This window comes from Heloderma suspectum, chromosome 17 (assembly GCF_057233095.1).
Source record: "Heloderma suspectum isolate Gila_16-S chromosome 17, 16-S_ref, whole genome shotgun sequence".
NCBI classification, from domain to species: domain Eukaryota; kingdom Metazoa; phylum Chordata; class Lepidosauria; order Squamata; family Helodermatidae; genus Heloderma; species Heloderma suspectum.
In genome coordinates, this window is record NC_139474.1 from 18,600,386 (window position 1) to 18,651,629 (window position 51,244).

General features: G+C 50.7%; 2 protein-coding genes across 6 annotated transcripts; one reads left to right on the plus strand and one right to left on the minus strand.

The window, feature by feature from the left end:
• Nucleotides 1–355: 355 nt before the first annotated feature.
• Nucleotides 356–4,373, plus strand: C17H1orf56 (chromosome 17 C1orf56 homolog). 2 transcript variants are annotated; one of them, XM_084823845.1, is made up of 2 exons: nt 356–1,366; nt 4,000–4,372. In XM_084823845.1, the coding sequence occupies exons 1-2, from the start codon at nt 722–724 to the stop codon at nt 4,024–4,026; spliced, it is 672 nt and encodes a 223-aa protein (XP_084679971.1). In that variant the 5' UTR covers nt 356–721; the 3' UTR covers nt 4,027–4,372. The 2 variants fall into 2 exon arrangements, 1 of the variants encoding a protein (XP_084679971.1); XR_014786262.1 differs by having other exon boundaries at nt 407–1,959; nt 4,000–4,373.
• Nucleotides 4,374–6,958: 2,585 nt separating this feature from the next.
• Nucleotides 6,959–46,373, minus strand: CDC42SE1 (CDC42 small effector 1). Of its 4 annotated transcripts, none has more exons than XM_084823848.1 (5): nt 45,506–45,584; nt 16,750–17,067; nt 11,418–11,525; nt 9,275–9,386; nt 6,959–8,907 (listed from the first exon to the last, which is right to left on the minus strand). In XM_084823848.1, the coding sequence occupies exons 2-4, from the start codon at nt 16,801–16,803 to the stop codon at nt 9,315–9,317; spliced, it is 234 nt and encodes a 77-aa protein (XP_084679974.1). In that variant the 5' UTR covers nt 16,804–17,067; nt 45,506–45,584; the 3' UTR covers nt 6,959–8,907; nt 9,275–9,314. The 4 variants fall into 4 exon arrangements, 3 of the variants coding, with proteins under 3 accessions (XP_084679974.1, XP_084679973.1, XP_084679972.1); XM_084823847.1 differs by having other exon boundaries at nt 16,750–17,073; XM_084823846.1 differs by having other exon boundaries at nt 16,421–17,073.
• Between the last annotated feature and the right edge of the window lie 4,871 nt (nt 46,374–51,244).

Consider the following 51,244-nt stretch of genomic DNA (forward strand, 5'->3'; position numbering starts at 1 on the left):
TCAATGGGATTTACTCCCCGGTAAGTATGCGCAGAATCGCAGCCCAAGCATCGGACACTAAGCTGGATCGAACCCGTCTTCGTTTTCTTTTTCTTGTACAACTCTCCGCCTCTCGCTCCTGGCCACCACAGTTCAGAAGAGAGAGAGAGACAGATTATTATTATTATTATTAATAATAATAATAATAGAGCGACCAGGCGGCCGAAGGGGAAGCAGGAGCGGCGCGATCCTACACGCGCCTGACTAAGGCGTAAGCCCGTCGGGGTTCAACGGGGCTCCGGGGCCGGTAAGCGCGCGTGTCCATCGACGGCAGCCTTTGCGCCCCGGGGTGGCAAAGAGAGACGCGCCGAGGCTCGCCCTGGAACAGACGCCACACACGATGCGCCTCTTACCGCGGGCGCGCAAAAGGAAAAGGCGCGCGAGCGCGTGGGGGGGGGCAGAAATCTCCTCCCCACGCTCAAAGACACGGCACCGCCGTCCCTTATGAGCCACGGCGCCGATCCTGACGGGCAGCGCCGCGCAGCTCCCCGCTGCGCGCCCGCGGGGTGCAGCGCCTCCGCCCGCGTTCCAGCCGCCTTTGTTCGCGGCGCGTTGCCTAGCGAAACCCCGCCCCCAACCGCTGCGCGGCCACGCCCCCCGGCCCTGCGCGCCATCCTGAGCCGCGGAGAGAGGTTGGGCCGCCTGGCCTGGCTTCCGTGGGGGAGGCCGCCGTTCCCGCCCCATGGCCGTCGGGGGCGCCTTGCTGGGGCTCTGGTTCTGCCTGTGCGGCTGGTGGCCCCCGGAGCCAGGCCTGGCCCAGGAGAAGGACGGCGGCGAGGTCCACATCTCGGCCCCGCCCGAGCTGGTGAAGCTGGTGCCGGGGGCCGTCAAGGCCACGGTGGCAGCGGGCTACACCGGCATCGTCCCCGAGGAGGAGCTGCTGCCCCTGACCACGGAGCCCACCCTGCTGTCCCTCTCGGTGGTGGCCACCACGTCGCCGGGCCACGGGAGCGTCCTGATCGTGGGCGACACCCGCTACGCCTGGCAGGAGTGGAGCGCCTGGCACTGCAACTGCGAGGAGGGCAGCATGTCCCGGGTGCGCGACATCACCTACTCCGTGCCCGGTGTGCGCCTGGACCCCGTCCAGTACGACGTGCTGCGCTTCCAGCGGGAGGTGTGCAGCTACGCCGCCTGCGAGTGCAGCCGCCGGGAACACCAGTGCGACCGGCTGGAGGTGGCGTGCGACCAGGGGCCCGTGCATATGTGTGCCCTGCGAGACATTGAGCAGGACCAGGAGCGCAAGAGGCGGCACTTCTGGGCCCGGGTGCACGAGGCTCTGAAGAAGCTCTGGGGGGCCGTCAAAGAGACCTTCCCCACGGAGCCCGAGGTGCGGCCTGTCGTCCCGGGGGGCTCAGGGGGCCCGCGCGCGCCCGCGGGACGTGCGGCCTAGCGCGCCCGGCACCGAGCATCAACGGGTGCTGCGCACAAGCCTCTTGGGTGCCGTGCGCTTCCTCTCCTGGAAACCTTCCTTTACTGAGCGACAGCGTTTTTCTTGCCCCGCTCTTCAGCCCCCAAAAGCTTCTAGAGGTTAATGAGGAGGAAGCCCCTGCCATCTGGACGACACGGCACAAAAGAAAAAGCGGGTTGGGAGGGAGGAGGAAAAAAGAGAAAGAGAGCAAAGCAGAGAGACCAGTTTCGAAGTTCTTCCAGGCGGTCGCTGTGGCAGAGAGGGACCAAACAGCTTCCCTGCGGCTGTTCCTTCTCTGGCTGTTGTATGGGCTAGGCTGGTTTTCCCCTTGCGTTGATGTTTATACTGGTGGGTCAGCCTTCCGGCGGCCCTTGGCTAATAGCAGCAGCAGCAGGGCTCGGCCCAGCCAGGAGGGTGCAATGGGACCTCCTTCAATGCAATGGAAAGCAGTCCTGCGGAACGGAGAACGTGTCACCGGCTGGTGGCTTTCCCCTGTAGTCAGTAAATAAAATGTGCGTGTGCAGATCGGTGTGTTCTCAAAGAGAGCCTGGCTGCGTGCTGGACTTGGGACCAAGCTGACGGTGATGGTGGTGTAGTTGTAACGCCCCTCTGCTGTGTCCCGCAGCGCCGTCTCCCCGCATATAAAGGGCTTCAAGTGGGGGCTACGCTAATGTGCACATCCTGGTCAGAAATCAGATTAAGACCCAAGGATCCGCTCATCCGGTGTCCTCTTCCAGCGGCCAGTCCGGATGCCTCCAAGAAGCCTGAAAACAGAGCCCAAAGGAAGTCATAGAATAGTAGTAGGGTTGGAAGGGGCCTACAAGGTAACAAAGTAGACCCCCCCCCTTCACGGTAGCCTCTGAGTGGCTAACACACAGAGGTAGACTGCCTTGAACAATGGAGGTTCCTTCTGGCCATGGTTGGCGACAAGGGTAGGCATGGTTGGGCAGTTGTCACGGGCCCACGCCCCAGCAGGGGCCCACTGACTAGAGCCCCCTGGATTTGCTCCTCTGCCTCCCCACTGCAACCTCCTGGTTCACCTGCCTGTCGCCCAAGCAATGCGCTAGTGAGAAGGAGAAGCAGGAGATGCCGTGGCCTCCTTGCACCCTGGCTCCCTGCCTGCCAAGCAAGCACATGGGAGCCATGAGGAGGAAGAGGAGGAGAAGGGCAGCTGGGGACAGTGGCGGTGAGAAGGCGGATCCCCGAGGGAGGGGGCCCATGGAGGGGGTCTTGCCCAAGGGCCCCCGAAGCCTGGGGCCAGCACTGCATTTTGCCATCACGGCTAACAGCCGTCAATCGGCCTGGCACCTTATCGCCTCTTCTGAGTCATCTCAGCAAGTCTCCCCATCTTGCAGTAGAAAAGCCCCCCAATTTCATTCTTCTGCCTTCCGGAAAACATTTTTTGGAGATATTATTGAAGGGGGCCAGGTGTGCGGGCTGAGGGTGGTGTTTTAGCACTGAACCCCCATCTGCATTTTATCTATTTAAGGTGTGATCCTATGCATGTTTAGACAGAAACAAAGTCCTACAACTCCCAGCATTCCCCAGCCAGCACACACAGCATGGCTGGCTGGGGAATGCTGTGAGTTTAGGACTCCGTCTAAACACACATAGGATCACACCCTTAATTAACACCCCCCACTCCTGTTCTCAATGGTTTTGTCCCCCAAGACATAACTAGAGAGAGCCAGTGTAGTGTAGTGGTGAGAGTGACGGACTGGGAGCCGGGAGATCCGGGTTCTAGTCCCCACTTGGCCATGGAAGCTCACTGGGTGACTTTGGGCCAGTCACAGACTCTCAGCCCAGCCCACCTCACAGGGTTGTTGTTGTGAGGATACAACGGTGAGGAGGAGGATAATGTAAGCCGCCTTGAGTTCCTTGCGAGAGGGAGAAAGGCGGGGTATAAATGCAATAAATAAATAAATAAATAAGCAAGCTGCTTTATGCTGGCCTCCCCCGATTTATCTTTTGCTGCCAGATTTTAGTACTGTCTAGGCCAAAAGTTTTCATTACTGGTGTTTTTTTTACTTTTTATGAAATTTGTGCTGTTTTATTACTGTATTGGTCTGTTTTATTGCTCTGAAAGGTGGCCTATAAATATAATGAATAAATAAAGGAAGGAAGGAATAAGCAAGCAAACAAACAGCAGGATGGCAGCATTAACGCTCCTTAACTTGTCACACTGGTCTTTGGGACAGAAAGAATGGAGCTCAAGGCCAGAGAAAAACGTGTTAGACAGTGGAAGATGGTCTGAAAGAGAGGTTGCGCCTCACAGCACTTGTGCTAATTCTACTCCTGATGCCGGTCAAACAGGTTGCTCATGTTTTCTGTCGTTTCAGAAACCTGCCACACCTGTTTGACCCAATGCCTGCCTGCGATGGAAATCGATGTGAAGCAATATTTCTCTCTCCAAACATGTTCCACTCCTCCAGCCCACATAAATCAAGAGATAATTGAGCTCCCTTAGAAAACTCTGGATTTCTTTGTCCCCCGCAAGCCGGTGGAGTGGGCCCGCTCTCACATTTTTCTTCTTGTTCTGCTCTAACCCTTAGGCAGCGAAAGCAAAAAGCAAACAGTGAACACCCGGTGTCGAAAGACGGAGCGACAAATCTTCCAGTGCCTCGCATGGGCCAGCCACGTGGTGAATGTTTCCTAGTAAATATTGTTCCGAAGAATTTCTCCCTCCCCGCCTCCGAGAAAAACATTGCTTGTCTTTATTCGAGAAGCAGATGCCTTTATTTGCGAGAAACCGGAAGGGCCCTTCGATTAGGTGAGGAAGCTGACGGTTAGGCTGGGGTATGTGTGTTGGACTGGCAGTGGCTGGTGCACCACCCCCAGAACACGGCCCCAGCTTCCGTATGCACCTTCCTATGGAGCTCCGTTATCATGCAGCAAAAAGCTTAATAAAAACAGCAGATTCCTGCATATGTTTGAGGTTTCTTCTTCGATTTAAGAGACTATGGGCAACAGACATAATTACCAGATGGGGGTGGGGGGCAGTGGGTCAGGCACTTTCTGAGGGCCCACCCCCCAGCAGGGGCCCTCTGACAAGAGCCCCCTGGAGTTGTTCCTCCAATTCTCATCAGCCCCAGGCAGCATAGCCAAGTGGTTAGCGATAGGAACATCAGAAGCTGCCTTAGACAGAGTCAGATCCTTGTTCCATCTAGGCCAATATTGTTGACACTGACTGGCAGCAGCAGCTCTCCGGGGTTTCAGGCAGGAGTTTTTCCATCCCCACCTGGAGATGCCAGAGATGGAACCTGCAACCTTCTGCCTGCAAAGCAAGTGCTCTGTCACTGGGCTATGCCCCTGCCCTAGGGATGATGGGAGTTGTAGTATCAATGACATCTGGAAGAGTTCCCCACCCTTGCTCTCAGTTCTACAGTTTGGTGATTTCAGACCCTGGGTTGAATGGCCTCGCATTGCCTTTTAGATGACCCGTGGATGTCACAACTAATATTTCTCTTCTGCCCCACTACCTCCATTTGTACATTTCTGGAGCTTGCACGCAACTCTGCATGATACTTATTTTATGGTGGTGGCTCAAGCGAAAGAAACATAATGGGAGACTGTTGGGAAGAGACACAACAGACATCCATACTCTTGGCGTTGGTTTTTTTGTGCGTGATCACGACAATTTTTTTTATTTTTTTTGCCATTTCATTTTTCAAGCATACATTACACTTCTTGAAGAGGATGGAGTGAGGTGTGTGTGTCTGTAGGGTGTACAGAAGCTTTGAAACAGGTATGGAAACAAAGAAATTCTGCTGGCCACCCCATTCTTAGGACCTTCTTGGAGACAAAGACAAAAGCAGACCACAGATTCTTGCTAACAGTTATACAGATCACGATACAGCAGATCTCAAATAAATGTCTGTATGGGAATGAAGCCCTTTTAGTCAGCCTCCCTGTTATATTCAGACTTTCCCCCTACACACAGTAATTTCCTTGTTTACAGAGAGAGAGAGAACCTTTCTAGCTAATAAAGGTATTAGAATAGCTCAGCTATTCTTTCTTTTCATTTTAGCACCAGGCCAGCTGGGGAAATACGCATAGCAAAGCTAGAATTTTACATCAAACTACCAATTAAAATTATTAGGGGAAGTGAGGGTGGGGTAGGGGATGGGGAGAAAAACCTCACACAGCAGTTTTCAGGTGCTTGAGGATGAGGGAGGAGGATCAAAGGACCAGGTGACCCCAAAAGCCGGCACATGAATATAGACGATTCTAAGCCAGTTTTAGCCATCTTCAGGAAAACAGACTTGAGAGATAAAAATCATTCCAGGCTCAACCGGAGTGCAACGATATGGACAAGTTTACAAACTGGAGGTGTCTCAAAAGGAATTTTCCGCAGGGACGTCTGGAGCTCTTGACCTTCCCTTCCCTTAGGATACAGCTTGGCTCGCTGGTTTGAGTCATCTGCCTCAATTGGGCAGGGGGGCTCTTCCTTGAAATGGGCATATCATAGATCAGGGGTGTTGAAACTCATTCATCCAGAGGGCTGAAATCCATTTGGGAGAATACGGGGCAGCCGGGTGGGGACACGAAAAAGCTGGGAAACAAGAAAATGATTGGCAGTTCGGGGAAAGGGGTGACAGGCTGGAGAACCCAAGAAGTTTGGATTGGGACGTCATTCCCAATTGTAAATCACCCCAATTATAACTCAAACACTACAGTGGGGTCCCAGCCATTCCTTTTCTTGATACGTGTCAGATAAAATGTCCATACCAGGCTTTGACAGCTGCGCAACGCAGAATTGTAGCAGGTGTGGCTTTTTCTCCACCCCGTCACTGTGTCTCCACACCAGGAAAAGGCTTCACCTGTTGAAGTCCTGCCTGCCATGTGAGTGCTAAAAGGAAAGAAACCCAGGAGGGGAATGAAGAAAATGCAGGTGAGCCCCCTATTTAAGTGGGTTAAAGCAGTGTTCGTTCCTCAAGTCAGCAGGGCAGGGGAACAGCCAAGCAAGGTCCAAAGACGTGAATAACATCCCATTTAATTTGACCCATGTCTCCTTCCCTCCATGATAAAAATGAGGAACAACACGGCAGGAAAGAAGGCAATGGCTAATCTAATCTCTCCTTTGCTCTTTAACTGCCTGGCTTGAGAAAAGATAGTTTCATGTAAATTTCTAGCTTTCCAATATGCGGTCGGTCGTTGCTTTCAGATAAAGAATCCTGTGGCAAAAACGGCAGTCCCCCCCCCCCCCCCCGAAATGTTAACTTTTTTTTGCCCAGCACCAATAGGGCAGAAAAGACAAAGAGTGGGGGTGAAATGATGACAGCATCAAACTTATCTCAAATGTGTCATGCTAGGAACAGTTCTGAGCTATATCCTGCTCTTCCTGATCTGGAAAAGCTCGTTTTTGTTGTGTTTTTCTTTTGTTTCGTTTTCCCCTCCAAAAGCAACACATGTATAAATCTGCCGTTTCCCAGGGAAGCTAAACATTCAAGGCGCTTCTAAAAAAATATTACACTAATGCTAATAGAAAAATTGGCTGCTGCTGCTTCTTTCTTTCTTTTTTTTTTTTGCAGTGGAAACTTAACGGATTCCAGCGTTCAGCCTTGCTGGCATCATGTTCTCTGCAAATTATTCCACAGTGACCGACAGAGAAAAAGACTCAGAGAGTAGCCCGCACACCACTGCCAGTGCTGAAAAACCGTCCAGATGCTTCTGTGCCAGGTGCCTGAAAAATTTGAGACTGGGAATTGAAACTCCTTATATATTTATACTATTTTCCTGCAGGCCCAAACATAAAATCCTTGCTTAACCCCACAGTTTTCTCCTCTTTGGAAAGTACGTGTGCATAAAAACGATGATCCAAAAGAGAAGATGGAGCGAGAAGATGGGGGCATCTTATTAGGCCTTAACAGCACCAAAGTAATATGCAATGGGAGTTACTGGGAACAGCAATTCTGCGAGGGGAATTCCGGAGGAAATAATGATATATCCAGAGATCAAATACCTTTGGATATATTTCACCTTTTAACTGGAGCCAGGGAATGAAGGTCTGCAGACAAAGCACAATTTACCCCTACTAAGAAATAAAAGCTTCACCCAACTCTGCATCTGTTAGCAGGAAATTGTGTTTCCTTCCAGGCAGTACTCAATTCCCTTGATTTGATCCATCATGACTCCCCCTGGTTTAAAGTCTGCACGGTAAAAGGTGACACTGCTGTCTGTGAGTTGGGGGGGATGGATGTCCCCTCTTTGCCTTAGCTCTCCCCATTGAAGAGATCAAGTCTCTTCATCTGGGCTGCTCCGATGTTCCTCCTGTCCTGCCTTTCATGGACCAAGTCTGATGTACAGAAGCTGCAACTCTCATACTGGGAACGTGCAGCTCTCATATCGTCAACATTTCACAAAGGGCTGTCGACTTCGGAACGAAGAGCGGGCAAAGACAGCCCAAGACATTTTGGGAGCAGAAAATTCAAAATGACACCACCCTTCCTCCTGATTTAATGTGGGGAACAACCCACAGGGACGTTTTCCTGCACTGAAGCCGCACCAAAATAGCGAGGGTGGCAGTTGGCCAATGACATCGCCAACCATGCTCTTGTGCATCTCCTGCTCGCAATGTGGTTTGCAGAGAGCAGCGTGCCATAGGATTGCACCCTGTGGGTCAGATCTGTCTGTCTCCTGCTCTCCTGCCCTTAAGGGCACCCTGTATGCCCTAGCCATGGGCTGCTAAGGTTTGGAGGTGCCGAGATAATGATAAGCCAGACCCAGGTTTGCTTACAAGGAGCCTTTATTGAGTACTTACAGCACGCCGGCGTACCCAATCTCGGGACCACCAAACCCTAGCAGCCCATGGCTGGGGCATACACACCCCAAAATCTTGCCTGATGATATAGGTGTGTTCTGAGTCTTGGATACACTCCTGAAAATGAAAAAAAAAAAAAATCCAGTAGATAAGCTTCCATTGGGGGGGGGACCCCAACAACCCAATCTTTCTGATGGTTCTTCCAGACGAGAAAAAAAATACAGTGCCATTGAGATCGTTTCTGTTAGTTGCTGGAGCATGGGGCATAAATCTCTGTTGATTCTACAATCCTTTGCAAACTCGCAAATAAAAATGGAGAAGGGTGTGAAACTCGCTGAGATGGGTTGGGAGAAAAGCGCTGTTAAGAGAACTTCCGATTCAATCAACCCAGTTCTACATAGTCAGTGAGGGTAGTTAGAGTTAGATGCCAAGGATAAACTGCTTATTTTCTTGTTTCTGCTCTTAACAAAAAGCATAAATCAAAACAAATCCCCCCAAATCAAAATGGGAACATTTGGAATCAGTGTGCATAGACTGACGAATGTGCTTGACGTCGCTGAGTTTGCCAACCCGTTTCAATGAGATGAAACAGGTAATAATTCAAGTGATGGCTGTTTTTATATATATATATATATATATATATATATATATATATTTCTTTCTTTTTGTTGGTTTTTTTTAAAATCAATTAGCCTGGAATCTGCAAGAAAGAAAGACAAAAACAAAAAACCAGATTAGAACAAGCATTGACATATTTTCCTCTGTGAGCTGGAAACAGTGTGCGTGTGGGAAAGCTGTTAAGTGAATGTCCAAAGAACTCTTGGTCATAAGAAATTATAGTGTCTGCTGGATCTGAGGACAGTCCTCAGTTGTGTCCCCCCCTCCCCGCCTCCTTCCCCAGGTCTTGCTTCTCTAGTGTCTAAAAGTGGGAAGATGAATGTGTTCCTTGGGAAGATGAATGTGGCTTCCCAGCTCCATTGGATCTTTCAGGCAGCTAGTCCTCAGCAATCTGTCACAGATGGGGAACACTCTTTGGAGGGGATTTTCAAACCTAGCCACGCACTTACACTGAAGAAATGGGGGGCAGGGGGAATACGCCCCACAGAGCTACAAAACACGGGAACTGCTCCACTGTCGCTCTCGCCCACATTTGGATCTCATTTCCTGGACTGCTCCTGTCTGCAGGAAGAGAGAGAGTGCATGATATGGTGTAAGAAGTGTTTTTTCCATAGCACCTTTACTTCCTTGCACCATAGCTAGACATTACAGAGCTCTCATAGGGAACATGTCTTCCAACTCTTCCAGTCTGCATATTCAAAAGAATCAGATTATAAAAGGCATTTCTACATTAGGCTTTTATCCCCCACCTTTATTGAGGCTCCTGCTTCTGGATTCTTTGTGGGATTAAGATCGGCACCTTCACACGTGCTTTTTTCCAGGGTGTATTCTTTCTCTGCCTTTCTACATGTTTCATTATGAAACCACTAGATGGTGCTGTGGTATAGTGGAATTGCACAATTACACAACACTCTCATTCTGCCATTTCTAAATAATACCAGACATTCCTCATTAGGAAAAAAAAAACAAATGCTGCCATAATAGTTTCAAAACATGGGAGAGGCCCTGGAGGATGATGATGTCATGTAAAGGACCCGCTACTATGAGTGAGCAATCACGAGCACACAATAAAAGCCTGGTGTAGAAAGGCTCGAAGATGAGATCCCGCTCACATACTGAGATTCTCACGCATACTTGACTACTTTGTGAGCAGGCCTTTTCTACGGTGGCCCCCAAACCGTGGATTGCCTTCCCATTGTTCTATGCCCCTTCCCCAAGCGTAGGAAGAGACAAACGTTTATGTGTGGAAAAGAAAAGGAAAAGAGAAGGGAGGGGAGGGGAGGAAGAGAAGAAATGTGCAAACCGTGACAAATCTCTGGCTGAAGTGAGGTCTGTAACCACTTGTTCAAACGACCATTTCTAGCAGATGGCGAAGGGAGGGGAAGAAATAAAATAAACCTAACCAGCATGGAAGATGCTATCTGATGCTCTGCTATGAGATGCTAGTTTGATAGCAAACTAGCAATCTATGCTCTGCTAAACTATCAAACTATCAACCTATGCTCTGCTATCTGATGCTAGTTCACTTAGGATAAAATCCTGCTGACTGTGATAAAACATATTCCCGTAGTAAGCGTGGATTAGATCAGACTCATGTTTAAGGTGTTGGCCACTAGAGGGAAAACATGAGCAGATACTTCCTTCCTGCCAAAATCTAAATATAACCTTCCCCCACCCGGCTGGCTGCTCAGCTTTTGAGGGCCGTGTTCAGCGTGTCTTTGCATTTCACATGCAGGTCTTCTTTTAAAATGCGAATTAGCTTGCGGGAGGACTAATTATTGGGACTGCTGCAGGCATGGGGAGAACGGGGGGAGGTTAATTCGTTCCCCGGCTGTGGTCCTGAGTGAATCCCCTCTTCCGGTGCTGGCTGCTTGCGTTTCGCTGCAGCCACAATAATGTTCAGCATCAAAACAACAACAACCTTGCAGGTTAAAGGCAACGATGCGTTTGGACGTCACATCGACTTTCGCTCTAGTTAATCAGGTCTTCTTTGCTGGGGGAAAAGAACTGTCCGTCCCCGCCACCCTCTGCTCCTTGTTGATCTTTAAAACCCTAAACGGCTCTGGACCAGAGTATCTAACGGAATGTCTCCTCCTTTATGTACCTGTCTGGACCCTTAGGCCATCTTTGGAGGCTCCACATGGAGGCTGTGTGTGTGTGTGTGTGTGGAGCTACAACAGACAGGGCCTTTTCAGTGGTGGCACCCCACTTCCGCAGTTCCCTCCCCAAAGAGGTTTGCTTGGCGCCTACATTGTTATCTTTTCAGCACCAAAGACGTTTCTTTTCTCCTACACATTTTAGAGACCCAGTTCTAGATTTTTATGTCTCTTCTTACATATCTTTATTCCTGTGCTGCTGGTTATTTTGTTTCTTTTAAGCAAGTGCATTATAGTTTCTATTTTTAACTGTGTGCATGGCCTTTCAGTCTTTTGACTGTTTATAATCTGCCCAGAAAATGTTGGGTTATTGGGCAGAAGAAGAAGAAGAGTAGATCCAAAGCGAAACAGATCCATTTCCCCTCTCTGTTTGCTGGCCTGCATGCATCCATGAGGATGAAATAGGCAAGGATGAAACAGGCAAGGGGGGCCGTACCATGGGGAGGCCCTCTTTGGCCATGTCTCCAGATCCGATGTGCGTCAGGTGGACGAAATTCATCGGCTCGCCGATCATGCTGCGGTCAATTCTCCGCCTCTTCCTCTTCTGCAATGTGAACAAAACAGAACAGGGAGATGAGGGAGAAGGGCAAAACTGAAGAAGGAGAAAAAAGGGACTTGACTGGAGCCGGTGCTCAGGCTGGGATGCCAGCAGGGCGTTGCTGGGCACTTTAAAAAGATGTGTGGGTATATATGCACATTTCGAACGAACAGCAACGATTGATTTACATTTCTTTAAATTTCACAGGGGGCACAGGCAGCCAATTAATTTCTCCGCCAAATCATCGCAAATAAAATACATTCTTCAACTGATTTGCACCCTGAACTAGTGTGTGGAGATTATATATATATAAAAAATGACATTTATATCCTGCCTTTCCCCCCCCTCTTCCAGGAAACCAAGCTGGCTTACATGGTCCTCCTTCGCTCCATTTTATCCTCACAACAACCCTGTGGGGTAGGTTAGGCTGAGAGTCAGTGACTGGCCCAAAGTCACCCCGTGAGCTTCAGGGCCGAGTGGGGACTCGAACTCGGATCTCCCGAGTCCTGTCCAACACTCTAATCATGACACTACACTGGCTCTAACTGCCACACACAGCTTTTTATTGAGGGTCTGTGTGTCGCAGCATGTAGGAAAGGGAGAGTGAACCTTTCCCTCCCCAGCTGCAATCCCACTTGAAATTTGCCTCCTGCAGGGCAAAAGCTGAGGGCAAAAACCCCCATCAATGAAATAGGCTCAGGGCCCTGGGAAATAGATCTGGGGCGGCATCGCAATACCCCAGGACCATGAGCATATATGTCAAGCTTCGTAAGCAAAACCTTGCTTGAACAAGGGGTGATAGAATTATCATTCCAAGAAAACAGGGATGCGTACGAAGTGGATTTGCAAAGAAGCGTGGGGGTTATTTTTAGGGTCTGAAGAAAATACTCTGTATGTGTGTGGGGGGACAGGTCTAATGCAAATGGTGGTCTGTCCTTCCTAAGTAGGAGCGGCTGGAAAAATGGAGGCGTTGACAAGCAAGCTGGCCGGGGCCTGCCCGGCCTGCGTGCCCGGCTCAATGCACAAAGCGGGCAAGAGCCGCTGAGCAGGAAGCCGGCAGGGCCCACCAAGAGGTTAATTGCATTCCTGTCATTTCTGCCCAAGCGAGCTCAGCTCAGCGCCCCAGAGGGATGGTGTCTTGGCAGCTGATGCCCCCAGATTCCAGTCCCACGATGCTCGGGGGCGGAGGAGGAAGGAGAGCAGGGAGAAAGGAGCTTTGTCAGAAAGGCCGACGCAGCTGAACAGCCTGGTGTGCGGGGCCCCGCCGAATCTCTCTCCGGGTGCCCTCGCTGGCTTACATGTGTGAAACGGTGGCTTGATGAACTGCTCTCTCTCTCTCTCTCTCTCTCTCTCTCTCTCACACACACACACACACACACACAGATTGAGGGTCATAGTTGGAAGGGACCCTTGGAGAGAGTCTAGTCCAGGTCCCTCCTCACTGCAGGAGCTGCACTGTCGGATGCAACCGAGGGCCAGGCAGCTTCTGTTTAAATGCCGCCGCTGCAGACATCCTTGGGGTGTAACACAGGAGCACAGCTTCCCACCTCTCAAGCCGTGGAGGCTGGTGGCTCTGATGTCAGTGGGACAGTTGATGCACTCTGGGTTTCAAGAAGAACCAGTCAGAACACTAAAGGAGGTCTCCAAGGTGCTTTGCACTTTGGGTAGCTTGCTTGCTTATTAATTAATTAATGAATTACATTTATATCCCAGCTTTTTTCCTCCTAAGGAACCCAAGGCAGCATACATACTCATCTGAACTGGAACCTAATAGAAGTTCGATTCTAAATGTTTGGGCATGAATCGAGACAATGGTTTCCTGTCCTACTAACTGAACAGACTTAGCAATGCTACGATTGTGTTATCACCACTGTTCTGAATAGCCACTGTGCTTATTTTGCATATATTTTACTTTGCTATACTTGCTATACATGCTATACTTTTTCCATTTCATGGCCACTGATTTATTTTCTTAAATTGCATTTATATCCCGCTGTTTTTCCTCCAAGGAACCCAAGGCAACGTACATAATCCCCCTCCTCTCCATTTTATCCTCAGAACAACAACCCTGTGAGGTAGGTTGGGCTGAGAGTCTGTGACTGGCCCAAGGTCACCCAGTGAGCTTCCATGGCCAAGTGGGGACTAGAACCCGGATCTCCTGGCTCCCAGTCCAACACTCTCGCCACTATACCACACTGGCTCTTTAGAGTTCTGATTGGTTCTGAATGGTAGCTGGAGCAGATTCACTGCCCCACTGACTTTGGAGCCACCAGCCTCTACTGATCCTGTTCTACTCTCAAACAGCTCCTGCCATTAGGACGTTTCTCCTAATGTTTAGCCAAAATCCGCATCCCTGAAATTCCTACCCACTGATTCAGGGCCACTGGGGCGACAGAGAAGAACTCTGTGTCGCCTTCTGCGTGACGGTCCTTCAGACAGCCAAAGACAGCTCTCGCATCTCCCCTGAATCTTCTCTTGTCCAGGCTAAAGACACCCAGCTCTTTCCGCCCTTCCTAGTAGGGCTTGGTTTTGACTGCTCCTACGTTTGTGTAGAGGCGAGGCTGCCGTGTTCAGATCAGAAGTGTTGAACTTCTTTCAGCCTGAATACCAAATTCAATTTCGGAGTGGTGGGTGGGGCGAAGGCAAAGGGGCAGAGCCAAATTACCAAAAATATCCGCCTATTTTAGCTTAAAGCTCTTACTGTCAGTCACAAAGCCTCCAGAGAGGCATTTCCACCTTTTAGACTGGGGGAAAAGCTGCACAAAAGCCAGAAAGCACAAAACCATTGCTGATCAGGGGAAAGGGGCTTTTTCACTTAGGGCGCAATCCTATGCATGTTTAGACAGAAAAAAATCCCTGCAACTCCCAGCTGGCTGGCTGGGGAATGCTGGGAGTTGTAGGACTTTTTTCTGCCTAAACATGCATAGGATCTCACCCTTAAACAGTTAGAATGATCAAACCATTTTAATCGGCTAAAAAAAAAGTGCGTCCCCAATTAATCCGTCAGGAGATTTCTGGAAAATCACTGTGAACACAAAGGCTGATTAAATCTGAATGGTGACAAGTGTCACTGGAGGAGAGTTTTCCCTCTTCCCTTCTAATAAGGTGCTATAAAAGGTAAAGGTGTCCCCAGCCAGTCGTGTCCGACTCTAGGGTGCGGTGCTCATCCCCATTTCTAAGCCGAAGAGCCAGCGCTGTCCGAAGACGCTTCCGTGGTCATGTGGCCGGCATGACTGAACACCGAGGTGCACGGAACGAGGCCGAGGCAGTACCTATTTATCTACTTGCAATTTCTTGCTTTCGAACTGCTAGGTTGGCAGGAGCTGGGACTGAAGACGGGAGCTCACTCCGTCACGCAGCACTCGGGTCTCGAACTGCTGACCTGCCGACCTTCCAGTCTGCAGTTCAGCGTTTTAACCACTAAGCCACCGCGGTCACCTAAAATCAAAGCGTCCCCCCACCCCCACCTTTTAGAACTATTTTTCCCCACTCAATTGAAAACGGATGCGGATTTTGGCTGCCAGGTAGGGTGCTGTGACGCCTGGTAGGGCTTACTTCTAAGTAAACACACTTAGGATGCTGCTGGTAATTGATTCGTTGATTTCAACTCATGCAATTAAATCTGTTGATAGTCCTAATTAGAAAAGTTTTAACCCACCTGTGTAATATGGCAACCTGTTTTTTTAAATTATTTGTTACATTTATATCCTTCCTTTTTTCCTCCTTAAGGAGCCCACGGCGGCGTACATAACCCTCCTCCTCTCCATTTTAGCCTCACAACAACAACCCTGTGATGTAGGTTGGGCTGAGAGCCTGTGACTGGCCCAAAGTCACCCAGTGAGCTTCCATGGCTGAGTGGGGACTAGAACCCGGATCTCCCAACTCCTAGTCCAACACTCTTGCCACTACGCCACACTGGCTCTTTTTAAAATGTCCCCCAACCCCTCTCTTTTCCACAGCACACCTTGACTGCAAACATACTGGGGGTGTAACACAGGGGTAGAGAAAAGGTAGATCTGCGTCTGCTAGAAGATCCCTGGGTGATCTGCAGCGGATCAGCAAAGGTTTCTGAATCTCAATTGCTCAACGACAGCAGCAACAAAAAACTTCCCCTCGCCTTAAATAATACTGCTGAAATGAAGAATGCTTGTGGGGGTGTAAGCAGGAGTGGATTCATGGGTAGAAGGACATGAAACAAACTGCCGTTCCCAGATATGTACACCCTGCATGGTGCCGTGGTTTAGAATTCTAGACTTACATCAAGGAGACCCGGATTCGAATCTCTACCTCGCCCCCCAACTTTACCAGGTGACCTTAAGCCTGTCGCTATTTGGGAATGGCTGTTTCTTTCCCCACATTTTATCTTCTCTTCCCTGTCTGGAACAGGCTCTTTGGTCACTACTAACAAGTGCAGCATGGGTTCCTTATCCATTTCCCTTTTCCTTTACCATGAATGTGGACATTTGCAGCATGGACATTTTCTGCCCTGTTTCTCCCCCCCCCCCCCGACCCCATCGTTCCTAGCACTCCCATTAAACTGACATAGTTGATGGTTGCATACATAGTCACACTTCAATTTTAAAATGAATAAATATGGGGGCATGGTGAAATTGACCAGCCCCAAACCTCAGTCAAGTTTTCGCCTGACCATGTCAGTTTCACCACCGAAACTGGGAAGGCTTTCCTCTGGCCTTGCCAGTTTCTCTGGAGGAGGGTATTGGGTGAAACTGGCAAGGTTTCCTTCCGACCATGTCAGTTTCACTAGAGAAGGGATAGGTGGGCATAGGCTTTCCTCTGGCCTTGCCACTCTGGAGGAGGGTATTGGGTGAAACTGGCAAGGTTTCCCCCTGACCATGTGGCAAAGGTGAGCATAGATTTTGCCCTGGTCTTGTCAACGTCACCTGAGGCCAGAGAGGTGGTGCAGTGAAGGAACTGGTAGTGCAATGGGCAGGCAGGTAATGTAGAAAAGGAGGTGACATATTCTCAGGCCATCAGCAGCCACGTCCTGGTGGGACTGCATCCTTGCCTTGTTGCAGGCCAGCACGGGCCATCATCCGGAATGGGTAAGCCGTGCGTGTGCTCCTCCCCCCGCACCATCTGAAGGGGTCCACCGCGATGTTTAAAGCGGAAAATGCACGAGGTGGTGATGCGTGCTAACCCAAATCGAGCCCCTGTTTCCTGAGCGGTCGTTGAGCAGCGCAGGCGGTTAAGGATCAAGAAAGCCACTCACCGGCTGCGGTTTCTCTACCACGCAGCAGCCCAGCTTGTGCCAGAAATCGCTCATGTTTGCAGAGGCTTCCAGCTTTCTGTCAGATGGGTAGACCTCGTCTCAGATACAGACAAACTGCCCCTCTGCCTCTCCAACCTGAGAGGTCTCCCCGCAACTCAACGCCGATTTTACTGTGAGGCGAAAAGCTTAAAAGACGGCCGTCGTCTCTGGGATCATTCTGTGGGTTCCGAGGACTCCGTTGCTGTGGAGAGAAGGCTGTACAAAGAGTGTGGAGCGTCTTTCAGTGATGGAAATATCCCTCCTCGGATGTCGGATGAACTGCACCTTCCAAAGTGAAGAAGAAGAAGAAGAAAATGCAGATTAGACTTCCTATTACCCCAAGGAGAATCTTCTGCCCGTCAGTGCAAGAACAGGTGAGGTTAAAATAGAAGGGCACAAATCGCACCCCTCTGTCTTGCTCTGAAGTTTCTTCCAAACCATAGGAAGCAAAGAAGAGCCCTGCTTAGTCCAGCATTTTGTTCCCACAGTGACCAACCACAATAGAAGCCCACAAGCAGGACCTGAACACAATAGCATACTCCTGCTCATGTCCCAAAAAGACAGGTATTCCGAGGCAAGCCATGCAACCTGGTCCCCACCACCAACTTGCTCAAACTGCCTTGAACCGAGTGACTGTCACCACAACTTGCAGCAGCGAGTCCCACAAGTTAACGGCACCCTTATGCGGAGGAGGGATTGCCATGGCCTGTCCGGAATCTGTTGCCAATAAGTCTCATGGGGCGACGCTGACTTCTAATACTATGATCGAGGGAGAAAAACTTCTCTCCCCCCATTTTCTCTGCATCTTGCATACTTTTATAAACCTCCTGCCCGCACTGGCTTTGTAGCCTGTACCTAAGCCATTCAAATTCTTTCAAGGTTCTAGTCCTCAACTTTTTTTCGAGCCATGGACCAAGCCCACAGAAGCATGTTAACCACTCAAGGCCACAACATTTTAAACAATCACATATGACATCAGATGGGCAAAAAATGCAACGTTTGAGCTCGTTGAGCCTCTCTGAATTTCTCCTCAAAGTGCCGTTCACCTCGCTCGCATTCCCATTTTTTTTCTGATGAGGAAAAATGTGCATTTTCAGTCAGGAAAGATGTATATTTTTTTAAAGTGCACACCCAAAATGCATACTTTCCCCCCATTGGCTAAAGTGTAAAAATGTGGGGTTTTGTAGTGGTGCTGATGGGGTTATGCATTTTCAGAAATGCACACTTCCGAACGCTATGGCAAGCTTGGGAAATTGCAAGGATTTCCCAAGGATTGCACTGTTGCTTCCATTACGGGTTGCAAACGGGACATGTTAGCATGATTTGTGAGCAGAAACAAAATTCTTGAAATTTTGGGACATTCCTAACCTGAAAATTCTTGAAAATTGGGACATTCCTAACCTGAAAATTCTTGAAAATTGGGACATTCTTAACCCGACACAGACATGATGTCTGAGTGTGAACATCACCTCGGTCATTTTCATTTTGGGCTGAGAGAGAGAAAGAGAGAGTGATTTGTCCAACCAGGGTCACCCAGTCAGTCTCAGAGGTGAACAGGGCTTTTAACCTGGGTTTTCCCCATCCAAACCCAATGCTCTAACCACTACACCTCTCTGTGCAAAGTGACTCAGAGTTTAACTTCCTCTGTTTGTACAGTTCTTGGAAATCCCGGTTCAAGGTATGTTTCTGTTGTAAGGAGATAATGACACCCAGGCCTAGTCCTGGTAGTGAATGCAACACCGCTGCAATAAACAGTTGCAGTGTAGAGCACTCCTGTTCAGGATTTCAGCCAGCCAGTCAGGTATACCCCCTCCAGTGAACCCCATTCCATTTCTCCAGCTGCTTTGGGATTGCCATTGTTGGGGTTTTGCCCCCGTAGGGTATTTTCTAAAGGTTTTTTTGGGGGGTACTTCTGCAAACTTGGGGTTCCCCGAGCACGGCGATGTCTCCCCATTTGTTTCTCAGTGGCCCTGTTCGGTTACATAGCTGTCGGCGCTCGGCACTTGAGTCCGCTATTAGAGGGAGCGTTCTGTACTTCTAATAATCAGTCATGGTGATGAATTTGTCGCCAACTGCTGACTCACGGGTGTCGTAAAGGAAGCCACAGCTCCCTCTGAGGAAGATCAGACAGCTAAAGACTTTGGGGGCAGGGGGGAAGGAGGCGATTGTGAAAAAAAATCATTTCAGATAACAGGAAAGGGTGAGTTTCCAAAGAACCAGACTGGAGGCATTTAAAAACACACACACACACACACACACACACACACACACAGTCAACTTCCTTTTTTTGAACAAGGCTGGCTGAAAAGGCACCGGGGGTGGTGGGGGTCACCGGTTCTCTCAGCTTGGGTTTCTTGAGCTTTCACGAGCGCTTTCGTCACACGCTGAGCTGGGAAGTTGCAGCACGTGTGCAGTGCACCCTGATGTGTGTTTACTCAGAATTAAGTCTGGCTTGCATCTCCAAGTAAGAACATAAGAAGAGCCCTGCTGGATCAGACCAGGGTCCATCTAGTCCCGCATTCTGTTCACACAGTGACCAGCCAGCTGTCGACCAGCAACCCACAAGCAGGACATCAGCACAGCAGCATCCTCCCACCCATGTTCCCCAGCAACTGATGTACACAGGCTCACTGCCTCTGGTCCTGGAGGTAGCACATAGCCATCAGGACTAGTAGCCATGGATAGCCTCTTCCTCCATGACTTTGGCTAATCCCCTTTCAAAGCCATCCAACTTGGTGGCCATCACTACATCTTGTGGAAGTGAGTTCCATAGTTTCACTCTGCGCTGTGAGAATCATAGAATCATAGAATAGTAGGGTTGGAAGGGGCCTACAAGGCTATCGAGTCCAACCCCCTGCTCAGTGCAGGAATCCAAGTCAGAGCATCCCTGACAAATGGCTGTCCAGCCTCGTCTTGAAGGCCTCCAGTGTGGGAGAGCCCCCCACCTCCCTAGGAAACGGGTTCCATTGTCGTATTGCTCTGACACTCAGGAAGTTTTTCCTGATGTTCAGCTGGAATCTGGCTTCCTGTAACTTGAGCCCATTATTCCGTGTCCTGCACTCTGGGATGATCAAGAAGAGATCTTGGCCTTCCTCCCTGTGACAACCTTTCAAGTACTTGAAGAGTGCTATCATATCTCCCCTCAGTCTCCTCTTCTCAAGGGTCAACATGCCCAGTTCTTTCAGTCTCTCCTCACGGGGCTTTGTTTCCAGTCCCCTGATCATCTTTGTTGCCCTCCTTTGAACCCTCTCCAGTTTGTCTGCATCCTTCTTAAAGTGTGGTGCCCAGAACTGGACACAGTACTCCAGATGAGGCCTAACCAGTGCTGAGTAGAGGGGAACTAGTACTTCCCGGGATTTGGAAGCGATGCTTCTATGAATGCAGCCCAAAAGAGCATTTGTCTTTTTTGCAGCCACATCACATTGTTGGCTCATATTCAGCTTGTGATCGACGACAATTCCAAGATCCTTCTCGCTCGTAGTGTGGTTGAGCCACGTATCCCCCATCTTGTAACTGTGCATTTGGTTTCTTTTTCCTAGGTGCAGAACTTGGCATTTATCCCTGTTAAATGCCATTCTGTTGTTTTCTGCCCAGCGCTCCAGTCTATCCAGATCACTTTGAATTTTGTTTCTGTCTTCCAAAGTATTAGCTATCCCTCCCAATTTTGTGTCATCTGCAAATTTGATCAGCATTCCTTGCACCTCCTCCTCCAAGTCATTAATAAAAATGTTGAAGAGCACTGGGCCCAGGACTGAGCCCTGCGGTACCCCACTCGTTACCTCTCCCCAGCTTGAGAAGGTCCCATTGATCAGCACTCTTTGAGTCCGATTCTGTAGCCAACTGTGGATCCACCGGATCGTTGTTTCATCTAGCCCACTTTGAGCTAGTTTGCTCATCAGGAGATCATGGGGCACTTTGTCGAAAGCTTTGCTGAAGTCGAGGTATATGACGTCTACAGCATTCCCACGGTCCACAAGGGAGGTGACTTGATCAAAAAATGAGATCAGATTTGTCTGGCAGGACTTGTTTCTGACAAATCCATGTTGGCTTCGAGTAATCACGGCATTGTTGTCAAGGTGCTTCCAGACGGATTGCTTTATGATCTGCTCCAGAATTTTCCCAGGGATTGATGTCAGAAGAAGTCCTTCCTTTGATCTGTCCTGAACTCCCACCCATCAGCTTCATGGGATGACCCCATTGGGTTCTAGTATTTTGAGAGAGGGAGAGAAACATCTCCCTATCCACGCTCTCCACTCCATGCATAATTTGGTAGACCTCTATCATGTCTCCCTGACCCTCCTTTTCTCCAGGCTAAACAATCCCGGCTGTTGTAACCTTCCCTCCTAGGGGAGTTGCTCCAGCTCCTTGATCATTTCAATTTCCCTTTCCGGCGCTTATAAGTTATACCGCTGAAATGAATTTAAGGGTTAAGTGCAGCACAAATATAGACAAAGTATTTTAGCTGTTCAGATATTTTGATAAATTAGCATGGGCTTTCGTGGGTTATCTCCAAGTAGTGCTAGGAAAGAAACCTGCCAGAAACTCTGGAGAGAAACTGCTGCCAGTCAGTGTCGGTAATACAGGGCTGGATGGACCCAGGGTCTGACTCGGTATAAGGCAGCTTCCTGTGTTCCTATTTAAATCAATCCTCTATTCAGAACCATGAGACTAGAATCGTTATTTTTAGGGAAAGGGCCATTGCTGCCAGTCGGTGTCAACAGTACTGGGCTAGATGGACCAAGTTTCTGACTCAGTGGAAAGCAGCTTCTGATGTTCCTATTTAAAATCAGCCCTGTATTTAGACCCATGAGGACTAGAATCTTTATTTTTAGGGAAAGGGTCACTGCTGCCAGTCAGTGTTGACTAGAATCAGATTAGAGCTCCATTCCACAAGTGTAAGGAAGAGGGGGTTTGCCCAGCTGAGGCACCCCAATTATGGAATGCCCACCCTTAAGAAGCCTGCTGGCGCCCATGTTGCAATCTTTTTCAGTGCCAGGAGATATATATTCCCAAGCTTTTAACTCTGCTGTTGCTGTTAGCTGTGTTAATGTTTAATTCTGGATGTATTCTCGTTTTATTGTGAAATCATTTTAAATTGGACCCTGCCCTGAAAGCTAAATAGGGTGGAGAGCAATAGGCATAGAAATGTTTTATATAAACAAAGAAATAGTTGGGTGGCTTTTTCTAAAGTAGGTGCAAAAGAGGGGTTCAGGGGGCAAACATACACAAAGAGTTACAGAACAAGGGTGCCTCTGAGCATATATGCAGCCCAGGAATTTGTTATCAGAACTGGAACTAAGCTCACATGTCCTTTCACACAATGATTCACTCCTGGTGTCCCACACCCCCGCCCCAGCACCTCTCAATAATTCTTTTCAGCAACCAAATTTAGGGGTGGGGAGAACGATTTTTACATGTCTACTCAGAAGTAAGTCCCATTGAGTTCAATGGAGTTTACTCCCAGGTAAGTGGGTATAAGTTTGCGGCCTCAACCATTGCTAATGTTAGACAGTTGGGAGTCAGAACCCATTGCCAATTGAGTTAGTTCAGCTTAGTTTAGTTTAGCTTAGTTATATCTGGGGTGTTCAGTTCAGTTTCAAAGAAGCCCTCGGGGGCCGCAATGCAAAAAGGGCAGAGGGAAAGTACCCAAACTAAAGGCATATTTTAGCTTAACACTTTCACTGCCAGCAACTAAGGGCTTTTCTACACAAGGCCTTTAACCCATCACTCTACCAAGGCATCTGCTTCCAGATTCCTTGTGGGATTAAGCTTGGCTCCTTTACACGTGCTTTTTTCCAGGGTTTTGCTTTCTCTGCTTTTCTATACATCCCATTACACCACCATTAGGAGGTGCAGTGGTATGGCGGAATTGTGCAACTACACCAGGGTTTCATGCCTCCATTCACAAAAATACCAGACTTTCCTCGTTAGAAAAAACACACACACCACATACTATAATGGTTGGAAAGCACGGGAGAGGTCCTGGAGGATGATGACGTCGTGTAAAGCACCTGCAAGCTACCATGAGAGTGGAATCACGAACCCACAACAAATGCCTCGTGTAGAAAGGCTCTAAGCCATTTCAACGGTTTAGAATAGGGAAAAACCATGCAAAAGCCAGGAAGCCGTTGGAGATCGGGGGTGGGGGAAGGGGGGGCCCTTCTGGGCAGCCCCGGAGGGCCGGCTTTGGCCTGCAGGCCTGAGTTTTGCATGCCTGGACTAGATGGAGTTGCTTTCTTATGTGCTCATTGTCAAAAGTGCTGAGCTAGACAGACCGACTCCCTGAGTCACAATAGATTCGCAACTGGCGGAGAAGAGGGATTTGTGGCAAAACCCCAGGGGTTTTGTTTTTGCAAAAGCATCAACGGCACAAGAAGCCATTTTGGAAGCCACCAGGAAGCAGGGCAAAGTGGAACCAGGCCCGTGACTGTTTGCCACGCAGTCGGCCAGATGGGAACAAGCCCGTCCTTCAGCCCCCAGACTGGGCCAGCCTCAGAGGGCAGTTATTAGGGTCTTCTGCAAAAGAGGAGGGGCAGGCAGGTGTCACTAAATTGGTGCTTGTTGGAGGGCAGCAGGAAAAAAAGAAAGCAACGTGACTCAGTCAACAGGATTTGTTTCTCTTTTTCCTTGCCTGGGTGAGCAAGAAGGAATTTATACTCCCCAAAGGACACTTCAGGCTACGGGAAAATTGATTTGCCGAAGAACCTAAGTCCAAGGCAGATTTGGGGGGTCTCAGCTCCAGAGCAGAAAACTGCTCTTTTGAACCCAGTTTTCTGCTCTGACACCCATTTCACAGAAGGCAAACGGAGGAGGCAAGGAAATGGGCTAAGGAACGGAGTACATAAGGTGGAGGTGGGAGGCTGAGCCCCAAACGCCAAATGCCCTCTTTGCCCCCGCAACAAAACACCCATTTCTCAGAGGGCACACTGGGGGTGCTCAGAGAAACACGAGCACACGACAGCACGCCCACCTGCGCACGGCCGGCTGCGTGAGTGCGAGGCGGCTGCCAGAGACTCCCTTCCAGGGCTGGAGGAGTTTCCCTGGGACCCGGGCCAAGGCAGGGAAGGGGGTTGCCGAGACCTGCACCGTTGTGCCAGCGGAAAGGGGAATGCCAGGAGGAAACACGGCGTACGTTGAAGTGGTTTTTGGCGGGGTGGCAGGAGCAGAGAGATGAGGGTTTTATCTACACACACACACACACACACACACACACACACGACGAAGCCGGAGATCCGTCTGGTCCAGCACCTCTTTCCCACAGTGGGACGACCAAATGCTTTCGGGAAGCTCCTCAAGTGGGTGGGGGCGTTGCTGTTGCCGCCCCCCCAAAACTGTTATTCAGAGGTAGGCTGCCTTTGGAACACGGCGCTCCTGTCTATTTCTCAGAGCTGCTGGCAGAGACCCGTCTAAGGATAGAAGATTTGTCTTGCTGGATCAGAGCAAGCTGGGCCCATCTCGCCTAGCTCGCTGTTTCCAACAGGGGACAGCAAGACACTTCCAGAAAGCCCACAAGCAGGGCGTGAAGGCAAACACCCCTCCGCTACTTTTTCACTGTCTGCTTTTGGCATTCGGAGGTAGACGTCCCTCTCCTGCTGCTGCTTGCCCCCCCTCGCCCCCCAACGTATGTTATTCAGAGGCACGTGGCTTCTGTATCTGGAGTTTCAGCTTTGCTATTAATAGTCCTCTGTCTTCCTCCTCTGTCCATTTGCCTAACTCTCTTTGTAGGCCCCCGGAGCCCCCGGCCCGGACCGCAGTTTCATAGTCATTGCATGTGCAAGAAATGACACACAGCAGTTAATTCCATCCCAAATGCAGGAGGCTGATACTACAAAGGCAACGCCCCTTCGATGAGAAATCCACGCTACAAAGGAATCGTCAGTTTTATATACGGCTCATAACTCCTCCTCTCTGTGGAAGCACACACACATTCCAAAAGCAATTAATTTGGCAGAGGTTTCTCGAACTCGAGACGGCCAATAGTCTGCTGCTGTCCTGGGCCTTTTCCCTCCCTCTGCCTTCCGCATCCCATTTTCCTTTCCTGCCCTGTCATTTCAGATTGAAAGCCTTTGGGCGCGGACTGTCTTGTGTTCTCTGTTAATTGTATATGAGCCGTTCCGGGAGCCTTTGGGGGCTGAGAAGCAGGCCGAAAATGCTCTGACTATATAAATAATAAATACTGAGACGTGACGGTTAAGTGGAAACGTTGTGTGCAACAGCCTATAGGCATTGCCAGCCTGCCTGCTGGAACAGCGGTCCACAGGAATTCCTTGGGGGAAGAGAGGAAGGACTCTCAAACCAGTTCTAAAATGTGAATGGAACTTCTTATCCGATGGATCTGCTGGTGTTTCCTGGCACCTGACGTTTACGAGAGGCTCTGTACAGAGAAACCCGACAGGATGGGTTTATTTATTTATTTATTTGACTTCTAGCCCACCTTTCTGCCAAAAACAGCACTCCAGCTGGCTTACAGCCACTAATAAAATTTGATAGAAGGAATAATAAAACAAACCCCTTAAACACAATTAAAAACCATCACAAACACAACAGTAACAGAGCAAAAACAGCAGCCAACCCAACAGACAAGGCCAAAGCCTTTCTGGAATAAAGCTGCCTTTGCCTGTTGGAAGGACAGCAGAGAGGGAGCCAACGTAGCTTCTACTGGGAGGGAGTTCCACAGCCTGGGGGCAGCCACCGAAAAGGCCCTTCTTGCGTTGCCACCAAACAAGTAGCAAACCTACTCCCGGGACTGGAGATAGCCCAGGCACTAGCCAATTGGTGCTGCCCACAGCCAGCTTATCCTGCCACCTTGCTGTGAGCTTACCGTGAGGGGGCTTCCAAACCATCTCGCCGGCTAAGCTGCCCTGAAAGCGTGACATCTGTTTTCATCGATGCATCGCAACCCTATGCATGTTTACTCGGAAGTAAGCCCCACTGTGCTCATTAGGCCTTACTGCCAGGTGAGCTTGGCACAGGTTGCAGTCTGGGTTGCAAGAATTACTTTTTAGGCTGGTTTTGTTGTTCTGGAAAATCTACCTGGTTTATTTCAGTGGTGTGGGGTAGGCCAGGAATATACGCAGGGGCAGAAAACAAACTAAATGACATGATAGAGTCCGGATCGTGGGTTACACAGAGGCGGTTCATTTCTAAAGAACAAATTGGGGGGGGGGGATGTTGCTTCCGTCTATGATCTCTGACATGCAGGTCCCAGTTCCAGAGCCCAGCTGGCTGGGGGCTGGTTCTGGGAAGCCAGTGGGCACAAGAATGTGCCATTTGCCCACGCTCAGAGGCACACCTGCCATTCTTATTTCGCACATGCTCCAGGACTGTGCCTTGCCTCAGAAAACAGGTTCCGGGGTTTGCTCTGACCAATAATTTAGGTGAGTCTGTGGGGCTTTTCTACGTACGACTGCACAACCTGGGGGTTGCATGATAGCATAAGTATGTGTGTGTAAATGCAAGCCGCATAAACGCCCTGGAAGGCACCCTATCCATCATTTTAAATAAAACATATTCCCCTTGACTTGTCCTTCCAACAACTCCTTCCCAGAGAAATAACCGTTCTGGGATCTGGAGGGAGAGGAACGGTGGCTGGATCTGACTTGCCCTAGCACAGCGCCCCGCCACTCCAGGGGCCTGCCAGCCACTTCCAGCCTCCTGCAATGCAGCAGCGGCGGCACTCCGCCAGCCTCGTTGGACCAGCCCAGTTCGCCTTCCTGCCCCAACCTGTTCGCCTCTGACTCACCCCTCCACCTGGACCAGGGTGGAACAGCAGAAAGAAGAAGGAAAAAACCAAATCCTGAACCACCTCCCTATGATCAGATGGTGGAGGGGGAAAAAAAGAGAGGAAAGTTCACGAGATACCAACCTTCTGGTGACTGAGGAGCGAAAAGGCGAGGCATGCCCGATTTCAAGTTGGCCATGCGGCTTGGGGCTTTATGGAGGCCCATGAACTGTGCAGACAAAGCAATTATTCATACACACACACACACACACACACACACACACACCAGAAAATCTGCTAAAGAATCCACCCCCCCACACACACACCAGAGAATACACATACACACCAGAGAATCTGCTAAAGCAGCCTTCCTCAATGGGGCGGCCCTCCAGATGTTTTGGACCACATCTCCCATCAGCCCCAGCCAGCACAGGACCAAGAATGATGGGAGGTGTAGCCCAACACATCTGGAAGGTGCTGTGCTGGGGAAGGCTGCGCTAAAAGAATCCCAGATGCCCTCCGTTCTGTGCTTAGCTTTAGATTAGATGCTCAGCAGCGGCATCCCGTGGGAACAACGCTGTGGGTGGCTCCCAAGGACATCGAGGGCTCGTTCACCCTGCGCGCCGCTTCATGGGAATATATTTTATTTGATCGTTCTTCTAAGGGGCTTATTAGCTGCTCTTCAGCCGAACCTCCCAGGGCATCAAAACAGGACAACGGCAGAATAAAGCCGATCCTGACAGAGCAGCGTAAAATAAAAGGGATGCCTTCGTGCCAGGAATATTTGTCTTCTGTTGCGTGGCCCTAACTGGACTCTCTCTATGCAGAGGGATTCTTGCCCTTTGTCCCAGTATCTGGACTTCAAAAAGGTATACTGCTCTGGAATATGGGGGTTCCATTTACCTAGCATAGCCATTAGCTCCTGGTGGAGCCATCTAAAGATGAAAGAACAGCCTACGGTGGAACTGGACTGCGGGTCTGTTTTGCCCAGCATCCCAGGACCAACCTGATGCTAGAAGGTTTTAAGGAGCTCCGTAGCAGGTCATGTAACACTCAGGTACTAGCAAAGGTGCAATTCAGTCTCCCCAGACACTTAGGAGCACCCTTGTATGTTGAGGCTCTTCAACAAAATAGTTTTCAACAGGAGGGTCCGAGTGGGTGGGAAATTCATGCGCAGATTTGACACAGCCAGACTTGGGCTCAATAGAGAGCAGGAACAGCCCGCTCACTTCAGAAAGCAAATGCCCCTCCCCCTGAGGTGTTTATGTACCATTGTTCCCGTGGCTTTGCCAATACGTTAGAAAGTACATTATGATCAGTTAGGTGACCTGAGTCTCTGGTCTTAATGGCATTTATGCCCCTCCCTGCTCTTTAGATGGCAATGCGGCGTTTGAGCAAATTAGGCAGAACATACATGTTAAGAAATAAATGCATACTATTTAGGTGGGGGTGGCTTTAGATGGCCATGTATATTGCTTCAGTCACAAAGCACAAAGCTAGCATTTCTCTCCTCCACTGCCCTTCCATGCTTCAGAATTGCCTCTATGCCTCTGACACGTCAGAGCAAAAAATGACACCAACTGCTTGCTAACCCTGATAAAAAAGAAAGGCTGCCCGTGGATTTTAAACTCACCGTAATCCAAACGCCAGCATGGCTATGGGAATCAAACAGAGTTTGCGTCTGCTGCCCTGATGAAAAACACATTAACTTGGAAATAAGTACCATGTTGCTGTAGAAAGGGATAATTCAGATGTTGAAGAATGAATAATAACATGAGCATTGACGACGATTTACATGCCCAGCCGGCCACCTCCCGACTGTAAGATTTTTAGATTGTAAGCCTGCGGACAGGGACTGTCTTCTTTGTTAATTGATTGTAAGCTGCTCCGGGAGCCTTTTTTGGCTGAGGAGCGGGATAAAAATACAATAAATAAATTAAAAATATAAAAAAGTTTTTTTTTAAACGCTCACGCCTGCTCAGGATACAAGCATTGTGCCCATGCGCATTCACACACACAGGTTGAAACATCCCCTCCGAGCGCTGCCCCTGAACTTGGCATGAAGGCAGACAGAGGGGTGAGAAAGTCCACCGGCTGATATTTCCCCTCCTTAACCCTGGCTGTCCCTGTTCTTTTTCTTGTGTGTGTGTGTATGTGTGTGTGTGTGCCGGCAGTGTGCGCTCTTCAAAGAGACCGTGTGTCAGATGAAAACAGGATGCCCACAAGCATGTGTTTCAAGTTTGCAGGCCTGGCCAGCAAGCATGACCAGCCAACCTCACAGAGACCCATGCTGCCATGGGTGGGAACCAATGCATCACTGCCCCCGTTGCTACTCCATCCTCCAATAGCTGGGCTCAGATCTTAAAACATGCTTTGGTCCCCGGATGTCACGAGGACCAGAAACTTAACTCTTCTGGGCCGAGGGGGGAAAGCAACACCTGGTGCCTGTGTTGTGGTCTTTTCAGTGCCAGGTAAAGACCTTTCTTTCTCCCAGGCATTTTAAGTTCCTCAGTTTCTATTGTTCAAATGTGCACTCTGATGCATACTTAGACAGAAAGAAGGCCTACAACTCCCAGCATTCCCCAGCCAGCCAGCTGGGAGTTGCAGGGCTTTTTTTCTGTCTAAACATGCATAGGATTGCACCCTAAATCTTGTACTTTTACATCTTTACATGCTGCTGGTTTTTACTCTGGTTTTAAGACTCTGTAGTTTTAAACCTTCAAAAGTTTTCTGTTATATTTTATCATGTTGCTCTTGGGCGGTATAGAAATGTAATAAATGAATACATAACACCTACTCACTTCCTTTGGAAATGGTCAGGTATTTATTTATTTATTTATTTATTGGATGGATGGATGGATGGATGGGTGGATTTCTATACTGCCCCATAGCTGAAGCTCTCTGGGCGGTTCACAAAAATTAAAACCAAAGAGCACATAATAAAACAGTATAAAGTATATAAACCATTAAAACCACAGAGTAACAACACAACCAGAATAAAACCAGAATAAAACCCAGCAGCACTGCAGGGATTCAAAATGCAGAGTTAAAACAGCAAAGCTACAAGTCTAGAAAGCTAAAATGCTAAAATGCCTAAGAAAATAAAAAGCTCTTCACCTGGCGCCGGAAAGAAGGACTCCCATGCATGTAGTCGTGTGGCTGGCAACAGTGTTTTAAACAGGGGCCGCTGCGCTGCGGTGAAACGCGAGTGATAATCACCTCTATCAACCGATCCACTCCCGCACAAGAGGAGATGCAAGCCAAGCAGGGAGAATGATGTGACGCAGGACCGGTGCCAAAAAAAGGGGAAATCCGTTGCTAGCTATTGTGGCTAATGCGAATGTAACGGTAATGCTCCTGGAGCAGCCTCCGTCAACCTGACACCTGCCAGAGCTGGCTGGGGATGACAGGAGTTGTAGTCTGAAAGATCTGGAGAGGGACAGGTTGGAGAGAGGTGGAACAAGGGATTATCTGGTTCCATGCAGCTAGCTGTTGTGGCTCACGGCCACAGACAGCCTTCTCATTCCGGACATTTGTCCCCTCTGCTGCGAAAGTTGTCTAAGGCGCCAGTAGCTGCCAAACATGGTTGCTGGGGAACATGGGTGAGAGGGAGCTGTTGCACTCCTGTCCTGCTTGTGGGTTCCTGGTCGACCGCTGGTTGGCCGCTGTGAGAACAGAATGCTGGACAAGATGGACCCTGGCTCTGATCCAGCTGGGCTCTTCTGATGTTCTTATTCTTAGACATCCCGGGTCAGCAGGGTTTGGAGACGAGAGAACAGCATGGGAGAAATACATTTTCCGCCCTCTCCCATAATACTAGGACCCAAAGGGGTCCTCCCCTGAAGCTGATCGGTGGGAGTTCCAGGACGGATAAACGGAAATCCTTCTTCCCACAGCGCAGAGTCAAATGATGGCATTCGCTACCATTTGCCGCCAATTTGGATGGCTTCCGAAGGAGAAGGAGATCCATGGCTACTAGTCCTGATGGCTCTGTGCTACCTCCAGGACCAGAGGCAGTGAGCCTATGTGCACCAGTTGCTGGGGAACATGGGCGGGAGGGTGCTGTTGCACTCGTGTCCTGCTTGTGGGTTTCCTGTGGGCAGCTGGTTGGCCACTGTGGGAACAGGATGCTGGACTAGATGGACTCTTGGCCCGATCTAGCAGGGCTCTCCTCATGTTCTTATGTTCTAAACCGCAGATCGCCACACAAATACAAGAAACGTTGTATTCTCTCCCTCCCGAATCTCTCTTGCCGGTCAATGTCACCGAGGCATCCTGAATTCTTAGACTGCGAAAGTGTGTGTGTGGGGACGACAACAACACCCCGCAACCTTCGAGCCGCTTTCTCCACACTGCGCATCACTTTCTCCACACTGCGCATCACTTTCTCCACACTCCGCATCATTTGACAAACCTCTTGTCGCTGGCCCCGCTGGTCCCAGGGGCTGGCAGCCTCCTCCTCGATAGGCCACCTCAGTCTGGCTCTGCCATGAGGCAACACCTTATCTTGGCCTTGCCCTGGTGATATCAGAGCTCCCCATGCGGCAATGGGCCCTGGAGCACCCAGCAGAATAACCACACCCTCCCTTCCCCCCCTCGGTTTTCCCTCGCTACTGTTTGTTTTCAACCTGTTGCTACACACCGGCTCTGTGTGTGTGTAACCTCGGCGGTTGCTCAACGCAAAAGCAACGGAGGTCTGTTGCAACCTTCGCCTTTCATCTGCAGGTGAAGGAGATTTCGAGGGGTGAGAGTGTGATGGGTCGTACGGACACTGGCGCCATTTGCTCAGGGGCACGAAGCCGGGGCCCTCAGCCATCTGGGCTTAGCCTGGGAATGAGTCCGGAGGGCGTTTCCCCCCTCGCTGTGGGAGATGGAGATCCTAGTGTCATGGGGCACATCCTCTGGGAACTTCGAAAACTGAAAAAAAGGAAGTGAGCTCACTGGCACTGCTGACATCACGGCACACGGCCCGGCCTTTCTTCTTTTCCCCGGACTTCCTCATCATCGCTGGGGGGTCCGGAGCCGGCCTTCTCGGCCTGGAGTGGTGCGTCCGGTGGCTGTGTTTGGCAGGGGGGTGTCCTTCCTTCCCCTCCCCTCTCGCCACCTTTTCCCTTCAATCTCTACCTCCCCCAAGCCACTTTCCCCCCCAGTTGTGGTCCAGGAACCACGCTTTTGTTGGAAACACAGGTCTGGAATTGAGTGGTGTTGGGAGGGAGAGGGTGAAATCGCAGGAGGGAAAAGCGACTGATTGTGGAAGGGTTAAGTGCCTCTCCTCCCAGCTGCAGGATCTCTCTTGCATATTGCACTCCTCTCCACAGCTGCTTTGCATCGGCAAAACAGTGGCTGTGCTTCTGGAGCAAACAGGGGTCAGCAAACACGTCACCTGTGAGGATCTCTGTGAGGAGCCCTTCCGACAGGACCTACACCTGTTGCCCTCCTCATAGGCTGCTGGCCACCTTGTGGACAATCAAAGGGCTGGAGCACAGTAGTAAGGCCGCTGCTTTGCATGCAGAAAGGGTCCCAGGATCAGCATCCCCCGACATCTCCACACGGGGCTGGGAAAGATGCCTACCTGAAACCCCAGAGAACTGCAGCCAGTCGGTGTACCCCAAGGATAGATTTCCAGATGTTTGGGACTTCATTTTCCAGCTTCCCTGATAAGTAGCCACGTTGGCAGGACCTTCTGGGAGTTGAGGTCCAAAACATCTGGAGATCTACCTTCTGCCCACCCCTGGTGTAAACAACAGCAAGCTGCCACATTCCAGGGGCCGGGGGGGCCTTGCTCATTCTGCTGAGCGGGGCCCTGGGGATCCGCCCCAAATGCCAACCCTGTTGGCACCGCTGTACATAAAAAGGCCTAGGGAACAGGCTAGGCGAGGGAAGTCCATTTCAGCAATGGAGGACCATGTAAGCTGCGCTGGATTCCTTGCAAGAGGAAGAAAGGTGGGATATAAATGTAATAACAAATAACAAATAAAAGTGCATGCTGAGAGTCTCAAAAGGCTGAATTCTCTGCCCGTTGGTGGCTTTTCTGCAAGTCTGGTATTTCACGAACGAAGATGAACAAATATGATCAGGGGACTGGAAACAAAGCCCTATGAAGAGAGACTGAAAGAACTGGGCATGTTCAGCCTTGAGAAGAGAAGACTGAGGGGAGATAGGATAGCGCTCTTCAAAGACTTGAAAGTTTGACACAGAGAGGAAGGCCAGGATCTCTTCTCCATCATTCCAGAATGCAGGACACGGAATAATGGACTCAAGTTGCAGGAAGCTGGATCCCGGCTGAACATCAGGAGAAACTTCCTGACTGTTAGAGCAAGACGACAACAGAACCGGTTCCCTAGGGAGGCGGTGGGCTCTCCCACACTGGAGGCATTCAAGACGAGGCTGGACAGCCATCTGTCAGGGATGCTCTGACTGGGATTCCTGCACTGAGCAGGGGGTTGGACTCGATGGTCTAGTAGGCGCCTTCCAACCCTACTATTCTGTGACCTCTGGGAAATACCCACGATGTAGAGGACAGGTCTGTGGTTTTCTCTCCCCCTTTGTGGATGGGCTCCTGGCCACTACCTGCCGTTGGAGCTTGGTGCTATTCCCACGCTGCTGGACTTATTGTTCCCACTCAACAGTTACAGGCTTTGCATCCCCCTGCCCTGCCTCCAACCCCTTTGTCAACGTTGGTCTCGCTTCTCCACGCTGTCATCGTTCCCAGGGTTTTCCCACGGGCCAGCTGCCGATGGCACTAGGGACACTGGAGAAGTTTGAGACGGACTGAAAGGATCTCGGATTTTTAAGAAGCTGCCTGCAGAATCCGCTGCAGAGCGACCCCCTCCAGCCACATGGACTCCGTGGACTTCCAGATCGTTTTTTCTACTTTCCCGAAATTTACACAGATTTATTTATAGGGGAAAATGCACCTTTCTGCTGAGACTGATAAATATAGGGGAAAAGTGGAATGGAATGGGGGACAATACGCTAAACGTTACGTATTACGGTCAATTATGTAAATTGTTGCAAACTCTCTTAATGGAATTATTTCCGCATTTTTCCGCATAATGAAAAACAAAATTCGAATCCGTCCGTGAACAGACGACGGAACGAAAGGGGCCTGACTATCCGTGAAACACAGATTTTACATAATTTTTACACATCCTTAAACGGCGCACGCAGGAGGGGCTGCCACGGCTTGCACTGTGGCTAAGATGCTTTGACTTGGATCGATACATTGACGTGGATTCCTGTGTTGAGCAGGGGGCTGGACTTGATGGTCTTATAGGCCCCTTCCAACCCTACTATTCTAGGATTCTGAGAGACTGATCTGCAGGGAGAACCTTCCCAGGTAAGCCTTTGCTGTGAGCTCAGGAGGTAGGCTGAGCTCAGCTACTTTCTCTCCCTCTCGCAGAACCGTTTTAGTGCTTTGCACTAATCTTTGCACTAATCTTTGCACTCTTTTATTTTCCTGCCACTTTTACACGTGGTTGTGTGTGCTGCACTGTTTTGTTGTTCGTCCCTTTTCTTCACCCCTTGCTGCTGGTTTGATCTCTCAGATTTACGGTGACCCTTGCTGCTTTTTTCATCACTATTTATCATTATTTATCAGCCTGTATGTTGTGGTTTTTGATTTACCTGTAACGTTGCCCCAGAGAACATCCCCTAGAAGTGTAGTCGTCATCAGTCAGTCCTGGCCTACCTCACAGGGCTCTTGTAAGGACTACTGAAATTATGGATAGCATGCAAAAACAAAGCAAAGCAAAACAAAACTGTTTAATGAACCCTACGCCTTCACCATGTTGTTGGCCTGTCAGCTGCGAGAAATTTTAACACATTTATAGAATGGGGGAGGAGTGAGCTTTGGTGGGCTGTGGGCAGGGAGGTACAGATTTTGTTAAATCCCTTCCGTCTGTGTTTTGCGGATTGTCAGTTTTCTTTTGTTCCGTTGCCTGCTCAATGACGGAATTGGACTTTGTGCACGGAAACTTTGTCAGTTTGCGAATGCACATCGGCGTTATTGCACACTTGCGCTAATGCTCATTAGCACTAATGTGGACTTGCGCAAGTGTGCCTTTGCGCAAATCCCTCCCCAAAGCTAAAAAACAAACAAACGGTACACAGGTTCGTGGAATCCGCACGACTTGGGAAGAGCCAGTCGGCGGCAGATTGCACAGGCCAGATTCATAGAAATCCAAACTCATTTGAATCGGTTGTGGGTTTCTCCAACGTCCCTAGTTGGGGGGCTCAACTGGCCCCTCAGAACATACCGCAGGTCACAACCTACCCCTGCCATTGAAGTGCGCACGCCACCACCGGGAGTGGCAACCAGGCCAGATTCCCAGCAACTCTGCTGGGAATCGAGGTGTACAGAGCGGCTGGGGGGAATACAGTTCTTCCAGGGAACAAGGTCTCATGCCTTTCCATGCACCCCATTTTCCAGCAGAATCCCTAGGAACCTGATAGCGGGGTGGCAACAGCTGTGCTGGCATGTTCAGGTACAGTCTACCTCCGAATACCGGGCTTCTTGGAGGGGCCTGGGGGGCCACAACACTAGACCCAGTGGGCCTTCTCCTTGACCCAGAGGGCTCTTTCTTCAGCTCCGGCTTCCGCACTGAGCTAGCACCTCTGGGAGGCCGGGCAGTGGCCAACGCCACACGGACCTTCCAGACCAGGGCAGCGCCCGGGGGGCAAGCAGGCCATGGCGTCTCCTGCTTCTCCTCCTCACCACCACCTTCATCTGGGCTGGAGCGAGAAGCCTGCGAACAAGCAGATCGCAATGGCGGAGGAGAGGAGCAAGGAGGCAGTGTGCCTCTGTACACCAGTCCCTGGGGAACATGGGCGGGAGGGCGCTGTTGCATTTGCGTCCTGCTTGTGGGTCCCTGGTCGACAGCTGGTTGGCCACTGTGGGAACAGAAGGCTGGACGAGGTGGGCCCTGGGTCTGATCTAGCAGGGCTCTCCGGCCGTTCTTATGTCCAAGTCCAGGGGGCTCTTGTCAGCGGGCCCCTGCTGGGCGTGGGCCCTCAGCAGAGGCCCAACCATGGTGGCCCTGCCTCCCGCGCCAGCCCTGTCTAGCGAATTGTGTCCGCTGTCAGTCATCTCTGAAATCGAAGGGGAGAGGAAACCTCGAACGTGGGCAGGAATTTGTGCTGCAGCAGACCCAACCTAACGACAGCCCAGCGCCAAGGGCCTTGGGAGGTGCCCGGGCACGCTGACCCTGGCGCAGGGTGCCGATTGCTGCCGTGCCAGAGAGCACGGCCTGGCGCAGGCGTGCGGCCGCCCACGACGTGCCCCCCCCATCCCCCACTCTTCCACTGGAACACTGCCTGGGTTTCTCCTGGAGAAGAGTCCCGGGCTGTTCGGGGACTCCCACGCCGAGTCCAGGTTCCAAAGTCCCCCGGGGGTCAGAGGACCGGAGCACACAGCTGCCTGGGGCACTCTTCTGGGGCTCTCCTCTGGCCGGATGCTGTCAGATCCAAAGCGGCCAGGGCGCCTTCTGCTTGCCCCTGAATTGCTTCCCTCCTCTGCCTCTCACCTAAGAGTGGGAAACTGACTCGCCGCAATAAACAGAGACCCTCAGACTGCTGATTGAACCTAAGAACCTGAATTATTATTATTACTGTTACTATTATTGTTGTTGTTATTACATTTTCTGTTGTTGTTATTACATTTTTTTCCTCTTGCAAGGATCCCAAGATGGCATAGTTGATCCTCCTCCTCTCCACTTTATCCTCACAACAGCCCTGTGACGTAGAGGTTGCACCCTGAACTAGATCATCACAAACCAATGGAAAAAGGTTTTTCCAAGGTAGGTGAGGCTGAGTGTCAGTGACTGGCCCAAAGATGCCCAGTGAGCTTCATGGCCGAGTGGGGACTTGAACCCGGATCTCCCACGTCCAACTCTCTAAACCACTACACCACACCGGCTCTCTCGTATTAGGGATGCCGCCAGACGTTTTGGACTCATTCATTCATTCATTCATTAAATTCTATGCTGCCCAATAGCCAAAGCTCTTCTATATCACCCACAGCATGATAAAACATAATATAAAACCTTTAACATTCAAGAATTTAAAACAGTTCAAAAACAAGTTCAGAACGATTCACAATAAAACCACCAGGACCGGATAAAAACACACACCCTGACATGTAACATCATATGTCGTCAAATGCTTGGGAGAAGGCTTGACAGTGTTGGCCCCAGAGCATTCAGCTCCCATCATCCCCAGGAATGCTGGGCATTGCCGTCCAAAACAGTTAGAGGGCACCAAATTCGGGACGGCAGATTTATGTCATTTGTACACCGCCCCATAACATCAAGTCCTCTGGGCAGCTTACGCTAGAGAAACATAAAGCAACTGGAATACAGAATAAGGCCTTTTAAAAAAAACATGGGATCAAAAGCAACATAAAACACAACAAGAAATCCAGGCTCATGGCAGCCCCTAGGTAAACACACCCATTTGAAAAGGGAGAAGCTAGGAATGCACAAGCTCATTCAAAGAACAGGAAGGTCTTCAGCTGGCACTGAAAAGACTGCAGGGACGGAACCGGGCGAACCTCTCTGGGAAGGCTGTTCCAGAACTGCGTGCTGCTACCAAAAAGGCCCTGCACTTAATTGGTGGGGGGCATTCAGAGGAATGTCATAAGCTTTGGGTATGCCAGACTATTTGCCTCCGTCAGGGATGGGGAATGTTTGGGCCCTCCAGACCTTGCTGGACTGCAGCTCCTGTAATCCTGCGCTATTGGCTATGGTGGCTATGGCTGATGGGAGTTGTAGCCCATTGAGAACTGGAGGGCCACACCTTCCCAGCCCTTGGTTTCTGTTGCTCTGCATTGTCCACTCTGACTTTTTAGTAAGTGAGGCGGCGTCTGCATGTTAATAATACATATACATGTTAATAATAAATCAATGTTGGCAGTCCCTCCCTCTCGCCCCCTTTTTCTGTTTAGGAGGGGGCTGCAAGGGGAAAGACATCCCGTACAGGCAGACCCCCCCCACCCCCACGCCAGCACCCAAGAGACGCTGCAAAATCCATTTCCGCTTGGAGAAGCGACAGGGCACAAGCCGCTAATTCTGGATGCTTCCCAGTTTACTGGCTAAGGTTCCTACCAAAGTAACAACGTGACGCTGGTTTCCCTCCTGCCTCCGCCTGACCTCCAGCACTTCTGCATGGTGGTTATTTTGGGTGCTGTGGGTCACACGGCAGCTCCGGTCACACGGGGCCTCTGTGTAGCCCACGTATGTTTGCCGCCCCTCGATGCTCGGCTGCCCAGTGACGGCACGGCGCAGCCCACCCTGAGAGCGGGGAAGCTAGCGACACGGGGAGACACCCCCCCCCCCGCCCAGCACAACACAGATCTGGTTGAGAACGAACCAGGGAAGACTCTGTTCGCACATCCTCCGGGCTGGAGGCAAACCCGGCCCATAAACTCGGAGTTGCACGGCACAGGAGCAGAGGCGGCACGCTGACAGGAGTGCCCCAGCTTTCCCACGAACGGGGCTGGCGTCACGGGTCGACATGGTCGGGCACCTGCCGAGGGCCCGGTGACAAGAGTTGCTCCCCTCTCCCGCTGCGGCCTCCTTGCCCCCCTGCCTCTCGCTCCGGCCAGACAACGGAGGGGGCGAGAAGCGGGAGACGCTGCGGCCGCCTTGCTCCCTGGCTGTCTGCCTGCCGAGCGAGCCGGAGGGAGCAGAAATGAGGAAGAGGAGGAGGAGCGAGGGCAGCTGGTGAGCGTGGCGGTGAGAAGGCGGACTCATGGAGGGAGGGGCCCGTTCAGCTTGTCTTGCCCCCGAAACCTGGACCTGGCGCTAGATCAGACCCCAAACCCCATCCACTCCAGCCTCCTGCATCCCACAGTAGCCACCCAGAGGCCTCTGAGAAGCCCACAGGAAGGCAACGGCTTCTCTGCCACTGCTGCTTCTGAGGAAAGGGGACACAGTGGTAGGCTGCCCCTGAAGCTGGAGGCCCCATGCGGCCCTGGGAACGCATAGCCACCAGCTGGCCGGCTTCCTCTGCGGGGTCTGGCCTTGCTTCTCCGGTCCGATGGTGAGACGCTCCCTTGCAATGCTGCCATCCCGTCCCGGGGGCACACCTCTTGGAGCAGGCCGGGGGGGGGGCAGTACCAAACGCATCACCTCAAAGGGATCCCTGTTGTCTACAGTCATCATGAACAGCCTGGGCCCAGGTGACCAGTGCCTTTCGCCTGCCCAGTCTCCTGCCCAAGCGGGGCTGACTGTGCCTGGGGAAGGCCAAGGCCTCCGCTCTGCGCCTCCCTGGGCTCTTGAATTATGAACTGGACTCGCACTGGACCATCCTTCCGAGAGGACCGTCTCCGACAACCCTTCCAGTTCGAGGACTTTCCTCGGTAAAGCAGGACCTTGTGAGCCTCCGCTTCGCACGCAGGAGGTTCAATCCCCGGTGTCTCCGGTTTGGGGCTGCAAGCTCCACCACTGGCCACGCTGGCTGAGGACGATGGGAGCCTGAGCCCAAAACATCTGGAGGGCACCCACATCGGAGAAGGCTGGCGTGGACCATGCTGGGGCCAGACAGACCCACGGTCCCACTCGACGGGAGGCGGGTCAATTCGAGGATGTGAGGCGGATCGCTTTGCCCAGAGAGAACCTAAGAAGAGCCCTGCTGGATCAGAGCCAGGGTCCATCTCGTCCAGCATTCTGTTCACACAGCGGCCAACCAGCTGTCGACCAGGGACCCACAAGCCGGACATGAGTGCAACAGCACCCTCCCGCCCGTGTTCCCCAGCCGCTGGAGTACATAGGCTCATTGCCTCCCGTACTGGAGGTTGCACAGAGCCATGAGGACTAGCAGCCACGGATCGCCTTCTCCTCCAGGAATTTGTCCAGCCCCCTTTGAAAGCCATCCAAGCTGGCGGCCATCACTACATCTTGTGGAAGTGAATCCCCTAGTTTGCGCTGTGCGAAGAAGCCCTTCCCTTGATCTGTCCTGACTCTCCCACCCATCAGCTTCATGGGGTGACCCCATGGGGTTCTAGTATTATGAGAGAGGGGGCAAAACATCTCCCCCCAAACAGCCCCCCCAGCCCCCCAAATTTGCTTTGGGCAAAGCCCCACTGACGCCTGTGGGAATGGCGGAAGGGCACAAGCCCTCGGCTTTGTTCCGACGAACGGAACGGACGGCGCTCCCTGCTGGCTGCTGTGCGTGTGTGGCGGGGGGGGGGCATGCGGATTCTCTGCCCCTTCCCCCCAGATCTCTTGGGCTCGGCCTCTCACGCCGCAGCCTGGCTGCCGGCCTGCACAATCGCGGCATTTCCTCGCTCCTGCGTCCTGGTGCGCGACGGCCGTGCGGCCTGCCGTTCATTCGCGCGCTTTCGATGAAGAGTTGGCGACTGAGTGGAGCATCTCTGTCGGAGTCCTTGCAGAGAGGCAGCCATGCCGTTAGCCTGCTCCCGTCGGGCTGGAGTCACTGCGGGAGGCTCTCGGGCATTTCTCTCGCCCGGGTCACATGCCTTGAACAAAGGGACCCTTCATCGTTCAAATGATACATGTTGAGGAGGAAAGGGCCTCGAAAGGAATCTGGTGGGGAGAGCTTTTCCTCCTGGCAACGGGACGAGAACAGTCACGGCCTCCCAGCCTGACCCCTGGGCGCCCTCAGATGTGTTGGACTCACAACTCCCAGCGGCCCCAGACAGCTTGCTGAGGATGATGGGATTCATGGTTCGACACGTCGTTCGACGGTGCCAATTTGGGGAGGGCAGAGCAAGGCCATGAACCAGGAAATCCCTGGTTCTAATTTCACCTCTGCCACTGATTCACTGGGTGGTTTTAGGCAAATCACCCTGTCTCTTTCTCAGCCTCACCTCTCTCATCTCTAACATGGGGATTGTAACCCTGGCCCACATTTATGGGGTGGTTGTAAGAACCGCTGAGCTACATACACTCAAACACATGACCTAAACGCTTTGAGGACGTGGATATGGCACTGGGCCTAGGTGCTGGGCAGGCCTCCAATACCGATTGGCTGAACTGATGCCATGTCGCAGAACGTGCCCAGACATTCCAACTGCTCAGGGAATCATGAGCAGCAACAGAATGTTTGCAGCTCAGCTTCTTATGCGGGAAGGGAATGCTGTCAGTTTAGCTGGGATGGGCCCGTCTCGCAAAGACCTTTGGGGAGGGTAGATGTTAAGTGGGGTGGGCCGAGGATCGGAAGACTAGGTGGAGAGGAAGTTTATGGAGGCAGGGAAATTGCGAGCCCCAGTGCAGCGCCGTCCAAAGTGTGCTTACCCTGGTTCAATGGGACTCTCTCCAGGGTAAGCGCGTCTACAGCCTTCCCCAAACTGCTGCCCTCTAAATGGTTGTGGGCTGCTGGCTGTGCCGTCTAGGGCTAATGGGGGTTGTAGTCCAACAACATCTCGAGGGCACCAGGCTGGCATCCACAATTCGAGGTGCGTCTACTCAGAAGCTAAGCCCTCTTACATTTGGGGGCGGTGATGGCGGCGGTAATAGGATTTGCAGCCTGAATCGTCCTCATCTGAGAACTGAGTGGATCTCAGACAGAGAAAAGGGCATCAAAGCAGGAGTATCCAAGATCACCCAGCTGGGCCTGGAGGATGATCCTGCTACCGATACATCAGACAGCATCTCCTGGAACCAAGAGACTGGATCCCAGTGTTTGTGATGGTTGTGCCAGACCCGGGGATCAAGCCCACAACAATGCCATAGTACATGACCCATTGTCCCATATTCATAACGCTTGCATATGAAAGAAAACCATCCTCCCTGCCAGTGTCCTCTGCTGGAATAATAGAGGGAAAGCTGGAGTGGGGGTCCAGAACAAAATCCATAAGGCCCCCACCTGGCTCACCCTAATTTTAGCCAAATCACCCCCCCCAGCCTTCTAAAAAACAGCAGCTAAGGAACCCCAGATCCCCTCTGTCACACACCCCTCTTGAAATTTGAGCACCAGTTTACATAGAAAAGCAGCCTTTAACATGCTTCCCCAACTTAGCATTTAATCCCCCCCCCAAATCTGGAGGGCACCTTAACTTCACAAAGAGCCTTCGATTCCATTTCCAGCCATTTTAAGTAAAGGTTTTTTTAAAAAACTCAAATGCTTGCCTTCAGGCGTAATTTCAACCAACCCTTTAGAAACAAAAACGAGAAAACATAGGCGATTCCATAAAACAAAATCCATTGAAAAGGTTTAAAACATCGGATTCGTAACAACAAAAGATCATGGGTTGGCTGGTTTTTAATCTGCCCTGTTTAGAAGTCTGGTCCCTTGGTGCACAATGTCACTGTTACACAGACATGCCTTTTTGGAAAGTGTGGATCGGGACATGGTGCGCGCACACACGTGGGCGCATGCTTCCATGCTCTCGTGTACACACACATCCGGCTCTGCTCCAAGCCCGAACAGGGCCCTGACTTGGCTGTTGAGAAATCTTTCAAGCGGCAGACCTCACGTCACAGGCGTGGGATTCAGAAAGCAGGAGCGGGGGGGGGGCGGGGGTTGGCAGGGGGTGGTGTGACCGGTGGAGGCAGGAAAGTTCTGAGACTTTCCTACGAAACGGTGGCATGGATTTCATCTCTGAGCAGCTGCTTCATGCAGGAAAAATCAAACTCAATTCTCACCGTCTTTTGCTCAGGAGGCCTCCAGTCACTGCTGCTGCAGGAAACAAAGGAGGGCAGGTTGCATCCAAACCCTCAGAACATCAGCTTGTTCAAAGGGATGAACAAAGGGAGTGCAAAGGGGGTGCAAAGGGAGAAGAAATTTTTCCCTTGCAGTTCAGAACACGGTTGTTCTTGAACTGATTTTTGTGGCTGCTGGGTAGGCTCAGCGTTGGTGAACATATGACCCTAAGGGCGCAATCCTATGCACGTTTAGATGGAGAAAAGGCCTTTCCACTGTCTAAACGTGCGTAGGATTGCGCTGTAAGAGAGATGTTTGTGTCCCCCCACCACGCAAATTAGTATGTGTGCCCCTCCAATTCCGTCTCCCTGCTTTTTTTTGCTTCATGACGCCAAACGTTTATATTCTTTTTACTGTTTTCCCCTGATTATGGTTTTTTTGTTTTCAATCTTTTGTAAACCGCCTTGGTTAGTCTCAGAAAGCTGGTATAGAAATACTATAATTAAATACATTTTTAGATTGTGAATTGGGGGAGGCTTCCTTTCTCTGGTCGCCATACACCCCTTATCTGTTTTGTCACAGAGAAGAAGGCCAGGATCTCTTCTTGATCATCCCAGAGTGCAGGACACGGAATAATGGGCTCAAGTTACAGGAAGCCAGATTCCGACTGAACATCAGGAAAAACTTCCTGAGTGTCAGAGCAATACGGCAATGGAACCAATTACCTGGGGAGGTGGTGGGCTCTCCCACACTGGAGGCCTTCAAGACGAGGCTGGACAGCCATTTGTCAGGGATACTCTGACTTGGATTCCTGCATTGAGCAGGGGGTTGGACTCGATGGCCTTGTAGGCCCCTTCCAACCCTACTATTCTATGATTCTATGATTCTATGTCCTCAAAAAAGATCTGACAGTGCACAATGCTATGTTGACTCAGATGTAAATCTGGTTTAGAGCTTTTCTGCACAAGGCTGTTAATCTGCTGTATCTACTTTCAGTTTTGTCACAGAACTGAGGTTTGAGCACTACACGAGGAGCGTTTCCTTTCCTGCTATGTAACCTCTAGATGGCACTGTGGTATAGCAGAATAGCGCTTTTCACAAGAGGAAATCACACTCTTTGGCTTTCACAATTACATGCCACATGTTCCCTGCTCTGAAAAAACCTCCCTGAAAGTCCTGGTTAGACACAGAAGCAAAACTGGAGGGTCACGTTGTCTAAAGAACTCGTAAACAACTGTGAGTAGGGGGTGACAACCACATGATAAAAGCTTCGCGTAGAAAAGCCCTGAGTTCAATGGGGCTTTCTCCAAGGAATGAGACCCATAGAATGGTGAAGTCATCTTACTATGAGTCAGGGGCGTTGCTAGGCACTTAAAAAGATTGAGGGCATAGGTCTATTGCATGCAGATCAGGATAATATTTGCATATGCTAATTTATATCCATATATGCACATGTAGAGAAAGTTACTAGGATGTATTTACATTTCACAGGAGGCACAGGCAGCCAATTAAATTCTCACTCAAATACTCTCAAATAAAACAATCTCTTCAATTAATTTGCACCCTGAACTAGATCAGCCGAAACCAATAGAAAATGTTTTTTCTCTCTCTAAGCTTAATTGTCACACAGGGGAAGACTGGTGTGCGCGCGTGTGCGTTGGTGTTGCACCATGTGATTAACTCTTCCCTCCCCAGTTAGAACCCTCTTTGAAAATCCCCCTCCCCCTTGCATGGGAATTAAGCTGAGAACGATTTTGCAATACTGGGGAGTTTGTGTGTGGTATATTTTCCTTTCCTCCCCAAATCCCCAAGATTGGCAGGATAATTGCAGAAGGAGAGAAGCAGCAGAACTGGTAGAGATGTGTGTGTGTGTGTGTATATATACTGTATATATGTATGATATGCAAGATATCAGACCCCCCAGAGCTGTGTCATGCTGGTTTGCTCTCTCTCATAAGCTGTTTGAACAATGACCAGGACTCTGAGTCAAGGCAAAGAAAGGAAATGGTGGGGAAGGAAGATGGAGGGGTCAAGCAGAGAGAGAGAGAGAGTAAAAAAGCCCTTTAATATGGTTTTGTAAGAGGTTGTAAGAAGCTTACTGCAGGATGGGTGGGTTTTGGGGGGAGTGGGGGTTATGTTCATGTGGCCATTTAAAAATAATAAAAATGGGCTCACTCTAGAAATGTGGCAGGCAGCCCAGGTCATAGATGTTATTTAGCTCCTTGGTTTCAACAGGGGGCTAAATTCCGCTTGGCACCACTGTGGGAATGCAAGGCCCAGCAGACCCCCACGGCTCTAAGATACAGTGGGCAAAAAGGGGTCCCCAGACTGTGAGCGGGTTTTCCTCGGCCATTCATCGCCTTTAAGTCCAGTGAGCAAGTTTCAAAACGGAAATCAACGCTTCTTTTGAAGCTGCCATGTTTTCCTTCCCTCAACTGGCACGGAGCGCACCACCTTTCGAAAAAGGCGTACAGATCCATATTTCGTCGAGGCGCTTTAGCCCCGTGCAACAGGGTAAGTCATTTCCCCCCAAGAACGGGGCGGAAAAGAAAGCGGTCAAGCCAATGCTGCTTTGCAGGGGGGGAAAACAAATCTGCAAGGTTCCTCCACAGGCAGCACAGAATGGAAAATTCAGACATATGTTTGAAAGAGTGGATGAGGGAGACAGACGGAGATTTCCTGCCCTTCCCTTTTTCTCTCCCTTCCCCCACTTTTTCCCTTCTCTTTCTGTTGGTGGTTTTGAATGGGTTTCCCCTCCCCACTTTTTCAAAATGTGTCACGGAGTAAAAGGGACCTTTGCAAAGGGAGTTCAGCAACTGTCTGAAAAAGAATTCCCTTCTTTCCAAGCCAGGGAAAAATCGAACCAAACCACCACGGCCCGGGAGAGATCTTTCGAGCCCCCAAATCAACTTTTCGAATCAATGGGTCCCTTTAAATTTTGTCTCATCCGGGGGAGGCTTTCGAAGGGGCGAAGCGAAACCGATTCCAAAAGCGCGACTAAAAAACACGACTCCGAATGCTCCGGGCTTTCACAGAACAACAGCACATCTTACAAAACAGACGTGGTTTTCTGGGTGGGGGCGGCAAAGGATCTGGTTAAATTTGGGGTGCGCGGTGGTGGGGAAGCTCGAACCCGTGGCGTACTGTGGCTTTTTAAAAAGAAACAGAAACCGGAGGGGGGGGGGAGTTAGGGCTGAACTTTGGAGCGAAAGAAAGAGGGGGCTTGGGAGGGGGTTTTGTGCCTTGAGATGGACATGCCAGAGGCTGGAAAAGCAAGGCATCGCCTGGCCCGTCTGTTACGCCGGCGGAGCTCCAGAGGCCTCAGTCAAGGACCCCAGTGAAACTGACCACAACGTGTCAATGACCAGCCCGAAATTGACGGATGCGCCTTACCTGTGCTTCTCAGCGGGCCAATCTCTCCCTCTCCCCGCTCTCTCCCCTTCCTTTCGCCTCCAAGTTCCCCAGCCAGACTGGCACGGAAACTTTTGCCTTGGGAGGTGTGGTTCTCTGCGGTGCTGCGTGTGAGAATAAGGAAATGTTCAGAAGGCGTGACACACACACACACACACACACGCACAGAGGCGGTTGTTCAATGTACACCGTCTCCAGGCTTCTTGACTGGCGAGAGGTGATGCGCGAGCACCGATGCTGGCCGCTTGCGGCATCGCGCGTAAAACGCGAGGAAGTGGGGGCGAATTCAGTTCAGCCAGAAGGTTACCCGAGATCCCCTCCCCGGCTTCCTGCAGACACCACCTGTGAGAACTGCCGGGTAGTCAGAGCAAAGGTCAGGAAACGGTAGCGTTCGGAGGCGCCTCGGAGGTCATCTAGACCACCCCAGTGCCCATGCAGGAAGTCTGCTGCGTACAGCACCCCCCATAGGTGGGTCGCCAGCCAGCTCAAAAGTCACCAGCGGGAAAGAGCCCACCATTTTCCGATTCCTTACCATTGGCTGTTTTGGTGGGGGATGATGGGAGCTGTAGTTCAACACCATCTGGAGGGCTGCAAGTTGCCCACCCCTGAAGAGCGCTGTGCATCTGGAAGCAAGCAGGATGGGCGTGCCTGGTCTTTGTTTACCAAGGAGTTTCTTGTCATTTTGCCTGCTATGTATGACATGCTTTAATTAAAAAAAAAAAAAATGCGGAGAGAACGACATGGTCAGAGGCATCCTGTCCTTCAAACTGCTTCTTGCCAAAGTAGCTACGGCTACTGGGCAGTATAGAAATGAAATGAAATAAATAAAATAAAAATAAAGTATTTTGACATGCTCAGAGGTAACTTGTCCTTACATCTTTTTAAAATGTCCTGGCTGGGGCAGGGGGAGGTAACGGATTCCTTTTCCAAAAGAAAGTTGCTCTGCATAGGCCCCAAAGCGTTGCCTTTAGATTATTTCCATCCCTTCTTTGAGGGGAAACACTCTGCACATGCCCAGATGCAGGCCACTGGAGGAATTTTTTTTATTTCAACTTATTTATTTAAGAAATTTCTCACCCGCCTTAGAGTCCAATGAATTTTCAAAGCAGCTCACTGTCTAGGAGAATAAAGCAATATGAAAAACATTTCAGAAGTACAGTTAGACAACATTCAAGGGGATAAGACAAATTCAGGGAGCAGCTCATAGCTAAATAGAGCTTCTGTGTTCAGAAGCAGTCCACCCCTGAATTCCAGTTGCCGTGGAAGGACAGCAGAGGAGGGCTATTGCTTTCACACCCTTATGGTGGGATTACCAGAGGCTGGGGGTGATGGAGTTGTAGTCCCACACATCTCAGGGGCAACCTGGTTGGAGAAGGCTGATATCACCAGCAGGAGCATTTGCCAGCGGCAAGGAGGAGAAAAGGGGCAAACGAGAGAGACAGAAAAGAACTCGGATGAGATTATGTAAGCATAAAAAACAGCTGCTCTGTCATTTATCTCCCACCAAAAGGCACTGGCTGTTGAAAGATTAATGAAATTAAAGAAGTGGAGAGCGGCAAGAGAAGAACGGCAAGAGAGCTCTGGGGCTTTCCGAGGGACGTCTCCCAAGTCTTTTATGCAAGTGGGGAGCGTCGCTGCCAGCGCAGTTCAAGGGAGGTTGTGGGATCTTGTGTCCCCGTGGCAGGGAGTTCCACGAGCCACTGGCAAGTGCCACCAAAGCTGGGCTGCAGGTTGTCATTTTGACTGTTGACCGGAGACTAGTTACAGGGAACACGTGTCTCCCTTGTCACAACAGCTGCACAGGTTTGTCTCTGGGTACAATTCAAAATGCTGGTTATTTGTTTTTGTTTTTCTTATTAAATTTATATCCCACCTTTCCCTCCTCTTGCAAGGAACCCAAGGCGGCTTACATGGTCCTCCTTCGCTCCGTTTTATCCTCACAGCAACCCTGTGAGGTAGCTTAGGCTGAGAGTCAGGAAGGAACTGGCCCAAGATCACCCAGTGAGCTTCACCCGGTGAGGTCTCCCGCATGGCAGTCCAACGCTCTAACCACTACACCACACTAGCTCTCCAGGTTACGACCTATAAAAAGCCCTCTACGACTAGGGGCCAGGCTACCAGAAAGACCGCCTTCTCCCATCCGAGCCTGCCCATGTTTTAAGATCTTTGGGGGAGGCCCTTCTCTCGGTCTCACCACCGTTAAGAGGAGCCCTGCTGGAGCAGACCAAGGGTCCATCTAGTCCAACATTCTGTTCACACAGTGGCCAACCAGATGGCCACGGGAAACCCACAAGCAGGGCATGAGTGCGACAGCACCCTCCCGCCCATGTTCCCCAGCAACTGGAGTACGTAGGCTCACTGCCTCCCATACTGGAGGTTGCACAGAGCCATGAGGACTAGCAGCCATGGATCGCCTTCTCCAGGAATTTGTCCAGCCCCCTTTGAAAGCCATCCAAGTTGGTGGCCGTCACTACATCCTGTGGCAGTGAGTTCCATAGTTTAACTCCGTGTTGTGTGAAGAAGTCCTTCCTTTTAGTTGCCCTGAATCTCCCACCAATCAGCTTCATGGGGTGACCCCATTGGGTATTATGAGAGAGGGGCAGAAATGTCTCCTTATCCACTTTCTCCACACCAGGCATAAATTTGTACCCCTGGAGGCATGTTTGGTGGGAACATGAGACAGGGCCTTCTCGGGGGCCGCTCCAGGTTCTGGAACTCCCTGCCAAGGTAACCTAGGTTGGTCCCTCTCTGTTGTCCTTCTACCAGCAGGCAAAGATGCTTCTATTCAGGCCTGCCTTTGGCATATATGGTGGTCTGAATAGGTTTTTGTTTGAGAAGGTTTGGTGGGCCAGGACTGGCCATGTGAGGTCAGCTGACGGAATTCAACACACATCTCCTTTGAACATCCCACCCCCCCGCCCCAAATTAACCCCCCAAATCTTGTTAACCATGTAGAGAGGTATTTCCAAAGCAACTTCTCACCATCAACAGCTTCCATTCGCAAGCTGGTGCTGCGTGCCTTTTAATTTAATTCATTTCATTGCTATCCCCTGCTCCTTTCGGGTGTTGTACATTATTCTCTCATCCACCTCTTTGCCTTAAAAGCAACCCTGCGAGGTAGTCCATGAAAACTTATGCTGTCAGAAAGTTAGGTGCCACAGGACTCTGCGGTCTTCTGCTTTCGCCTCAGACGGAGAGGCATTTCTACTAGGAGGGGGAACAGGTGTGCCTCGGGGCAACCTGCCGTGATATTGCCATCAGCCCCTTTTGGCAGCTATTCCGAATTTTTGTTTTTCGCACAAAACACCACCGCCTCCACCTCGTCCAGATAATCTCAGCGCAAATCCAGAGGGAGACTTTGTTCCCCAAAGGGAACATTCTTATGCGTGTGAAGGGAGTGGGAAGAACGAAAGCTACCAGAAGAATTAATAATGGCAAACCTCCACCAGCGTGACTTTTTGTGAGGCTGAGCCGACAGAGCTGAATGGGGGCCTCTCGTTTGGACCCACAAAAGCCCCTATTTCTTTTCCACCCCATTTCGTATTGCTTCAAGCCATGGAATCCTTCACAAGGGACCCTTTGTCCCCCTTTTAAATAACCCCGTCACCATAATTAATAGCACGCACAGAACCCTGGTGGTGCTGTGGAAAGACTGAAGAGTCCCTTTCAGCTACTTTTTCATCTTGCGGTGTTTCTTCTCCTCCACCCCATCTCCTTCTTTCCCCTGCTAAGCTGCAAATAAAAGAAAAGCATAATAAAACGAGATAGCTCTCGGTTTCCCTGCTGTCGCTCGCGGTCCCATGGAGTTCATTTTGCGGTTCCGTAAACCCAAACGCGTTTGCAATGGACGAGTCCTCTAGGTCTCTCTTCTGCTTCGTTCGTGCGAAGGGCTGAGCGTCGCTCATGCAGAAGGGAAGGAATCCAGAGAGGCATTTGTTATGCCAATGAGCATTCCGACCAGAGGAGGTTAGACATTACAAAGCCACAGACAGAGGGGTACAAAGTTACGCCTGGTGTGGAGAAAGTGGAGAAAGAGATTTTTTTTCTCCCTCTCTCATAATACTAGAAACCAAGCGGGTCATCCCATGAAGCTGAGTGGTGGGAACTTCAAGACAGATTAAAGGAAGGACTTCTCAACACGGTGCATAGTCGAACTATGGAATTCGCTACCACAAGATGTAGTGATGGCCACCAATTTGGATGGCTTTAAAAGGGGGTTGGACAAATTTCTGGAGAAGGCGATCCATGGCTGCTAGTCCTCAAGGCTATGTGCTACCTCCAGGATCAGAGCCAGAAAAGTTAGTTGTAAAGCATGGAGTGGCAGCTCTGGGGCGGCGAAAAGTTTAGTGTGGGCTTCACGACGGAAATAATGCACATGGCTGTCTAAAGGGTCCATTAAATTCAATTTAAAAGAATTTAAAAGTTAAATTCATAACTTCATGAAGGGCACCATCCTATTGACTGTACCCTGGGTGGTTGGAAGCCCCTGAACTCAGAGGCGACCGATGTTCCAGTACGGAGCGGCAGGGGCGATCTCTGCCTCCCCTGCCTTCAGTCTTGCAGATATGACTAGATGGGTTTTTCAGCCCATCTAGCAAGGGGGGCTCGGAGGGTTGGGGAGAGGCTGGAAGAGGCTCAGGATAAATCATATCCTGGTCTCTCCGGTCTCCGACCCTCCCCTCCCCACTCACCGGAACGCCCCCTTTCCTTCTCCTCCGAGGTTGCTTTTTTGATCGTGGAGGGCAGCCAGTGCGTTTCTTTCTGCGCCAGCTGCAAGGGGTTGGGGTGGGGGCAGATCTCTGACTCCCTCTTCCAAGGTCAGAGCGCTGCCTCCAACCTCAAAAGGGGGACTCCACAACCCTATAGCCCCTGGGACACTCGCCCAGGGACCATAGCATCGCTCCCTCTGGGCACAATCCTATGCATGCTTAGACAGAAAGACGTCCCGCAGCTCCCAGCATTCCCAAGTAGCCATGCTGGGAGTGGTAGGGCTTCTTTCTGTCTAGACACGCATAGGTTTGCACCCGAAGTCCAGGGTCCAAAATCACCTAGCTGTATCACTGGTCGGAGCTTCGGAGTTGCGATTAATGCAGAGAGAGAGAAAGAGTGCAACTGAACAGGAAGCAGAAGTGCAGAGAGGACCCCGATCCATATCATGTGGCACACCCGCAAAACAGCTCTGGCAGGTCGTCCGAAAGACTGGCGACACGTGTCAGAACACATTGTTAGGAAAACAACCGGACAGCGTGTGGGGGAGACACAAAGGGAACAGTGTATGTGTGTGTGTGTGTGTGTGTGTGTGTATAGAGGGCAAGAGGCCATGGGTTGCTTAGTAGAGCACATGCTTGGCCTGCAGAAAGTCCCAGGTTCGATCTCTGGCATTTCCGGCTAGGTTTAGGAAGGAATCCTGCCTGAAACCCCGGAGAGCCGCTGCTGCCAGTCAGTGTCGTCAATCCTGGGCTACATGGACCCAGGGTCTGACTCGGTGTACGGCAACTTCCTATGTTCCTCTTTAAAGCACCCCTGTATTCCGAACCATGAGGACTAGAATCTTTATTTTTAGGGAAAGGCCCATTGCTGCCAGTCAGTGTTAGCGATCCTGGGTTAGAGGGACCGAGGCTCTGACTCGGTACCAGGCAGCTTCCTATGTTCTTAAGAAAGAACTGTCTCCGGAAATAATATGAGGGCAGCAGTCGAGTTACGTGGATTTCAAGATGGCGG

Bases quoted from the DNA above. Each gene is read 5' to 3' on its own strand.
- C17H1orf56 (XM_084823845.1), top strand. From the start codon at position 722: ATGGCCGTCGGGGGCGCCTTGCTGGGGCTCTGGTTCTGCCTGTGCGGC. The intron at 1,367-3,999 runs GTGCGGCCTGTC...TCTAACCCTTAG, and splicing joins CCTTCCCCACGGAGCCCGAG to GCAGCGAAAGCAAAAAGCAA.
- CDC42SE1 (XM_084823846.1), bottom strand. From the start codon at position 16,498: ATGTCACCTCCTTTTCTACATTACCTGCCTGCCCATTGCACTACCAGT. The intron at 11,526-16,420 runs GTGACGTTGACA...TTCACATTGCAG, and splicing joins CACCACCTCTCTGGCCTCAG to AAGAGGAAGAGGCGGAGAAT. The intron at 9,387-11,417 runs GTACGGCCCCCC...CTCTTCCTGCAG, and splicing joins CCAAAGAGGGCCTCCCCATG to ACAGGAGCAGTCCAGGAAAT.